We start from the raw sequence: 52,479 nt of genomic DNA, 5'->3' as shown, positions 1-52,479 counted from the left end.
AGACGGGCCTGTGGCTTCCCTTCCCTTCTCACTAGCTTCCCCCCTCCGGGAGACGGACCTGAGCCCTAGCCGGCCTCCAATTCCTCTGTCCCTGCCGCACCCCGTCCATCCCTGTCTCCAGATGTGCGTCTCCCCTGCCCCATCCCTGTCTCCAGATGTACGTGCTGTTACCTCCACTTCTTTCCTGCCCGTCTTAGAAGGAGGCAGGTCTTTGAGATCTGCTCTTCCCATTGTGTCCTTTCTCAGGGCAAGAACGACCTCTGAATGCTGCTCCCCTCCCCCAAAGTCTTGCTGATCATCCCATTGTCACAGAGGGAGAGGGGTCTGTCAGGCCATTGCCCCCATTAACCTTATCTTGTTTTCTCCCTCCCTGATGGCCCGGAGGAAATTGGGCTTGTAGGGATCACTGCCCCACCCCTTCAGTCCTGGTTCTGCTCCCTCACATGCCATACGGAAAGGGGGTGTGGTTATTGCTCCTTCCTGATCAACTCCTGAACTGACTGTGTATCATATCAGAGTGACAAGGAGGGTGAGGTAATATCTTTTATTGGACCAACTTCTGTTGGTGAGAGAAACAAGCTTTCGAGCTAACACAGAGCTCATCTTCAGGTTTGGGAAATGCAACAGAGAAGGGGGAGCCAGAGGAGGGATTCAGAGATAGGGGTGACATGGTTATAGCAATGAGCTAGGAAAATTATCTTTGCAGCAGCATTCTGAATGGGTATGAGTGGGGGAAGATTGCATTTTTCAAAGCTGGTGAGAAGAACGTTGCAGTATCGAGATGAGATTGGATGAGAGTTTTAGCTGTGTGGATGGATAGGAAAGGCCATATCTTAGAGATGTTACAGAGAAAGAATTGGCAATATTTAGATATATCTTGGATATGAGGACTTAGAGAGAGATTCAAGTCAGGCTATGGGCCTGAGTGATGGGCAGGTTGGTCGTGGTGGTGGTCAAAGTGATCAAGAAAGGAGGTGGTGAAATCTCCAAGGCTGAGGCATTAGCATTTCATGTTTTCCTGATTGTCAGGTATGTTGTTTTTGTACATTGTCTTACTAAACCCTGTACATAAATTGGTTAGTCTCTGAGGTGCCACTAGTACTCCTTTTCTTCCTGTACAGATTGAACATTTTAACTGAACATTGAAACCTGACCAGCTAACATGTTAAAATTTGCCTAGTCTACTTTGGGTTTCAATGCTTGTGTTAATACACCTTTATTCCTAGTGTAGACAAGTCCCTAGCATAGATGAGCCATCAGCATTTTAAGCAATGTCATCTAACCACTCAGAGCAAGGCTGATTGACAAGGTGCCTAAAATGTTAGTAGTATGCATCCCAGTGTTGTAAATGCTGGTGGAACTGAACTGGGATGCATAACTGGGTGTTAATAGAAGAAATAGTCTGTAAAACCTTCTCTAGTGTAAACAAGGCCTACTGTCAGGGAAATAGCACTTGGCTGGCAGGAACTGTGCTCTGTGTCAGTCAGAATAGTGTTTTAATTGTAGCGTATTCATGACGCAGCTGTAACAAAGTCACTACAGAAGGATTGTAAGACAACAATAGTAGCAATGTGTGGCGAACTCTTGAATTTGAGGGAGGAATGTGGTGTGGCTTTCCTTGTACTACCTCATCCTACAATTTAATACAGATTTTGCTATGAGATGCAATGAAAGGTTAAAGATATTCAGTAGTCTGTTAAACAGCTGCTTTTCTTTCTAGGTCAAGGTTTATCAAAAACTCAGAATCATTTAAGCTTCATAAATTAGAAACTGAGCGTTGTCTACATGCCACTTTTTTACTGAGACTAATAGTATATTTCTGTGCCAAAATCAAAAGTATTCAGTTACATTCATATCCCTATAGAAAGTTCTCCCAAATGAAGAAAAAATAAACAAAAAACCCCACCACCAGAAGTGAAACTTCAGCTTCTCCAAGTCCTCTTTAAAGCCAATTTTAGGCACTTACAACTACCAAGGCTGTATCAGAAACAGCCAGGCATTTTATGTAACTAGACATTCCTTTCATGCACCAACAATTTGATTAATTTGAAACTACTTTTTTGTTTTGGGTTCCAGACCAATATTGTATTATGCATCTGGTTGTTAGATGACCTGGAAAAGGAGTGTTCCACATGTTCACATATAAAAAAGGTTTCATGTCTTTTTTAAGATTCTAGCCCCTCTCCCCCCGCCCTGCCCCACCAGTTCTTTTAACCAGGGCTCCTTGTGAAACTAGAGAACTGGAGTACAAGGTTATTTTAGTATTTAATACAACATGGGCAGAGGTGGACTGCTCAAATTTTTAGAGCCTTGCACAGATACAAATTTATATCAGTCAATATTAATCGGTATGAGCAGAACCACAGGGCACTTCTGGGAACTGCAGCGGCAAAAGGAGCAGAACGTGGGGGCCGCCACTCCCAGGAGCTAGCACCCCACGCTGACAGCTCCTCCAGCACAGCAGTACTGCCTCCCGCCCCACCCACTGAGGTGGGCCCCAGGTTCACCAGCAGCTGTCCCTGGTCTTGCTCTTGCGCATGCCCCCAGAGGGGAGATGCAGATAGCTGCGTGGAAGGGCTTGGGGCGGGGCTGCGGGTGGTACAGCTGCACCAAAGGAGCTGCAGGCGCAGGGCACTGGCTCCTGGAGCAGCAGCCGCTCCACATTTGGCTCCTTTCACTGCTGCCCTGTGGTTCCATGGATACCAATTTATATCCACAGATATCCACATCTTCTGCATCAGTTAATTTCTGTAACTCTTTGACCTGGGACAAAGTTAAAATTCAGTGTCTTTTTTTTTTTTTTTTTTTCTTTTTTTTTTAGGTCTGCATTTTTATTTGAAGTGCTGTAGCTTTGTAAAGGGGACTAGTGTCCTGAATTCTTTTGTGACAGGTATGTCGCCGGAGACTGCATGTAATCTTCCTCCTCGCCCCGGGTGTGTACACACACTCATGCTTCCCCATCAGAGTATTTTCCCCAACTGGAGGCACAGGGATCTCAAATGACTTTTTCTAAAGTGTTGCTTCATGAAGCTACCCTATTATGTGAGCAGTAGTCCCTGCCCCCTGTGAAAGTACAAAGACATCATGCAACCTACTCCCTGCCTTCCCAAATATTTCTAAGGAAAATTTATTTAGCCCCATCAGTATATCTGTAGAGTAGCTTCAACCGCAGAATAAAACATACACATTATTCAATGGACCCAATAATACAATGTAGCCACCAAAGTGACCCTTAACTGCAGTTCCAACTATGTTTCAATGCAAACCATTTCAACCTAAAACTGATGCCTAACATACATCAAAAGCATTACCTTCAGTTACAAACTAGTGTTTTTAGCTGTAGCCTACTTTTATCTGCTTACTTTAACCTAATCCTGGCCCTGATGCAATAGCTTCTTGAGTGGACCCAAGAAAACATTGCTGGTAGAAAAGAACGGAGAGCAACTGTTCAGTATTAAAATATCTAGGAAAGCAGTTCCCACAGAGAAATAATAATGAAATCTTTAGGGCCCCCACAAGTTACAAACCAGACCACTATAAAATTCTGGTAAAACTCCACTTGAAGATGTTCTCTTCTTAGTTATTAACCTAGGCAACAATCCTTCAAAAGTTATGCATGTGCGTAAATCTTACATACCAAGTTATCCCACGCTATGAGCAGTTCCCTATTAGTGGGTGCATATGTCTTTGCAGGACTGGGGTCATAATTTTTCACATTTAACTTCCCCTCTACCTCTCTCTTCCTTGTTGTGAAAGGAAGAAACTGAGTTTAAAGTTGTCATTGAAAGTGCTCATGAAGGCAGTACAATTGAGAATGTAATAGTTGTCTGTTGACCAATGGTCCATCTCTTCTGCTGGACAGTTGCAGATGCTTCAGTGGGAAGGTCTTTTTATGTTTTTAAGAAAATAACTATGCTTGGCAGAATTTTATTTTTCATGTTTGTTTTTTAAGCATTTTTTTTATTTTCATCAATTTATTTTCACAGGTGCAGAAAATACTAAAGGTCAGACAATATTTAATGACTTCCATTGTTGTATGCGGTGGTGTTGTAGCTGTGTTGGTCCCAGGATATGAGAGACAAGTTGGGTGAGGTAATAACTTTTATTGGACCAACTTCTGTTGGTGAGAGTCAAGCTTACACAGAGCTCTTCTTCAAGTCAGGAAAACGTACTCAGTGTCACAGCTAAGTAAAAGACGGAACAGATTGTTTAGCATAACATCTGATGAAGTGAGCTGTAGCTCACAAAAGCTTATGCTCAAATAAATTGGTTAGTCTCTAAGGTGCCACAAGTACTCCTTTTCTTTTTGCGAATACAGACTAACACCTCTGTTACTCTGAAAGCTAGCATAACTAGCTGACGCATATGTAAGGGACCATCTGAGGTGAAGTGGCCCATTAACACCCGTCTAGTCATAAGGCCTGGCCTGTTAACACCTCTCTAATCATCATGGCTCACAGTTGTTATCAGGGCAATTAATGCACTGGATGAGGTACACCACATGTAGAAAAGGAGTACTTGTGGCACCTTAGAGACTAACCAATTTATTTGAGCATGAGCTTTCGTGAGCCACAGCTCACTTCATCAGATGCATACCGTGGAAACTGCAGCAGACTTTATATATACACAGAGAATATGAATATGAAACAATACCTCCTCACACCCCACTGTCCTGAACTGGTTAGTCTCTAAGGTGCCACAAGTACTCCTTTTCTTTTTGCGAATACAGACTAACACGGCTGTTACTCTGAAACCTGTACACCACATGTGATATGCATGTGTAGGACCCATGAATCTTGAAAAAGTGTTGTGGGAGGTGTTGATCATTGTAGCAGTAGAGATATGTCTGCAGGTTTTGCATCTGTTCTGGCAAGATCTGATGCCGCTTGGAGTTTGTGTGTCCTGGTTTGTGAGGAGTTTGCTTCTGATGATGAGCTTGGAGAGGCTGAGGAGTTGTTTGAAGGCCAGAAGAGGTGGTTCAGGAAAGATTTCTTTCAGGATGGGGTCCCCATTAAGTATGGGTTGTAGCTATTTGGGTTCTAGTGTGGGGTGTTAAGCGACAACTAGGGGTAGGAGAGCTTTTTATTTCTGTAATAAGCAGGTTTTCTCTGTGTATTTGGGTGGTCTGTTCTATGATGCAGCTTACTTCTCTAGTGGATAAAGACATTGGGTTTATGGCTTATTACAACAAGCTATAACTCACTAACCCAACCCTCCCCACAGCTAGCTCCCCCTCTTCCTTTCCCTCCCTGTGACTGGAGGGGTGTTAACAGGCCACTTCACTTTAAATGTTCCCTTGAAATGTGTGTTAACTAGTAATGCTAAACAATCTGTTCCACCTTGTATTTAGCTGAGATGCTGTGTACCTTTCCTGGATCTAAGGAGGAGAGAGATCTGTTACTTCACCTACCTTGTCTCTCTAATATTAAATAATAGTTGACGTTGAGACTCAAAGTTAAAACTTTATAACCTTTAAAACACAAATTGTCAACATATGTCGAAATATACAAAGTAAATAGCCTTAAATAAAACTCCAGTAAGTTCTCAAGCAGCATTTTTCTTATTTTGCCTATTTATAAGTTTCAACTATTGGTAGAAGTATTTTTTTTCCATCAGTTTGTGTGTGTACAATGAAATTAACACTTATGGATAAAAAAATCCTTATGGACCTAAAATATAGCATAATGGTCAGTTTGGCAATAAGAGACCTATGGGGAAAACTGGTAGTCTGTCATGCACCTTGAATATTAATATCCATTTTCATCCTATCTAGTATTGGATATTAGAATAAATGTCTAATCTTGCTTTTTAAGTTCTTTGCTATGACATCTCTTGGCAATTAACTCTGTGGGTTACATATGCAGTCTCTTAAACTTTAGTTTTCTCAGCTTTCCCTTAGGCCAAAAGTCAGAAGTTGGGAATGGGCAACAGGGGATGGATCACTTGATGATTACCTGTTCTGTTCATTCCCTCTGGGGCACCTGGCATTGGCCACTGTCAGAAGACAGAATACTAGCCTAGATGGACCTTTGGTGTGACCCAGTATGGCCGTTCTTATGTTCAAAACTTAGTAACAGCAGCTTAAAAGTGTAGGCTTTTAAAAAAAATAAATAAATTTTTAGTCACTTGCCTGATTTTAAAAAGTGCTGAGTACCTAGCAGCTCCCATTGAAGTTATTGAAAATCTGGCTACTTGCTCAAGACCTTAACTTCAGGGACCCACTGCTTTAAATCTTGGCCTTGGTTTTCCTACAATAGGTGCACCCAATCAATCTTCCCTGTGCCATATATTATTTTATAAAATCATGTTACTGCTTATTCTTTTCACTAACTTGATCCTTTTGAGATTGTTTGCTTTAAGGACTAGAGTGAGTTCATGCAACCATCTAATGCTTAGAGGTAGATGGCTTTCTGCATATCTGGATAAACTGGGCAGCTAAGAATCTTATACATGATTCAGAGACTGTTTGCAGAAGATTTAGATAGATATTTTTAAACAAGAAGTTAGAATTTGCTGAATGGAGCAAAGATTTCCAAGATCCTAAAATCTCCAGTCTGAACTTGTTTATACCCACAGTTTTACCTTGTTCTGATGCTGAAGATGACCCACAAAAGAGAATTTGGGGTTGTACACTTGTTTCTTTCTGATATATAAACAGACAAAAAGTGGGGTTTTAAAGGTATTTTTCTGCTTATTTAACCTTAGAAATAGCAGTTGTCTGGTCTTGCTGGAATTTTGACATGGAGGACTCTATGCATATGGACTATTACTTTCTTGGCCCTTAGTTGAAGGCGTACTGTTCAGTTTTTCTTTCAACTGTTTGTTTTAGGTGTTCGTGTAAAAATATTTGTTAAATAAAACAGACTTTTAAATAATATTTTAAAAACCGCCACTCTTCAGTTAGTCAGGTTTAATTTTCATGGATTTGCTGGTGTCATGAATTATTCTCTGGTAATCCATTAGTCTTCCAGGTCAGACAAGGCCTGAATTTCTAATATTCAGTATCAAGGGGCAAAACTGCACAAACCAGCTCTTCTTTTTGGGGTTAAAACCAAGCAAGAAAAGTTATAGCCCCCAAAGAACAATTTTTTTTACAACATTCTGAGAAAAAATGGGGTTGTAGTCATATGAGATTCCATATGTAACCTTAACTGTAGGGTTTGCTTCTGTAAATGGAAAAGCTGTATACTGTTAATCTGTGTTCAGAGAACTTTATCAAATAAGATGCTTACCAAAAAATTAACCTTTGGCTGTTGTAGCAATGTTTCTCCACTTTGTAGTTATGAAAACTTGCATAGCACTGGTGAAGTACTAAAGATGAATCATAATGCTGCATTTTTATCCTTGGTTTGTAAGGTTCTCGTATTTTGCTGTTTGAGTCAAGGTTGTATAGAGGGGAGGGAAAAAGATCTTACCCAATGTGAAGAAGCTATCATTAAACGTAACAGGAAACTATAACCTTATGCAACTGAATTTTTATTTATCATTCTGTTAACCACAAATTTGCAGAGGGAAACCTATATTACTACTAAGAGTGCTATTGTATGAGTTAATAGGTAGATATTTTTTTCTAGTTTTCCTGAAGAGTGTTTCAGAATAAACGGTATTTAAATTGCTTTTGAGTGTATATTTGGAAGTCTTCGCTAATGTCAGTGTATCTACTCAAATAGTTACTTTCAAACAATTAGTCCTAAATTGAAAGACACTTAGAAGTCCAAATAATTGCAAAGAGTAGACTTCAGAAGAAAGTGAGCAACTGGACTCCAATCTGAACTTTGCAGGTGTAACAGAAACCAAGGAAGATTCTTTAAATTATGTTTGAGCTTAATCTTTAAATGTCTCCTAATTAAGCTTGCCTACAGTTTTACAGATGCAAGCTTTACAATTCTGCTGGCATGAATCGGTATCTTCTGCATGTCAGTTTAAAAGTTAGTGTAATGTGGACTTTAAAAATATAGGCACGATAGGGTTTTGGAACTTGTTTCCTTTTGAGTTCAACTATCTTGAATGGCTTGTGTTGGTGCTGACCCACTGTGATATGGTGACAGTTTCTCAATAGTTGTCCAAATATAGCCATCTCTATAGATACAGATTGTCAACTCTGCTTCCATTGAGAGATCTGGCAGGAATTCCCAAAGGTTATCAGATTTGATCCTATGGCAACTGCAGATGTGCCTCAGGTACACCACTCTACAATACCTATTCTTCTTCTTTTGTGTGCTTGCTCATGTCCATTCCGTATTAGGTGTGTGCACTCACCCAATGCACAACTGCCAGAAATTTTTCCCTTCGCAGTATCCATAGGGGATCAGCTCTGGTGCCCTCTGGAGTGGCACTCACATGGTGCGATATAAGGGGCGCCACCAGCTCCCCCACTCTCAGTTCCTTCTTCCTGCCAATCACAGTGCTGGAACGTCCTCTGCTTCGGCTAACATTAATTCTTCTCCATTCTTGTGAACTTTGCAGAACCTGTAATTTAGCTGTATATAGTTAGTAGTTGAATTAGTTACCCTTAATAGTAGTTCTTAAAGCCTTTGTTAGTCCCGAACGGCACTCAGCCTGGGGACGGGGCATGCTTTAAGCCCTGTGATTGCTGCAGACAGCCCATACCCGTCAGCAATCCCCATAATAGCTGTCTTAGATACTTGGGCGAAGGGCATATAAGCGACAAGTGTCATATTTGCAAGTCCTTCAAACCCAGGACTAAAAAAGGAGTATGACAACCACCTTAGAGCGCTTCGCATGGAGTCGGCACTGGAGCAGAGGTCCAACTTGGCACCGCTCCCCATCATGAGGGATGTCCCGCCACTGCCTGCCGCCCAAAGTCGTCACGCCTCAGTGCCAGAGAGGCAAGTTCAGCAGAACCCTTTTCGGTCCCCGGGCATTGGGCACTAACAGCAGGATTCGAGGCATACCTCACCGATAGCCTGGCACAGACCCACCAGTGCACCAGCCCCCCTGGCAGGAACGCCTAGACCAACCCTTCACGCCGCCAAGAGCTCAGTAGAGATCCTGGGAATATTGGGGGACTGAAGCCACCAGTCACCAGTATTCCATTATCAGACTCCAAGACGGGGATTGCTGTATTCGGGACAATCCTCCCGGCAACCATCCTGTGATAGCTCCCAGTCCCGCTCGATTGAAATCAGGGTGTTTTTTTTGTTTGTTTGTTGGTTTGTTTTGTTGGTTTGTTTTTTCCCCCTAGTTCTGCTTTTGGTCTGGAGCTCAGCTACTATAGTTATGGGAGCCAATAAAGACTCTAGATAGCTTTTGCTGTTCACCTCTCTGATGTCATCCCAGTTGCTTTGCTTATCCCTTATCTTTAAGCAGTGTAGAAGATGCTTTTTCAGCACATAAGATGCACTCATCTCAACTAGATATAGAAGTATGGCCATGACACACTGGGTTCCTCGCAACTACTCTTAGGAATTTTGCATTGAAATTGCATCTTGTCTAATGAACATTCTGGTCTGGAGAGGTTGTGTGAGTCTTTCTTGATGGATCATTGATGCTGCAAGCATGTGTTTTTTGTTGGTTTTTTTTTTTCCCTTCTCTCCTCCCCTGCCACCTTTTTTTGGTCATTTGCAGGTCTGATGAAAGATAACCTAATGGCCTGAAGAAGTAGTCAGTCTGTAGCTGGATGATACCCTGTAATTATATATAGTTGAATTACATAGGATGTGCCATCTGGTCCAGATGCAATTCACCATCATGTCCTGCAGCATGCCTGAAAGCACTCCTGAGCTCCTCTACGCTCATCATGTAGCCTTCAAGGCAGTCTGAAACAACTAGGGCCTTGAAGGACCAGAATCAAGGTCGCTGAGCTTAATCTGGTGCAGATTAGTGTCAGTTTAGCTCATTTCATTTGACGGTAATGCAGTAGATTCACTTATTACTACAAGAACAATAGCTGAACTGCTGCCAAGCTATAATGACATTTTGGGGCAGAACAACCTTGGCAGCTAAATTCAACCCCTTAATGCCAGAGACAGGCAGAGCAGCCATGTCATTATCTTTATGGACAAACCGTTGCTTTGTTCTGACATCAAGACACACATCTAAATTCAGATAATTTTAAGGGAATAGGTTCTGTTACGGAATCCTTCTAGGGATGCCCAAATGTCTTAGCCAGCAGTCTATTAAACATCTCTGTCCACTTTTTTTTTTTTTAACCAGGAGGTTTAGCCATTCTGCTTACTACTTGGGTGGTGGTTTTAAAACATGGGAAGAGATATCTTATCCTTCCCACTAAAAAAGAAATGCTACTGTTTTCATGTTTGAAGCCAGGCTATTCATTCTCTTTCCTTCTGTAAGCTGCAACTTCTGGGTTCCATTTGTTTTATTTTGGAGACACCCATATGTAGCTATTCAGTTTCCATATATTTGAATCTGGAGATGGGTATCTCCTGGAGAAAAGATAATTACTTGTCTGTAATACTTGCTTGCTGAAGATGGTCAGTTTTGGATTAACAGTCCCCAACCCTGACTCTGCCCTCAAATTTGGTGGTTCTGTAATTTGTATGCACACATAATTTGCTCCTTCTAAGGGTATGTCTACAGTACAAAATTATTCAAAATTATTCTATTCGAATTTTTGGAAGCAATTTTATACATTTGGTCTTCTGTGTCCCCACTAAAGCACGTGAATTCGGCGGAGTGCATCCACAGTACCAATGCTAGCATCGAATGTCGGAGTGGTGCACTGTGGGTAGCTATCGCACAGTTCCTGCAGTCCCTGCCGCCCATTGGAATTCTGGGTTAAGCTCCCAGTGCATGATGGGGCAAAAACATTCTCACGGGTGTTTCTGGGTGTGTGTTGTCAGTCGCTCCTCCCTTCGTGAAAGCTACAGCAGACAATCCTTTCGCGCCTTTTTGGCGTGCAGATGCCATACTGCTTTCAGCAGATGGTGCACCGCTGCTCTCCTGCTGCTATGAATCTACCTAGCACTTCCTCTCATCTTCCTATGTAATCTCTAGTATCTACTTTCTCTTCCTTATCGAACGCTTCCGCTGCCAACTCTGCTTTCCCGCTCTTGCTGTGCTACGGAGCTTCTCCACATTGTCTGTCCTGGGCTCCTTCCTCCGTGAAAGCTACAGAAGACAACCATTTCCTGCCTTTTTTTGGCTATCGTGAACTGAACAGCACCTCTTCCGCTGCCACTCTGCTCTCCTATGTTTCATGCCCTTTTTCCAGGATTACCCATGCAGGTGCCATAGCCATGGAGCCAGCTCAGATCTCCACTGCAGTTTTGACCATTGGAAATACCTCGCGCATTATCCAGCAGTATGTGCAGTACCTGCGAAACCGGGCGAGGAAGCGACGACAGCGCGATTACGATAGTGATGAGGACATGGACCGGATGTTCCTAGAAGCACAGCATGTGGCGATTGTGAGATCATGGTGGTATTGGGCCAGGTTCATGCTGTGCAATGCTGATTTGGGGCCCGAGAAACAAGCACAGATTGGTGGGACCACACAATGTTGCAGGTATGGGATGGTTCCCAGTGGCTGAGAAACTTTTGTATGCGTAGGGCCACTTTCATGGAACTTGGACTTGCTGTCCCCTGCCCTGAAGCGCAAAGACACCAAAATGAGAGCAGCCCTCACAGATGAGAAGCGAGTGGCCATAGCCCTGTGGAAGTTTGCAGTGCCCATCAGCTGCCGGTCAGTTGGGAATCAGTTTGGAGTGGGGAAATCGACTGTCGGGACTGCTGTGCTGCAAGTAGCCAATGCAATCATTGACTGGCTGCTATCAAGGGTATTGACTTTGGGAAATGTACAGACCATTGTGGATGGCTTTAATGCGCCGGGGTTCCCTAACTGCGGCGGGGCGACAGACAGAACACATATCCCTATCTTGGCCCCGGAACACCGGGGCGGCCAGTACATAAACCGCAAGGGGTACTTTTCCGTGGTGCTGCAAGCACTGGTGGATCACAAGGGACATTTCACCGACATCAGTGTGAGATGGCCGGGAAAGGTGCATGAAGCTTGCATCTTCAGGAACTCTGGTCTGTTTGAACATGTGCAGGAAGGGACTTACTTCCCAGACCAGAAAATTACTGTTGGGCATGTTGAAATGCCTATAGTTACCCTCTGGGACCCAGCCTACCCCTTAATGCCGTGGCTCATGAAGCCGTACACAGGCACTCTGGACAGTAGTAAGGAGCAGTTCAACTCTAGGCTGAGCAAGTGCAAAATGGTGCTAGAATGTGCTTTTGGACGTTTGAAAGCGCGCTGGTGCAGTTTACTGACTCGGTTAGATCTCAGCACAACCAGTATTCCAATTGTAATTGCTGCTTGTTGTGTGCTCCCCAATATCTGCGAGAGTTAGGGGGAAACCTTTATGGTGGGGTGGGAGGTTGAAGCAACTCGCCTGGTGGCCAGTTTCACACAGCCAGATAACAGGGTGATTAGAAGAGCGCAGCAGGGCTCTCAGAGAAGCTTTGAAAGCCAGTTTCATGACTGGCCAGGGTACAGTGTGACAGTTGTTTGTTTCTCTTAAAGTTACCCACCATACATTTTATTTATAATGAAAGGAAATAAAGTCACAATTATTTAAAAACCGTTCTTTATTATTTGTTGCACAAAACATTGAGAGAAATCAGAAGCGAGACGGGGGAGGGGAGGTACTGGGTTGGGCAGGTGGAGGAGGAGGAAAGGACAAGTCCAGAAACCAAATAAAAAATTAGGATATGTCAGCTTTCTGCTGCTTGTGCAATTCTCTGGGGTTGACTGTGTGGGTCCCCGTAGCCCACCTCCCCCCAACCCCCCCCAACCCCCCCCCGTTCTTGGGTATCTGGGCGAGGAGGCTATGGAACTTGGAGAGGAGGGAGGGCAGTTATATAGGGGCTGCAGCGTCAGTCTGTGGTCTTGCTGCCTTTCCCACATTAGATCCACCATATAGTGGAGCATGTCAGTTTGCTTCCCCCATGAGCTTGACTGTAGCATCCTGCCTGCTCTCATTGCGCACATCCCTCCTCTCTTCGTATTCATGTAACGCTTTACATGACTCCACAGTTGTATGCCTGCACGCATTCAGCTGGGCCCTATCAGTACAGGAGGACTGCATGAGCTCGGCAAATATGTTGTCCCGAGTTGGTTTTTTTCGCCTTCTAATCTAGGCCGGCCAACCTCTGGGATGGAGTAGATAGGGACCACATTGAAACATTTGTACCTGCTGCAGGAGGAGAAAAAGGGAGGGTAGTATTTTAAAAGATACATTTTTAGAGAACAAAGGGGACACTGTTTCTCAATGAAACAGGCAATTCATTGTACACAGCACATGTTCTTTCTGTACAAGGTCACATTTTGCCTCTTCTACTGAAGTGCCTGCCACTTTGGTGTGAGTAAGCCGCCACATGTGGCCGGGCAAGCCCTAGGGGCATGCGGGATTCTGCTTCTTTTGCATTGATTTCAATGCTTTCAAACTGCCGGGCCCCCTTTCCCATAGCAAGCAATGCCTGGTGGGTTTGCCATATAAAAGGAGGGCCTGTGGTCTCTTTAGGATGATCGCTTCACACAATACCCTCTCCCCCACACACTCACCTACTGCGGGGCTCCGATGAGGCTCTGAGCAGGGACGAGCCCTTTAACCTAAACGCGAACAGCCCGGTGCAGCTGGGTTTCCCCCCACCGCGTGGTTCCGATCAAGCTCTCACTCACCAGAAGTGCCTTCTCCAGGGTCATGGTCCGGGAGCATGCCTTGGGAGTGGGGGGAGGCTATTGGCTCCAGCGTTAAGAATAGTTCCTGGCTCGAGGGAAAAACTGATTCCCCACTTGCTGCCTGTGCACCGTCGTCCTCCTCTTAGTCCTCCAAAAATTCATCCTCCTCGCTCCGTGCAACTTCCCCCTTGCAGGTGTCCACGGACAGTGATGGGGTAGTGGTGGCGTCACCCCCCATAATTGCATGCAGCTGACGGTAGAAGCAGCATGTATGGGGCTGTGACCCAGAGCACCCGTTCGCCTCCTTGGCTTTTTGGTACGCTTGCCTGAGCGTTTTGATTTTTGTACAACACTGCTGTGTGTCCCTGGAGTAGCCTCTTTCTGTCATGGCCCTGGAGTCTTTAGCATACGTATTTGCATTTCTTTTTTTTGGAACGTAGTTCTGCCATAACAGATTCGTCTCCCCAGCATGCGATGAGATCCAGTACCTCCTGTTCAGACCATGCTGGAGCTCATCTGCGAATCCGGGACTGCATGGTCTCTTGTGATGGTGGACTCTGCAATTGCCTGTGATGGTGGACTGTGCTGATGGTGACCAAAGAGGAAATTCAAAAGTTCCCGGGGCTTTTACTGTCTACATAGCTAGTGCATTGGAGTTGAGTGTTGTCCAGAGTGGTCACAAGGGAGCATTCTGGGATAGCTCCTGGAGGCCGATAACGTCGAATTGTGTCCACAGTACCTGTAACCCGGAACTGCGATCTCAATTTTAGCGCTACTCCACTTGCTGAGGTGGAGTACAAAAATCGGATTAAAGAGCCCTTTAAATCGAAAAAACTGGTTTGGTCGTGTGGACGGAATCAGTTTTATTTCAAAGTAACTCAGCTAATTCCGAAATAACCGCATACTGTAGACCAGGCCTTAGAATTACCACTTCTTGTTTCAAAGGAAACCTCATTTGGGCTTTTAGGTACTTTCCCAATACAATAATAAACTGACATTGGATTGTAGGTGTTGGGAGTAGGAGAGCATAGCAAGTTTTTGAGACATACCTTTGGATGCCTCAGAGGCTCAAATCTTAAACTATGGGAGTTCCTGACTGGTCTCATGCAAGAAGCGTTGACTCAAAAATGGGAATCCGTAGAGATGGCTGTACTTAGGAGAGCAAGAATTACAGGTAGGTAATCTTCTCTCTCCTTTTCTTTATAGGTTTGGAAGAGCAACATTCTAAGATACTGAAAAATCTGGACTTTTAATTATATACTTCCTAAAGAAATATAAAGCGTTGAAAATTGTAGCCTCCTTGCAGTTTATTTTATGGTATCTGTACCTCTTACTTTTTTCTGTATTTTATATTCAAGAAACAGCATGAGCACAGTAAGTATTTTCTTAATGAAGTAAATGCATAACTGATTATCTAGTTCTTTATCATTTTTAGACTTGTAGCCACTTGTGCCATTTCAAAACATAATGTGTGGTCTGAACAACCTGAAGAAAACAGATTGTAATAAAAGTAAATTAAGATGCAATGTAATCCCATATTCTATCCTGATTAAATTTAATATCTCTAGGTATTGTTAGTATTACTCAAATAAACAAACACCCTTGATGTTGGAGAATAGTCCTGTTTTTGTCCAAACTAACTGAAGAAGTCAGTTTGAATCTAACAGTTGATGTAATCATGAAATAGCCCTCTTGATCACCAGTGATCACAGAAAGCACCTTTCCTGCCTGGCCCAACTGGTAAGAAGCATTGTGGTGATGCCTTTACTTTGGCATTTCCAATTCAGATATTGGAATGAATCTGTACAAAACCATGTATGCAGTTAGCAGCAATTAAAAACATTCTATCAAGATCAGGTCTGCATTAATACTAGCTTTAAAAAACAAACAAATATTCTTTTCTCTCTTAGACTCAAAGAAAACGTCGTGGAGGAGCCATCAATTCTAGGCAAACTCAGAAACGAAACAGACTGGTAGCTTCAGCGACAGAAATGGCTTCAGAAGCAGAGCCAATAGAACTTGAAGAAAGCGGTAAGCCTTATTTTTTCCATTTAAAAAAAAAATTGTTTTTGCTTCTGGAGTGTTGGGAGCCCAGTTCACATGCAGAGGCAGATTATGGGTTTGGGGGTGGTCCCTCCCCACCTCTTCTGCCTGCAGTCCCACCTGTCTCCCCACCCCCCCAGGCTCCTGCCTCCCACTGTTCAGATGTACTTTTATCAAAGTAAAGCTTCCAAATCCAATTCTTAAAGGGGGGTAGGGGGGGAAATGCTCATTGAAGGATAGCCAGTACAGAATATTGGTGTCCATCTAACTTCCTAATCCTAAACAGTTTAGAGGATGGGTAGAAATTTGGTCTACTATTATTCAGGCTCGGACTCTTCAAGATAGAGGCCTTCAGACAACTTGTTTCTCAAAAAAGTAGCACAACAGCGTTAGAAATGTAGAGGCTTTTTCTTAGCCTTCTGAATGTACCCACGACATAGGGAAGGATAGCAAAGAGAGGTCCTGGTGGCCAAATTTAGGCTGCTAGGTAAGAGATTGAAGTCTAGGGCCTCCTTGGTAACATGCTCTGAGATGGTTCCAGTTCCATGCACAGGGCCAGTTAGGCAGAATTGCAGGCTCTCAATGCATAGATGAGACAATGGTGTAGGGAAGAGGGGTTTAGACTTATTAGGAACTGAGGACACTTTTGGGAAAGGGGGAGCCTATATAGGAAAGATGGGCTCCACCTAAACCAAAATGGAACCAGATTGCTGGCACTTAAAATTCTAAAGGTCATAGAGCAGTTTTTAAAGTAAGGGTTGGCGGAAAGCCAACATGTGCGGAAGAGCACATGGTTCAGACAGAGACATCCCTAAGGGGAGGATCTATTAATGGAGATTCTCTATGTTCTAGTAAGGAGGAAAGGATGGAAAATGATAAAATACAAGTAGATCAATGAGAAACAGTCAAATAAAAAAAAGTCCCATTCAATTACATCATGTAATGGCAGACAGCTAAAAGGTGACAAGTTTTTAAAGTGCTTATGTACCAATCCTAGAAGTCTAAATAATAAGATGGGTGAACTAGAGTGCCTCATATTAAATGAGGATATTGATATAATAGGCATCACAGAAATTTGGTGGCATGAGGATAATCACTGGGACACAGTAATACCAGGGGTACAAAATATATCGGAAGGACAGAACAAGTCGTGCTGGTGGGGGAGTGGCACTTCATGTGAAAGTGTAGAATCAAATGAAGTACAAATCTTAAATGAACCAAACTGTAGCATAGAATCTCTATGGATAGTAATTCCATGCTCTAATAATAAGAATATAGCAGTAGGGACATATTACTGGCCAACTGACCAGGATCGTGATAGTGACTATGAAATGCTCAGGGAGATTAGAGAGGCTATTAAGATAAAAAACTCAATAATAATGGGGGATTTCAACTATCCCTGCATTGATTGATTGAGTGCATGTCACCACAGGACAGGATGCAGAGAGAAAGTTTCTTGACACCTTAAATGATTGCTTTTTGGAGCAGCTGGTCCTGGAACCCACAAGAGGAGAGGCAATTCTTGATTTAGTCCTAAGTAGCGCACAGGATCTGGTTGAAGAGGTGAATACTGCTGGACCGCTTGATATTATTGACCATAATATAATTAAATTTAACATCCCTGTGGCAGGAAAAACACCACAGCAGCCCAACACTGTCACATTTCATTTAAAAAAAGGGAACTACATAAAAATGAGGAGGTTAGTTAAACAGAAATTAAAAGGTACAGCGCCAGAAGTGAAATCTCCGCAAGCTGTGTGGAAACTTTTTAGACACCATAATAGAGGCTCAACTTAAATGTATACCCAAAAATAAAAAAGCATAAGAGAACCAAAAAAGAGCCACTACAGCTAAACACCAAAGTAAGAGAAGCCGTGAGAGGCAAAAAGGCATCCTTTAAAAAGTGGAAGTTAAAATCTAGTGAGGAAAATAGAGAGGAGCATAAACTCTGGCAAATGAAGTGTAAAAATATAATTAGGAAGGCCAAAAAAGAATTTGAGGAACAGCTAGCCAAGGACTCGAAAAGTAATAGCAAAAAAATGTTTAAGTACATCAGAAGCAGGAATCCTGCTAAACACCCAGTAGTGCCACTGGACAATCGAGATGTTGGGGGAAGAGATTCGTTGTTAGATCTTTTGAGGCAAAGTAAGCAGCAGTGTCTAGAAAGTGATAGAATTGCACCTTCTCTTATTTGACAGTGCATTTGAAGGTTCATGCAGGCCTTCATAAAAGGGAATACCTGAAGTCAGAACATTTAAAGCATGATGATGGGGAAATTCCTGGGTATTACCAAATAAACTTCTGTAGAAACAGTGTTCCTCTCTTCACAGTATTAAAGTAATACATCCAGTTTTATTGATACTTGCCTCACACAAGTTATCACACAAAAAAAGTTTAAGAAAATGAAGTGTGTGCACGGCGTGGGGGGCGGGGGAGAACAACCGCTGCAGTTTGTTGCTGCAAATCAAGACACGCAAAAGTAGTATTAACTCTCCAAGCATTTTAATGAGGGTCGAGAGCCTGAGAGAAGTGTTCAATGTCTGTCTTAAAGGAGAAGGGTGGGGAGGGAACACAAACTATCAGCATTTAGTAAATGGTAGCATTCTGTCGGTTCATGCCTGACTCTTGTTGTGGAGTGGCAGGTGCTATACAGCTCTACATGCATGATCTTGACTCTTATCATTGTATTTTTAAGCTGGTGAAGAAGTAGTAGATCTCACATGTGAATCTTCTGAACCTGTAGTAGTTGATCTAACTCACAATGATTCTGTTGTGGTAAGTAACTGTCGGTGCACTTACTGAAATACTCTGGTCAAATTAGGTTAATGCTGTGCTTCTTAGAGGTTAGAACTTGGAAGGCAACTAAAGCCACAGTTAGATATCCCAGACTATGTTATCAAAATGGTCTGATAAAGGTAATGCATTGATGGTGTAGGTAAACCCAGCAGCCATTATTTGTATAATGCATCTCCCACAGCCTTGGACACTAGAACATCTTACAGGGATTATACCAGTGCACTCCTTGAAAAGTATCTTCGTGAAATGTCATATAAAAATGCAAACTAGAGTCAGTAATGTCCCTCTTTAAGCACAAATTTCATCTGTGTTTAAATGATAACATATCAGGCTTTTTATTAAAAAATAAAAGTTCTAAATAACTGAAAACTGCCCATTTCTTGTTCTTGAACACACAGTTCTGAATAGTGTACATGATGACCGCCCTCAGTGCATGTTCCTAAACGATAATGGAGTACTGTCAGTGTTACTTTAAATCGAACGCTTTGAGGAAACTTGCTTCGCTACTGTGTCAGGCACTTGTGGAGGATAGTCAGGACTTTCTGAAAGGGCATATTGGTAACCTGCTTGAAGTAAAGAAATGTGGAAGATTGTGGGTTTAAGATGTTGAATAATATTTTATTGAAATGGATTTTCTACTATCATTGTTTCAAGATATGTGCATCAAACAAAATGGATATATTGAATGTCAGTCTGACAAGAATTGGGGACATAATGAAAAGAGATGGTAGACCAAAACTTTAAAATGGATTCCTAAAGTTCAGCTCATTGGTCCTTAGTTTGACACCTTCCTAAGTGTCCTGCCTTGTGAACATGCATTAACTAGGTGCTCATCACTTTTGAAAATATGCCATTTTTGAGGTGTCAGAATATGGACTAATGAGCTGAACTTTATGTGGGGTTTTTTGTTTTTGTTTTTTTTTTTAAATTGACCATATTTTTTGTAGTATGATGCGACAGACAAAAGCTCACCTATATAGATATGGAAAAAGAGTTTACTTCAACAAAAGTCTTAAAGCCCAAAATTCAATATCAATTGCACAGAAACCATGTTTCATGATACAGCACTCAGGTTTAATGGAAAACTGAGAAACTTGTTATAGTACACTGTAGATGCAGTCAAACTGCACAGGAAAAAAATGCTATCAGATGAACGAGATACAAGGGTGGGATTTTCAAAAGTACTCAGCATTGGCCTATTTCTGCTCCTGTTGATGTAAGTGGTAAAGTTAGGTCAATGAAGTAGTTCTGAAAATCCCACACAAGTTGTCTGAGGAAAATTAATCCCTTTTTGAAGGGGTTCTAAATTTGTTGAGCTTTCAATCCTAATATTGACTGAGAATTGCAACTTAAAACAAACTACAGTACTGATGGCTTGCATCCGTTACCGTAGTACGGGTGATGAACTGTTAAGTCACAACAAGATTTTACGTTATCTTCCATGAGGGTGCATGGCCAACACCATTAGCTTGACTTCCAGAGCTGGTGACATGTTTCCAGCAATTCTATGATTATTGCTCTACCTCATGCCTCCTGGCTCTGCTTATACAGCTACAAACAAATAAGAATGAACATAGCTATGGTCTTTTGAGATGTTTGTCTATAATGCATATATGTGCACAACAAAGTCTAATTGTGGTTTTTTTATTCTCTTCTCTCCCTCTTGTTAATACAAGATTGTTGAAGGTGAGTAGTCATGTTTCATGTATTCCCAACTGATAACAGAATTGTGACCATTTTGTAATGCTGTATGGTATGTGCACACCTTGCTACCAAGAATATGCTTTCCACCAGCCTCCCTTTAAAATTGTCTCACTTGTTTGTCTTCAGGCATATATTGCTTATATTGTCAAACTAAACTAGTCAGTGAAACCAAATCAAATGTATTGTTTTTAATTACTGGTAATCAACGTACTCATGCTAAGGAAACACTCCCAGGGTTTATACTACTAGTTTAATACAAAGCCTGAAGATTTAATGTGCTGTATCAGCACTTATCTCACGAAATAATCCCAATGTTGTTATTGTCCCTTGATACAATTCTCAACACTTTTACCACATATGGTAGTGGATATAGTTTGGGAAAATAGAATAAACTTGAAGATATAATAATTATAATAATAATTTGTTGGTCTGCAATAACTTGGCCAAAATCTCAAATGCTCCCTCCAATTGGACTTCACAGTCCCCTGGCGTATGTACATGTGGTGGGACACTACTACGGCTTTCTACTAAAGTCTTTATAGAGAAATGCTCATTTCAATACTCCATATATTACAGACACAAAACTTAAAAGAACATTAAGTTTGCAAAGTCAGGAAATGCCAAAAGTACAGTTGTCCGTGCAATCTTTCTTCACTCCCCTTGTTCATAGGTATGATAGTTTTCAGTTACCTGATCAGATTATACATTTTCCACAGAACCTCTGTCTCATTCAGTGCACTGAATGATGATGCACAGGAATGAATCAAGGTTAAGTGGTAAATTATGCTGTTGTCTGTTGGACCTTTGCCTCTTGCCTTTCAGAAATTGAAATGTATGTAGTGAATGAGGCAGAAGACTCCAGGGAGAGAGGATAATCTCGTGATCTATGGCACTGAATGCTGCCCTGGAGTATTTGATTCTATTCCACCTTTATCTGATTCTGTGGAATTTACTTAAACCAAATTTTACAAATAAAATTAATAGTGTGCTCATTTTCTAAGTGCCCAACCTGTGATAGTTGAGGCCTGACTCCTGGATGTGCTGAACACTCTCAGCTGCAACTGAAGTCAGTGGAACCTCTATTCTGAATATACCCAGTGCTATAAAATGCTGAATAGTGTGAAAAATCAGGTCCTTGGTTCTCAAGTTGGGCATCCTACCAATGAGATTAGTGAAACAGAAATTAAAAGGTACAGCATCAAAAGTAATATCCCTGCAAGCTGCATGGAAACTTTTTAAAGACACCATAATAGAGGCTCCACTTAAATGTATGCCCCAAATTAAAAAACATAGTAAGAGAACCAAAAAAGAGCCACCATTGCTAATCAACAAAGTAAGAGAAGCCGTGAGAGGCAAAAAGACATCCTTTTAAAAAGTGGAATTTAAAAGCTAGTGAGGAAAATAGAAAGGCATGTAAACTTTGGCAAATGAAGTGTAAAAATATAATTAGGAAGGCCAAAAAACAGTTAGAAGAATAGCTAACCAAAGACTCAAAAAGTAATCTCAAAAAAAATTTTAAGTACATAAGAACAGAGAGCCTGCTAAACAGCCAGTGGGGCCACTGGACGATCGACATGCTAAAGGATCACTCAAGGATGATAGGGCCATTGTGGAGAAACTAAATGAATTCTTTGCTTTGGTCTTCACAGTTGAGGAGGTGAGGGAGATTCCCAAACCTGAGCCATTCTTTTTAGGTGACAAATCTGAGGACCTATCCCAGATTGAGATGTCATTAGAGAAGGTTTTAGAACAAATTGATCAATTAAACAGTAATAAGTCACTAGGACCAGATGGTATTCACCATAGGGTTCTGAAGGAACTCAAATGTGAAATTGCAGGACTCCTAACTATAGTCTGTAGCATGTCATTTAAATCAGCTTCTGTACCAAATGACTGGAGAATAGCTAATGTGATGCCAATTTTTAAAAAGAGCTCTAGAGGTGATCCTGGCAATTACAGGATGGTAAACCTGACTTCAATACCAGGCAAACTGGTTGAAACTATAGTAAAGAACAGTATTGTTAGATGAACATAATTTGTTGGCGAAGAGTCAACATGGTTTTTGTAAAGGGAAATCATGCCTCACCAATCTACTAGAATTCTTTGAGGGGGTCAACAAGGTGGACAAGGGGGATCTAGTGGATATAGTGTAGTTGGATTTTCAGAAAGCCTTTCCAAGGCTCTGAAGCAAAGTAAGCAGTCATGGGATAAGAGGGAAGGTCCTTTCATGGATTGGTAACTGGTTAAAAGATAAGAAACAAAGGGTAGGAATAAATGGTCAGTTTTCAGACTGGAGAGAGGTAAATAGTGGTGTCCCTCAGGGGTTTGTACTGGGCCCAGTCCTTTTCAACATATTCCTAAATGATTTGGAAAAAGGGATAAACAGTGAGGTGGCAAAATTTGCACATGATACAAAACTACTCAAGATAGTTAAGTCCCAGGCAGACTGCAAAGAGCTACAAAAGAATCTCTCAGAACTGGGTAACCAAATGATAGATGAAATTCAATGTTGATAAATGCAAAGTAGTGCACACTGGAAAGCATAATCCCAACTATACATATAAAATGATGGAGTCTAAATTAGCTGTTACCACTCAAGAAAGAGATCTTGGAGTCATTGTGGATAGTTCATAGAATCATAGAATATCAGGGTTGGAAGGGACCCCTGAAGGTCATCTAGTCCAACCCCCTGCTTGAAGCAGGACCAATTCCCAGTTAAATCATCCTAGGCAGGGCTTTGTCAAGCCTGACCTTAAAAACTTCCAAGGAAGGAGATTCCACCACCTCCCTAGGCAACGCATTCCAGTGTTTCACCACCCTCTTAGTGAAAAAGTTTTTCCTAATATCCAATCTAAACCTCCCCCACTGCAACTTGAGACCATTACTCCTCGTTCTGTCATCTGCTACCATTGAGAACAGTCTAGAGCCATCCTCTTTGGAACCCCCTTTCAGGTAGTTGAAAGCAGCTATCAAATCCCCCCTCATTCTTCTCTTCTGCAGGCTAAACAATCCCAGCTCCCTCAGCCTCTCCTCATAAGTCAAGGATATGATGCATAGTTCTCTGAAAACATCCACTCAATGTGCAGTGGCATTCAAAAAACTGAACGGAATGTTGGGAATCATTAAGAAAGGGATAGATAATAAAACAGAAAGTATCATATTGCCTCTATATAAATTCATAGTATGCCCACATCTTGAATACTCCGTGCCAATGTGGTCGCCCCATCTCAAAAAAGATAAATTGGAAAAGGTTCAGAAAAGAGCAACAAAAATGATGAGGGGTATGGAACTGCTATCATATGAAGGAGAGATTAATAAGACTGGGACTTTTCTACTTGGAAAAGAGACGACTAAGGGGGGATATGATAGAGATCTATAAAATCATGACTGGTATAGAGAAAGTAAATAAGGAAGTGTTATTTACTCCTTCTCCTAACACAAGAACTAGGGGTTACCACATGAAATTAATAGGCAGCAGGTTTAAAACAAACAAAAGGAAGTATTTTTTTCACACAACACACAGTCAACCTGTGGAACTCCTTTCCAGAGGACATTGTTAAAGCCAAGACTGTAACAGGGTTCAAAAAAGAACTAGATACATTCTTGGAGGATAGATCCATCAATGGCTATTAGCCAGGATTGGCAGGGATAATTTCCCTAGCCTCTGTTTGCCAGAAGCTGAGAATGGGTAACAGGGAAAGGATCACTTGAATACCTGTTCTTTTCATTCTCTCTGGGGACCCTGGCATTGGCCACTGTCGGAAGACAGGGTACTGGGCTAGATGGACCTTTTGTCTGACCCAGTATGGCTGTTCTTATCCAAAATTAGTGGATGCTCTTGACTTTAATTTCTGTTTGCCTTAGTTCCTGGTAAATAAGGCCAATAATACCATCTTATCTCACCAGGATTTGGTGAAGACAAATTCATTAACATTTGAGACATACACCAATACTACCATGATGAGCGTCATGGAAAAAGACCATGATGAAACTTAGCATTTTGTATGTAGGGCAAGATATAAAGGGGGTGTCATAAATAAGATGTTATGATGCATGTAAAAATAAATATTGAATAGCTGCTTATTCAGTGAGCACAGTCTTTCCTGTGCACTGATTGAGGCAGACATCCTATGGAAAAAGCATGGAATCATAATAAAGACTGTATCATAATGTGAGTACAGAAGGGGACAGAATTAAGGTTATACCTTTATTCTGGCATTTCCGAATTATTGAGCACTTGACTTTGTAACATTGTCATTCTTTTGACGTGTTTTTATGTCATTTTCTACATTTTAAAAAAGGCAAACAAGAAAATTCCATTTTTTGGGGACCATTATGGTCCCTAACTGCATCATTAACAGGATAGGCCCCTTTAGATCCACAGTACAGAATTCTGCAATTTGAGATAACTGCCGATGGCTTATGGGAAGTTCAGTCAGCACATTGGAGCTGTGTGGTCATGAAGAAGGTTATTTTTAGTCACGGGTATCTTTAGTAAAAGTCATGGAGAGGTCATGGGCAGTAAACAAAAATTCACGGCCCGTGACCTGTCCATGACTTGTACTATATACCCCTGAATAAATATTGGGGGAAGAGGGGCAGTCTAGGGTGTTGCATGGGTGCTCGGGGTGGGGGGACACAGGGAGTGCTGCGGGTGTTTATTGGGGAGTGGGCAAGACCCCCTGCTTGGAGTTTATGGGGATTGATGGGGCTTGCAGACTCCCTACGTGGCTCCTCACAGCTCCCCAGAAGCAGCAGCATGTCCCTCCCTCAGCTCTGCGCACTGCCCCTTCCCCAAGTGCTGGCTCTGCAGCTCCCATTGGCCGGGAACCACGGGGGCGGTGCCTGTGGGTGGAGGCAGCGTGCGGAGCTAGGAGCTGAGGGAGCGACATGTCGCTGCTTCCGGGGAGCCGTCCAAGGTAAGTGCTGCCCAGAGCCCTCACCCCTTCCCATGCCCCAACCCCCACTCCTGAGCCCCCTCACACATCCGAACTCCTGCTGCTGCTGGGGGTGGAGGGCATGGTGGCCTGAGACTGCCCCAGTAGCAGCTGGTGTGGCTGGCCCAGAGGCTGCCTGAGCTGCTCAGGTGGTCCCTGGGCCAGCTGCACCTGCCGCTGCAGAAGTCACGGAGGTCATGGAATTCGTGACAAACTCATAGCCTTAGTCATGAAGTATGGTCAGTTTAAATGGAATCTCCTGAGAGTTCCGGTACCAACTCTAACAAGCTTCGGCTAAGCATGTGCAAACAGACTTTTTTTCAGAAATTTATAAATTGGACAAACTTGGGTGTATTTTTCATTGAGCTGGCAAAAGCCAAACTGGTGACACCAGTGACCAAACACACACACGCACACCCTCCCACAGTGAAATGTCAATACTCTACTCCAAAGCATGAAGGCAATAGAGTTTCTCAGTGAAGCTGTGTACAGTTTTTTTTAATCTTCAAGGTTGTGTTCCCTAACCTGTTTTCAGAAATAGTCAAACTGTTTTGCTGAAATTTTCTAAAATATTCGTCCAGAATCGGACGCATGGAATGGGAAAATTCAGCCCAAATGATTAGTTTGGCAATATAAACAACTGAAAATAAGATCTATAAAGGAAAGCATTAGGTAACAGTGCTACCAGCAAAATCTGTAATATATCTTAAAAACCCTGTAACATGAATAAGGCTCTGTGGTGCATATGGATAATCCTTAAGAACTGCAACTTAATATTGGAGCCAATAGCCTAGATTTAGGCAGTTTATATAATCCGCAAGGTTATCATCCACTCCTAATTTGTTATGCTGTTTTTAAAAAAGCCACCTGCATGCTGCTATCCAAGCTCTCTTATTGCTTATCCCTTACTTTTGCTGTGCTAGTTGTAAAGTTAGCCCCTGCCTCTTCCCCAAGAAGACTTTAATTTATTTACAATAACTGCTTAATGCAGCCTCCTTCTCACATGTGTGACAGGATGCCAAATCTAAGGACTTGTCTATATGGGGAAATTTAGCTGCATAATACATTAATATAACTACAGTGGTACTGGCATAATTGTGAAGGTAAATCTACCCATGTAGAAAAGGCCTAAGATCCATATCTGTTCTTCTGGGAATAAGAGCAAATTAGCAGACTAAATTCTGTTTTAGTATACAATTCTGTATTTTTTGGGGTAGCTGGAAGTGTTAAGTTTCACAAGTAAACTTGTTTTTAAATAGTTAAACTAAATACAGATTTGTCCATTTAAATAGTCCTATAACAGTGCATATTTAATGCATTGGAGAAATAATGTTATAAATCCTGGAAATACACCTAATTTAACAAAATTAAATTGTAGAGAATCAACGTCAACGGAGAAATCTAGGGTTAAGAAGCCAACGGCAATCTGACAGCTGTGTATTAAGTAGTGATGATGAAGATGAATCAAGAGATAATGATGTATACGTAACAAACAAGGTGTCTGGAGATTTAGAAACGCTGGAGGATGAAACTGCAAGTTCAAGGTATGTACCCTATGCAACTTCCTGTGGACATATAAAATGTAATATGTAAAAAAATCAAAAACCTTGTCATACTGAAAGAGTAGTGTGGTGGCATCCTGTATGTGGCTTAGTCTCCTTTTTGACACTGTTAACCTATTCTAAAGTTTCATATCTTCTCATTTATGAGAGAATGGGAATATTAAAGCTGCTATTGAAATAAGGAAAAAATGGAATAATATATTTAAATATGGAGACAATGATACCTGGCTTATTTTTTTGGATTACAAGTCAACTGAAGACACAATTTAGAGAAGTGGCAAGAGGAAATGCTAATCAAAAGCCACAAATTGTAACTTACAGCATTGTTCTTTCATACAAAGCTCAAGGACCACAGTGAGGTAGGTAACTATTTTCACTGATGTCCTACGGGAAGTAAAAATACCCACCACGATTTTTCTTCTAAACCTTTTATGCCTTTTACAGCTCTCCTCTGAACTCTTTCCAATTTCTGCTCATCTTTGTCAAGTGTGGCAGCCAAAACTAGATACAGTACTCCCATTTTAGGCCTCAGCTGTGTTAAGTAGAGTGGGACAGTTGCCTCCCATGTCTTACATAGAACAGTTCTGTTAATACAACCCAAAATATTAGCCTTTTTTCAACTGCATCACATTGTTGGCTCATTCAATTTGTAATCCACTATAACCCCCAGATCTTTTCTGCAGTACTACTGTGTAGCCAGTTATTCTCCATTTTGTAGCTGTGCATTTGATTTTTCCTTCTTAATTGTTGTATTTGTTACTTATCTTTATTGAATTTCATTATGTTGATTTCAGACTAATTGTCCAATTTGTCATGGTCACTTTTCCTGCTAATCCTATTCTCCCAAGCGTTTGCAACCCCTCCCAGCTTGGCATCATCTGCAATGTTATAAGTATACTCTCTACTCCATTATCCAAGTCATTAATGAAAATATTGAATAGTACTGGACTCGGGACTGACCCCTCCAGAACCCCAGTAGATACACACACCTAGTCTGACATTGCTAAAAGCAAACCATAGATAACTACTCTGAGTATGGTCTTTCAACCAGTTATGCACCCACCATAATTTCATCTAGGTCACATTTCTCTAGTTTGATTATGAGAATGTCATGTTGGGACTGTATCAAAAGCCTTACTAAACTCAAGATGTATCACTTAAACTGCTTCCTCATATGCACTAGACCTGCCAAAGAAGGAAAATAAGTTGGTTTGGTATGATTTGTTCTTGACAAATCCATGCTGGCTAATTCTTATAACCCTGTTATCCATCGGGTGTTTATAAATTGATTGTTTAATTTGTTCCAGTATCTTTCCAGATATCGAGGTTAGGCTGACTGGGCTATAACTCTGCAGGTCCTCTTATAGTATCTATCTTAGAATTTATTTATTTATATATATATATATATTTTTTTTTTCTTCCCTCCCTCCCCCACCTTCTGGGACCTCACCCATCCTCCATGAGATTGCTTCAGCTAGTTCTTTAAATACCCAGGTACAAGCATAATTCATATACATTTACCTTGGGGTAAAACAAGGAATATGTGCTCAAAGGGTACACATAGAGTTTATCACTAGAATCATTTAATGTCATTACAGCCCTGAGACTGAATCTAGTCATCTGTCTACCATCAGAATCCCAATTTCAATTGCTGAATTAAGCTAATGTGCAATAATTAATAAAATACACTTTAGCTGTTCTCATTTTCCTCCTTTCTTTGATTAGAATATGCCAAGATTATAATAAAAACTTCAGTGTATCATAGAAATATAATTACAGTATCACAGGCTTTCCATATTATTTGAAAATAAATCTTTCTTTCAGTGTCCACAAATGCAAAAAGGATCCTTCATCCTGCAGAGCTTTTTAATTTTTGGGCCCTTCAAGAACTAATGCCCACTGATTCCCAAAAGAAGGGGATGAGAGGAGAATGAGGGTGCTGATGACTTCAAGATTAAGCAGCCCTCTCTTGTCTTCCCCTGATAGTTTTAGATTTAAAACCTATAGAGACACATTTAATATTTGTTTTTTTTATAAGTGAGCTAGCTAGCCATCTCCATGTGACCTCTCTTTTTAGGGATCCCTTATTAGTGCTCTGACTTTGAAAACTACTTTTTTGGGAAAACATTTCAACTTTTTTCTCTGAGAGCACCCTTCACTAAACCTGCCAGGTAGGATAGTGCAGTCTTTAATTCTGTATTACACATTTTTCTTTCCCCTCACCTATATAAATCTGCATATTACTGCTTTTAACATTTCTTCTCTGGCACAGAGATCAGCAGGTGGAAGCTGTAGGTCAGGGGCTGAAAAGCGGCATAAAATATCTTGAGGTCTAAAAACTCTTTGTTTGAAGGCAATAGATCAGGCAAGACATAACAGGTCTGAGCTCCTGAAGTGGTACAGTTTTTAGGCAGGAAACTGATTGGGCAGCCCCCTCAAATTAATGCTGAAGAGAATGATAGTGTTAGATATGTCTGAACACTGCCAATGAAGTGATTCAAACTTTGAGGATCAGCATGTAGCTTTGCGTGTGATGTGAATTCAGTGCTCACTAAATCATGGGGGAAACTACAATGGCTGCAAGTAACCATTGGGCAAACTTATAAAAATGCCAAAATATCACTTCTGACCTACAAATCTGGCTCCCCCAACTACTGGAATCAGTTGGTCACCAGACAACTGCACGAGTTTACATTATTTGGGATAGTAGATAGCTTGAGCATTGCTTAATGGAATAAGACCATGAAACTACCTTTGTCTTGAGTCAGAGTTTAAATGCTAATGTACAAATCCGCTATTCTACCTACCTCTCAGGTAGTTTATAGCCATATACACTTCGGTGGCTGAGGACTTCCATATATAAAGCAAGATGAATTGTGATGAGAAGAACTCACAAAAGGTGCAGCGTACTTCTTTTGCCCTGGGAACTCCATCACCCCATCCTGGCCATTCCTCTTTCTGCCCCTGCCAAAGCCCCTTTTCTGGGACTTGCTGGGAGGCTGAATAGGGCAGCCTGTGGCTGTTGTAGGTAGTGCCTGTGCCTGGACAATTCCCTCCCATCCCAAGACAGTTATGGCACTTTTAAAGCCCTGTGAACTGCTGTAGCAATGTACAGGGGTCAGTAGCATAGTGGGGAATCCTTTCCTAGGACAGAATGTTGGTGTTAATCAGAAATTGTCCATCTTTTATTTTAAGTTATTTTCCCAGTTTATTTTGGATCACTTTTTAAAAATCTCCTATGCAAGACAATAATATGGCTTACTTGAGAACTGACCATCTTGTGTCTAAGGGTATGTCTACACTACAAAATAAGGTCAATATTGTAGAAGTCGATTTTTAGAAATCGACTTTATACAGTCAATTGCGTATGTCCACACTAAGCGCATTAAGTTGGTGGAGTGCATCCTCACTACCGTGGCTAGCATCGACTTATGGAGCGGTGCACTGTGGATAGCTGTCCCACAGTTCCCGCAGTCTCCACCGCCCACTGGAATTCTGGGTTAAGCTCCCAGTGCCTGATGGGGCAAAAACATTGTCACGGGTGGTTTTGAGTACATGTCGTCAGTCGCCCCTCCCTCCATGAAAGCAATCATTTTGCGCCTTTTTTCCATGCAGACGCCATACTGCTTTCAGCAGACGGTGCAGTAGGATTGCTAACCGTCGTCATCCACCTCTTCCACTGCAACTCTGCTCTGCTGCTATTGTCTCAATAGCGAATTTCTCCATGTTGTCTGTCATGGGCTCCGAAGTACATGTGTTCTTCCTCGGGAAATGTGCACGGTGCTAACCGTCGTCATCCACTACTTCCGCTGCAACTCTGCTCTCCTGCTCTCATGATTCCGCCTCTGAGGTCCTCTCTTCGTTCTCTATAAATATCTATTCTCGTGGCATCTGTCGTCAGCCACCGCTTCCACTGCAACTCTGCTCTCCTGCAGACGCCATACCACGGCAGGCCTGGAGCCCGCTCAGATCACCGCAGCAGTTATGAGCATTGTAAACATCTCATACATTATCCTGCAGTATGTGCAGAACCTGCAAAAGCAGGTGAGGAGGCGACGGCAGCGTGGTGACGAGAGTGATGAGGACATGGACACAGACATCTCTCAAAGTACGATCCCCAGCAATTTGGACATCCTGGTGACAATGGGGCAGGCTCATGCAATGGAATGCTGATTCTGGGCCCAGGAAACAAGCACAGACTGGTGGGACCACATAGTGTTGCAGGTCTGGGACGATTCCCAGTGGCTGCGAAACTTTTGCATGCATAAGGGCACTTTCATGGAACTTTGTGACTTGCTTTCCCCTGCCCTGAAGCGCAAGAATACCAAGATGAGAGCAGCCCTCACAGTTGAGAAGCGAGTGGCGATAGCCCTGTGGAAGCTTGCAATGCCAGACAGCTACCGGTCAGTTGGAAATCAATTTGGAGTGGGCAAATCTACTGTGGGGGCTGTTGTGATCCAAGTAGCCAACGCAATCACTGAGCTGCTGCTATCAAGGATAGTGACTCTGGGAAATGTGCAGGTCATAGTGGATGGCTTTGGTGCAATGAGATTCCCTAACTGTGGTGGAGTGATAGACGGAATGCATATTCCTATCTTGGGACCGGACCACCTTGACAGCCAGTACGTAAACCGCAAGGGGTACTTTTCAATGGTGCTACAAGCACAGTGGATCACAAGGGACGTTTCACCGACATCAACGTGGGATGGCCAGGAAAGGGACATGATGGTCGCATCTTCAGGAACTCTGGTTTGTTTGAACAGCTGCAGGAAGGGGCTTACTTCCCAGACCAGAAAATTACTGTTGGGGATGTTGAAATGCCTATAGTTATCCTTGGGGACCCAGCCTACCCCTTAAGGCCATGGCTCATGAAGCCATACACAGGCAGCCTGGACAGTAATCAGGAGCTGTTCAACTCTAGGCTGAGCAAGTGCAGAATGGCGGTAGAATGTGCGTTTGGACATTTAAAAGCGCTCTGGCGCAGTTTACTGACTCAGATCTCAGCAAAACCAATATTCCCATTGTTATTGCTGTTTGCTGTGTGCTTTTCACAATATCTGTGAGAGTAAGGGGGAGACGTTTATGGCGGGGTGGGAGGTTGAGGCAAATCGCCAGGCTGCTGATTATATGCAGCCAGACACCAGGGTGATTAGAAGGGCACAGCAGGGCGCACTGCACATCAGAGAAGCTTTGAAAACCAGTTTCATGACTGGCCAGGCTACGGTGTGACAATTCTGTTTGTTTCTCCTTGATGAAAACCCGCCCCCTTGGTTCACTCTACTTCCCTGTAATCCAACCGCCCTCCCCCCTTTGATCACTGCTTGCAGAGGCAATAAAGTCATTGTTTCAAAATCCTGCATTCTTTATTAATTCATCACACAAATAGGGGGATAACCGCCAAGGTAGCCCGGGAGGGGTGGGGGAGGAGGGAAGCGCTGGGTGGGGTGGTGGATGAGAGGAGGAGGAAAGGACAAAGCCACACTGCACTTCAAAACTTATTGAATGCCAGCCTTCTGTTGCAGCCCTCTGGGGTGGAGTGATTGGGTGCCCGGACACGGACACACACACACGTTCTTGGGCGTCTGGGTGAGGAGGTTATGGAACTTGGGGAGGAGGACAGGCAGTTACATGGGCTGTAGCGGTGGTCTGTGCTCCTGATGCCTTTTCTGCAGCTCTACCAGATGCTGGAGCATATCAGTTTGATCCCCCAGTAGCCTCAGCATTGCATCCTGCCTCCTCTCGTCACGCTGCCGCCATCTCTACTCTTGCTCCCGCAACCTCTCATCTTGCTTGTCCTTTCTGTCCTCGTGTTCATTTTCTGCTTTCCTGGACTCTGCCATTGTTTGCCTCCATGCATTCTGCTGAGCTCTTTCAGTGCAGGAGGACTGCATGAGATCAGAGAACATTTCATTGTGAGCGTTTTTTTTCACCTTCTGATCTGCGCTAGCCTCTGGGACGGAGATGATAGGGGGAGCGTTGAAACATTTGCAGCTGTAGGAGGGGAAAAAAAGGGAGAGTAGTATTTAAAGAGAGACACATTTTTAGAGAACAATGGGTAGACTCTTTCACGGTGAACCAAGCTGTTAACATTACACAGCACATGTGCTTTCAGTACAAGGTCGCATCTTTCCTCTTATATTGAGGGCCTGACGGTTTGGTGTGAGAGATCATACACACAGGGCCGGGCAACAGAATTCAGCTTGCAGGCAGCCATGGTAAGCCACAGTCTTTCGGCTTCTTCAACCTTCATAACATGTGGGAATGGTTTCAAATAGCAGCGCCCTCCTTTCCCATACCAAGCACCTGGTGGGTTGGCCATTTAAAAGGAGTGGCTGCAGTTTTCGGGTTAACGTGCAGCACAAACCCAACTAACCCGTTCCCCCAATTCTCTGGGATGATCCATTCACCCCTCCTCCTACCGCCAGCCAAACGCAAACAGCTCAGAGTGAACAGGCCCCGCCCCAACCACGTGGCTAAAAGTGGGGATGATTTCTTTTCAGCCACAGGCAAACAGCCCAGCAGGAACGGCCACCTCTGAATGTCCCCTTAATAATGTCCCTGGAGGATTTCCACTCCATCCCCAGACACGTTAACAGACTTTTCCAGTAGCTGTACTGTACTGGCCATGAATGCATCCCAAGTCTTCAGAGCAAATTAATAATTAAACACGCTTGCTTTTAAACCATGTATTATATTTACAAAGGTACACTCACCAGAGGTGCCTTCTCTGGCTTCATGGTCCGGGAGCCCGCCATGGGAGTGTATTGGCTCCAAGGTGATAAACAGTTCCTGGCTGTCGGGGAGAACGGTTTCTCTGCTTGCCTGTTGTGCGCTCTCCTCATCTTCCTTATCCCCCAAATCTTCATCCCTGTTGTGTGAGACTCCCCCTCTGTAGGTGTCCACGGACAGGGGTGGGGTAGTGGTAGGGGCATTCCCTAGAATTGCTCATCATAGAAGCAGCATGTTTGGGGCTTTGACCCGAAGTGGCCATTTGCCGTTTTGGTAGGCTTGCCTGAGCTCCTTAATTTTCATGCGGCATTGCTGCAGGTCCCTGCTATAGTTTCTGTCCATCATGCCCTTGGAGGCTTTTTTCAAATATTTTGGCATTTCATCTTTTGGAATGGAGTTCTGATAGCAAGGATTCTTCTCCCCATACAGTGATCAGATCCAGTACCTCCCATTCGGTCTATGCTGGAGCTCTCGTGATTCTGGGACTGCATGGTCACCTCTGCTGATGAGCTCGCCACGCTGACCAAACAGGAAATGAAATTCAAAAGTTCCCAGGACTTTTCCTGTGTACCTGGCCAGTGCATCTGAGTTGAAAGCACTGTCCAAAGCGGTCACAATGGTGCACTCTGGGATAGCTCCCGGAGGCCAATACCGTCGAATTGCATCCACACTACCCCAAATTCGACCCAGCGATGTCTATTTCAGCGTAAATTCCCCTCGTTGGGGAGGAGTACAGAAATCGATTTTAAGAACCCTTTAAGTCGACAGAAATGGCTTTGTCATATGGGCGGGTACATGTTTAAATCAATCTAACTGTGCTAAATTCGACCTAAATTTTCGTAGTGTATACGAGGGCTAAGTGTAGATCTGAAATTGCTAAATATAATGGACAAGAAGAGCACACATCTAAATGCTTCTGTGTTCTGCCATCCCTAGAGCTATCAACCTTCTATGAAGCTGGGTACTAGTGACATAACTTGTCCTGGTCAGGATGAATTGATATAAATCACTGATTTTAATCATGATTCATATCAGCAAATAGGAAGATTTCATTTTAAATCTATTGTAATTGTGTTTTGCACTTTTACTTTATGCTTGTTTTTCTCATTAGTTGGTAATCATTAAATTATTATTTGAAATGAAATATAGCCTTGACACTAAATTTGGTGTTTCCTTTTGCTTACCCGGAGGAAATACTCTATGCATGTTTATTTAAGTAATTATAGCTTAACTCTACTTCTATACAGATTCTCTATTTTTATATTTTTTTATTGTTAGAAAATGGTGAATGATGTCTTATTTACTAGGTGATTTCTTTTTAACTTGTGATTTGTGTCCATCTCTGGATGGAAATTTAAACTCAATTCAGAATGCACAAAAACAGCATTTCAAATGTTTATTAAATTACCTTACATAAAAAAAAAGCTTATTCAACATATTTATCGACTTGTTTTGCATTTAAAATTTAACTGATATATTAAACAAAGGGGAAGTATGTGTCTGTAGTTGATGAAGTGAACTGATTGATTGTTTCTGGTCACCATTTCCTGGAAGGTTTTTTAGAACTAGTAGACGCCTCCTCTCACACCTACTTTTTATTCGAAGATTGGAAGAAGAAAACAAGATTTCCTGCTTTTACCACCCCTGATTGGTTTCTTAACTTTGAATGAACTAGTCATTAAAGTGAGCTAGTTGAATAAACTGAAATGACAAAAACAACCTCTTCTGCAAGTGCAGCGAGAGTAAGTGCTGTCAAGAGCTTAGCACTTCAACAAACACTAATTTCAGATGTTTTGCCAGTGGCTTCCACCAGTTCAGTGGTTAACTTCCTTTAAAACTTGGCAGGAAATGTACTGCTTAATATTAATTTTGCATTTAATATAAATGATTCTAAGAAGTTTGGGCCTTAACATAGGTTGTATTAATTTCAAATTTATTTTAAATAGGTTTGTTTTTAAAAATACACCAGTGTTTTAAATTTTTTTAAAAAAATTTTAATCAATTTTTATCCACCCTAAGTGGTGTTACACTCCAATATGTGCCTGTACTCTAACATGTTATCACTAGTCACGATAAAGTCTAACCTGCCATCAATTTCAGCAGTATAGCCACTGGTGAAAATATCTACAGTGGAAACTCAACAGATGTTAAAAAAAACAATAAATAAAAATGTCAAGCAGGCTTTATTGTGTTCTCCATGATAACTCAATTCATACTCAGGAAGTTCATGAGCACCCTCCCTCCCCCTTCTTTTTGCTTATTTATTTCTTATTTAATAATAGCTTATGTGGTTTTGTTGCTTGGTATGTGAGATGATGTGGTGAGCCTCAGCCAGCAGAGAGATTTGGAGTTGAAATGTTTGCATGCTGTTCTACAGTGTGAAAGAACTTGGAGTAATTCAGTTAACCTTTTACAATATGCTTCTGCAAGGAACTTAGAGTTCTTAGAATTGTGAACTCTGTTCCAAAAATCTTCTGGAGACTGCCGTACCCTTCTATATGCTATGTGTATCCTGTACAGTGCTGTAAGTTACCACTATTTTCAAAAGTTACTTCTTTGTTATTAGGACAGTTACAGTGGGGATGAGGGAGAAGAAATGGTAAACATGAAGAGGATGAATGAAAATAAGGGCCTTCTCCTGTGAGGTGTAGGAGTGCCTAATCTCATCAATGTAACAAATTGAGAGCCTAATATGAGCACACCCCATGTGAGCCTTTGATTCAGTATAATAGAAGTTGGCCTAAAGCCAAGTTTCTTGAGTGTGAGGAAGAGGAGAGGTTCTTGCCTGAGGCAAACTCTAGGACACAAAATAACCAGATATTATTGTCTGAAGTTTCCAGTGCATAATGGAACTAACATATTGTTTTGGGGGTTTTTTAGGCCTTCAGGTACCGTTAGTTGTCCAATTTGCATGGATGGATACTCAGAGGTAAGAATCTACACCTTGTCTATAATATTTTTTGTTCCACTGAAAGAAGAATTAAAATGTGAGGTACAGAATCACTACACTTGTTAGCTAGTTGTATTTGGAGAGTCAAACTATTGTACACATTAGAGAAAATCTTAGTTTTTAAGTCAGTGTATAAGGGTGATAACATCTTCTCCAGGAGCTTCTGTAGGATATTCAGTTTCCTTAATAGAAGACTAATGTAATTATGATGATGTAGCGTATTTCAATTTCTAATATTCCTTTACTACCTGCGTTAGTAGACCTTTCCATTCTCAAGTTGCGACAAACATGCTACTAAACAACAGTACCTCACTGACTGCTCCTAGTGACTAAGACTCTGAATTGCTAAATTTTGCAAGTATTGAAATGGTAATTGAAATCTGATATGTTGAGCCATATGTCATAAAAACATCATATCTGGCAGTATATTTGTTAAGGGAAGCTTGCTCTTGAGAGCCAGCTGATGACAATACATGTTTCCATGTTAAGTCTTGAATAAACAGCGCTAAAGTCACCAGAATATTATGGATTGCAAAGATTTGCTCTTACACGGTTGTGTTATGTAATCAATATTGCTCTTGTGCAAAGCTGAGTTTCTTTCCCATGAACTTCAGCTTTATAGTTTCTTCTCTTTCAGATTGTACAAAGTGGACGACTTATCGTGTCAACCAAATGTGGCCATGTCTTCTGTAGTCAGTGCCTCCGTGACTCCCTTAGAAATGCTAACTCTTGCCCAACTTGTAGGAAAAAACTCAATCACAAACAGTACCATCCAATTTATATATAAGCACTTTGAATTCTTCTCAGGACAGCCTCAACTGGATCTTGGTGAAAATGTCATGCATTTGTGATGCCTTGAAGATTAAAGGAGCAACAGGTTGTATGCCCACCCAATTGTAGTAAAACGGATTTTTTGAGAATTAACTTGTGCATATCTAAACAGCTTTCATATGGTCCAGTCATACTGTCCAAAATAGCTTCTTGTTTTGTCACTTGTTCGTGTTAAAAGTTCTTGAAGGTCTGCAAACACAGGTCGGTATGTGTCACCAATGAAGTAGCTGATGTTCTGTTTCCCTTTGCTTCTTTTCAAGTGCTTGAAATTGAGTTCTGGATATATACATATATATTTTTTTCTATTTCTTAAATGCTTTTAATTACTCCTCCTCACCTGCCCCCTTCCGCCCAGATAAAGAAGTTACATTGCCTACAAGTATGAATAAATGCTTTCATTTGAATCTTTATCATGATGTAGGTGGCAGGCAGCAAGTTACTGGAGAGCACCCTGCTGCTAAAGCATGTAGTCTTACCTGAAGTGCAGTTAGTCCAACTAGAATGAGTTTTGTGATAGGCAAAAACTTAATGCAATATTAAATTGTATACCAGGGTAATGCATTGAACTAATATGCCATTAGCCAGCAACTAATCTTTCTGTAACTAGAAGTCTTGAATATGCAGACCTATATTTATGGGCTCCATGAGGTTTAGAGTACATAGCCAAATTACAACTTTCATAATATGAATGTGAAAATATTTCATTTCTGGTGTACCTTAACTGCCCAAGAATTACTTGATTTGAATCACAGTATTGAAATGTTTCCTAATCTGTGGTGAGATGATTTCTTGCTTTAATACTGTTCAGTGCTGAATGCTATAAAATAGAATTTTTATTTCAGCACAAAATTACAAGGAGATATGGTGCCTCGGTGAGTTGATGCATTTAACTGTAATAGTTCTATATGTAGGCAAGATGTTAACATCAGTTTTCTATGATCTCTGTACATACCTGACACTTGGGCCGATGTTTTGTTCCACAATATAATATTATAACAATATCTACCAAGGCATCTTTAAAACTGGAGGTTAGTCTGTGAAACATGAAAAAAAATAAACTGCCAGCTACTTTGAAGACTGTTAGAATACATTTTTCAGACTTTCTTTTTACCCCTTCTTCCCCCCCCCAACTTCCGAAAAGAGAATTTCAAGAGGTATGTAATTAACACAGATAATAAGTAGTAGTATCTTATTACTCCATCATTGGGAGAATGGATTGTTTTAAATGAAAGAACCTGCTCTAGTTAGCCAATTAAACTTTGAAGAGGTGTCTAGCCAAGACTACACAATGTTTTGTAGAATCTTCAGTGTGCAGAATATGGCCTGTATGTAGCAGTATGGTTACTGACCCAGGAGAAAAGTAATACTTGCGCTCTTCTGATCCTTATATAATCAGAGTTTTTTACATGGAAAAGCCTGCTGTACTGTAACCTATGCACCCTGGCAATACTCTCTACATATTAAAAGGATATAATCGCCAGTAATTGCTTTCACTTACACTGAATTATTTAAACCTAGTGCTGAACGAAGACTTTCCTAAAATATTTTCAGGACAGTGCAATTAATTTCTGTATCTTGTTTATAGAAGAACCTGTGGGATTTTTTTTTTTCCATGTCTTGGAAGACAAACTGAGCAAGAGCTTTATTCTCTTCAGATTGTTCGGAAGCATCTGTCACATGCAGAAAAAGCAGACCACCATGACGCTGTCTAGTAAGTTAGGACCACATACACTCGACTATTAAAACCTCCCAATAGTTTCTAAATAAATTAAGGTAAATGGTTCTCAGATATGAGCCATCATACCTAAACTACTGTGTACAGGGAAGGCAATAAGAGCATATAAATGTAAGGGATTAAGTCTGGGGTCGTGGTTGAGTAGCATGTCCCTAGATCTTTAATTTGAGTACTAGCCCTAGCTTGAATTGTGTTTTTGCACAGTTTCCACCATGTAAATATCTCTTTACAGCTTGCATATCAATATATAAACCTACTTGGACTTTAGATACCACAAACTGTAGAATATTCAACAACAAAAGTTTTTAACTTTTGTGATCCCTATTAAGTGCCACGTTTTGTGTACTTGAAAACAAATTTTAAACTTTCAATATCAAAATGGCAAATGTTAAAGTTGCATTATAATTTTAAAAAACTTGAAATAGATATATTTTAATTTCCAGTAAAGGCAGTGGCTCAGTATAGCTCATGACATTTGCAAGAACTGATAGATAATATAAAGATTTTTTTGATTATGTAAATGTATGTTTTTCACTTGTCATTGTATATAGTTCAAATTTTCCTGTATTTAATTGTATTCATGTCTGTATGTCAGATCTACTTTGGACTCTACTGGTAGACAAATAATTCTTTAACAGATGGAAATAAAACTATTAATTTGACCAATCAGAAGTAGTCCATTTATTTTAGTCATCTTATATTCCAATTCAGTTTGGGTGGAAAAAACCAAATTGATTGCATATTCCTAAATCCCAAAGGTTTCAATTTTTACTTTTTGGTCAACATTTCTCTTAGCCTGCCTAGTACTGATAACAATTCAGTGCTGATATTATCTGTTCAATACATAATGAAATGTATACCTTGCAATGTAAATTTTTAAATACGAACTGTCAAGCTGAAGGGAATGAGGAGGATAAGAAAGGGAAGGACGAGGCATGCGTGAGGGGGTTGAATTTTTAACTACAAAAGCACATCCTCTTGCCTAAACTTACAACGTAAAGGAGCACGGTACTGCAAAGACACAAGTGTTCTTCTCAAATCTTTTTTTATTTGATTTTGTTACTCTGGTCACCTTAAAACTGAAATCTTGTTAAAGCTATTTTCTCCAATTTTGCAACTTTTCAGTGCAAATTAGACATGTGTACATACTCTAGCAATTGACAGAGCATGTGCATCAGCATGTTGCCCATGTGCACATGCACTACACCGGAGGGTTACTTGTACTCTTATTAATTCTTAAAATAAATGGTATACCATAAAATGACTTTGCTTTTAATCTTTCAAATTCAATTGATTATATAATTGCCCATCTTCTAAGGGGTGGTTGGTTTTCTTCAGCCCCGAACAAATCAGGGACCTGGGAGAGCTTGTGATGGTCTGGACTGGAAGTGCCACCATAGGTGTTTAACACTCAGCTCTAGATCTCATTTATGTGATGCTTAGCCTGTGCTGCCTCCTATCTTGAATGGGAAGAGCAACACTGAGATGATGAAGCTAAGAAGTACTAAGAAACTCTCTCCTCCATAACTGCTCAAATTATTGAGACATTTGCCCTCTTATTGTTAAATTGGCCCACAATCTTAGGGTTCTTATTAGCCTCCATTGCAGTACCCATCTAGCTACTAGGGGGGGAAGGTATGTCCATTTCCATCTGACCAGGTGTGAGCTTTTCCTGTGGTGATCTATCCATTTCTAACATCAGGGCTTAACTACAACAATTCTCTGTCAGGGAATGAATTTTAATTTCTTGACAAACATCCAGCTGATTCAGGACACCCTAGCTTGGCTACTTTCTACCACAGGCCTCTTCACTACTCTATGCTGGCTGTGTAATGAACACAGCCTAGTTCAAGGTCTCTTGACTGTCAAAATGCTTATTTGAATGGGATCCTATCTATATGAGACGACTACTCTCTCTGACTCTGCCTTCTCTCAACATCTCCAGTGCACTAGCGCAGTGAAACTGTCAACCAATCGAGGGATAGTCATGAGTAGGGAAGATTGAACCTCCACGGAAGCCCAACCAAGTCATCCTCTCAGATGAAACAAGGACTGTTTAACCTCAATCTCCAAAATAAAATGCAAAACCCAACTCTTTACTATTCATAGGCTCAGGTAAGAGGTCTTCTGGACAATGGGCAACATGTACTATTATCTTCTTACCCATAAACATGTGACAATTGTGCCTTACTCATCTATTCTATTATTTTAATCTTGGATCTTACTAGTAAGAGAGGATGAGCGGTGGCCGCGGGTTGACTTTTGGGGGAACTCAGAAATTAACATGTTCATAGGGTTAATACCAGAACCCAGATAGCTGTAACTTGAAAGTATTGGACAGTGTGGAGTAAAAGTATCTCAGCAGTACTCATTCAGATTTACTCCCCATTAACTAGGTTCTGATCTGAAATATAGAGGTACATTCCAGATCAATAGTAGGATTTGTGTTTAAAGTGCAAAATAGAGGAACTTTAGTATTTTAATGTTTGGATTTAGTTCCTATATTTAACATGTACTCTTCATATATCTTCAATTTTCTGTAATTTACTTTTATTCTCTGATGCTGTGAAGACAATTCACAAATTCCAGGCAGTATAGGGTGTAGCTGCCTATTCTCCATGGCTTTGGACATGAGCATATCAGCCCCATGCTTAAATCCCTCCAGTGGCTCCCAGGCAGCTTCTGGTAACAATTTGTCTTTTTGCCCCTAATTTTCAAAGCACCTAACAGATCAAGCACCAGCAACGTCAGAGACTGAATTTTGCTCTGTGAATCTCTCGTAGGACATTACAAATCACAAAAATGAAGATGAATCCTCCAAGAGCTGTGGACAAAATGTTCTCAGTCAAGGAAACTTACTCTGGAACAGATTTCCAGAAGAGATTAGGTGAAGTCTGCCCATCTTTAGGAAATGCTGCAGACCCTTCCTCTTTGAAAAGGCTTTTCCACCGTAAAAATGACACTTGCACTTATCCTGCCGTGATGGGTGGCAGTACAAAACCCTAACATAGTTGTATACCAGCATACCTGTGTTCAGCAATGAGGCCTTGTGCGTGCCAGGTTGTGGAGGGGTACATGTAGGGGCCTTCTTAAGGAGCAAAAGTGTCCATTGGGATGAAGTACCAGGGAGGGAATGGGCCTGTGTTGGCTGCTGGGAGAGCCTAAAATACCTGACAAGGTATAGTCCTACAGCAACTGGACTGCCTATACTGTACCTGTCCGGTACAACAGAGAGCCAAGTCAAGGCTCCCAATGCTACTTTTGTCTCACTTCCACCAGCCCACCATGCACCACTGTGTGGGGAGCCAGAGGCGAGGCTCAAGATGGATTGAGGCATGGTGAGTCACCCATGTCTCTGAGAGACCTTCATTCTCCACAGTGGTCATCTTGGCCCAATTTGTTCTGGTGGACAGGAGGCTTGCCTGAGGGAGAACTTGCCTCAGAAGCAGAACTACTCCTGAGGCATCTTCATCTGTAAGTCTCTTCCTCTCCCAATCCTGATTATGGTGGAGCCAGGGAGAGCCTTTTACCACCATATAACTCTGGAGAAGAGATAAGAGGCCTATGTGGGCAGAAGCTTTTCCCACTGATGAACCTCCTGTGCTTTCCCAGAGGGGACTGCAAGATTCATCCCAGCCACTATGGATGTAGAAGTCCTCTACACCAACATTCCACACAAAGGTGGACTACAAGTCGTCAGGAACAGTATCCCCGATTAATGTCACGGCAAACCTGGTGGCTGAACTTCGACTTTGTCCTTACCCATAACTATTTCACATTTGGGGACAAAATGTATACCTTCAAATCAGCGGCACTGCTATGGGTACCTGCGTGGCCCCACAGTATGCCAACTTTTTTATGGCTGACTTAGAACAACACTTCCTCAGCTCTCGTCCCCTAACGCCCCTACTCTACTTGCGCTACATTGATGACATCTTCATCATCTGGACCCCTGGAAAAGAAGCCCTTGAGGAATTCCACCATGATTTCAACAATTTCCATCCCACCATCAACCTCAGCCTGGACCAGTCCACACAAGAGATCCACTTCCTGGACACTACGGCGCTAATAAGCGACATAAACACCACCCTATCCGGAAACCTACTGACCACTATGCCTACCTACATGCCTCCAGCTTTCATCCAGACCACACCACACGATCCCTTGTCTACAGCCAAGCTCTACGATACAACCACATTTGCTCCAACCCCTCAGACAGAGACAAACACCCACAAGATCTCTATCAAGCATTCTTACAACTACAATACCCCACCTGCTGAAGTGAAGAAACAGATTGATAGAGCTAGAAGAGTACCCAGAAGTTACCTACTCCAGGACAGGCCCAACAAAGAAAATAACAGAATGCCACTAGCCATCACCTTTAGTCCCCAACTAAAACCTCTCCAGCGCATCATCAAGGATCTACAACCCATCCTGAAGGACGACCCATCACTCTCACAAATCTTGGGAGACAGGCCAGTCCTTGCTTACAGACAGCCCCCCAACCTGAAGCAAATATTCACCAGCAACCACACAACAAAAACACTAACCCAGGAACCTATCGTTGCAACAAAGCCTGTTGCCAACCGTGTCCACATATCTATTCAGGGGACACCATCATAGGGCCTAATCACATCAGCCACACTATCAGAGGCTCGTTCACCTGCACATCTACCAATGTGATATATGCCATCATGTGCCAGCAGTGCCCTTCTGCTATGTACATTGGCCAAACCGGACAGTCTCTATGTAAAAGAATAAATGGACACAAATCAGATGTCAAGAATTATAACATTCAAAAACCAGTCAGAGAACACTTCAATCTCTCTGGTCACTCGATTACAGACCTAAAAGTGGCAATTCTTCAACAAAACAACTTCAAAAACAGACTCCAAGGAGAGACTGCTGAATTGGAATTAATTTGCAAATTGGATACAATTAGGCTTGAATAGAGACTGGGAGTGGATGGGTCATTACACAAAGTAAAACTATTTCCCTATATTTATTCACCCCTACCCCCCGTTCCTCACACTTGTCAACTGCCGGAAATGGCCCAGCTTGATTATCACTACAAAAGGGTTTTTTTCTCTCCTGCTGGTAATAGCTCACCTTACCTGATCACTCTCATTGCAGTGTGTATGGTAACACCCATTGTTTTATGTTCTTTATGTATATAAAATCTCCCCACTGTATTTTCCACTGCATGCATCCGATGAGGTGAGCTGTAGCTCATGAAAGCTTATGCTCAAATAAATTTGTTAGTCTCTAAGGTGCCACAAGTACTCCTTTTCTTTTAACAGTAAACTGTTTATTCAAATGAAAAGTTTTATATGGGGATTTAGAGATGTATTGTTTTCTTAAACTCAGAGGTGGCATTGTATTTTGAGTTCTGTTTTAGTTCTGCAGCAAACCACACTGACGAACGGAATTCAAAGCATTAATCTACGTAATACTTTTTCCCCTGTCTTTCCATCCACCAAAATAAACCCTGATATTTACCCAGAAAAATCCAATGTTTTTTGCACTGATTTTTCACCTGTTTTGGTGTGGTAATAAACACTGATAAATTCCCAGGGAAAAGTTAAATAAAAACTGAAAACAAAGGGCCCTACTCATGCAAGAGAGTAAAAATGTTAACAAAACAAGCATCACCTTATACAGATAATACATATACGTTGAAATAAGTTCAGCTTAATATCAGTGTAACTTTTTGATGACTTTTAGGACACAGTGCTGAGTGTATTTGTGCACTACAGATTTATATTTAGACCTTATTTGGCAAAAGTACTTATCTTTTCAGTGGGAGGGGACAGATACAGAGTGCATTTTATTTGTGCCAACTGTTTTTTTACTTTTTGTAATATATGCTCAATATATGTAATATATGATGATTATAGGCGTAGTAAATATGTCCAAGAAAAGCAATATAGGTATGCATGCCAGAGCTGATCTTGCAGTTTTCAGGTGTGGTCATTTCATTTTAAGGGCATGGTTAAGTTGAATTTTTGAACCAAAATTAAGGTTTTTGTGGGAGTAGGGGTGGTTGTTTTTTTTTTTTAAAGCTTTTTATGAAACAGTAAACAGATTTTCATGATTCACTTTTTATTCCCACAGATTTTCATTTTATTTATTTAGTAACACTGAATTAGTGCAGGAAAACCTGCAAATAAAACCTGAGAAGAAACAAATGTGAAACTGACTAGTCTATTTTCATTGTGTAAACTGAGAAATCTGAAGACAGTAAACAAACAGGACAGCACTAATAGTGAAAAGTAAATTGTATTTGTAAATATCACTGCTTTAATAATCTCAAGTGATATTAGTAACATATGTAACAAACCTTTTTGAAATATAATTTTTAAGTTGGCAGGGTCAGTTTAAGTTACGTACAGAAAATAACTGAAGCTGTCCAGGTAATTAGATTGTTGACCTAAATTCCTCCTGCAATTTCAGCTGGATACAGCATTCATCTTGTCCTGAACTGATGTACAGTGTTGCTCTGCACTGATCAATAGTTGCTGGATCTCACCCCAGTGGTGACTGCAAAGTGATTGGTGAATTGAACAATGTAAGGTTTTTAAAATGCTTTAGGATCCTTCAGGATGAAAAGGTGTGTGTGCACAAATCAGTGAAAAAGATATAAAATGTAAGGTTGTTCCTGTTTAATTTCCATTGTGCTCATCTTCACAGCTACCCTGTTACAGAGGGATATATTCTGCCCTGTTTTACATTCTGTGCTATGCCCTGAAGGTCAGGCAGAATCCTGACCTGGGAACTCATTTCATAGTTCACTTGAATAGGAACAGTGGTGGGTCCCACACTGGCAGCAACGGGATGAAAGAGAGCCTGTGGACCCAGTTGTCCCCATCCCACTACACCTGCAACCAAGGTCGTGTGTGGAGAGGGGAGTTAAAAGGAGAAACCTACTCCAGCTAAGGGCTGACCAGGAAGGAGAACAGAGTTCTGCTACTTTTGGATGAGGGAAACCTAGTTCCAGACAAGAGCCTGATGCAGCTTGTCACCATTATCAGTGGTTCACAGTCAAGCTGAAAGGGCATAGTGAGTGGGGTTCCATAGAGAGCAGTTCTGAGTCCCGTTCTGTTCAATATCTTCATCAATTGTTTAGATGATGGCACAGAGCATACATTTATAAAGTTTGCTGACAATACCAAGCTGGGAGGGGTTGCAAGTGCTTTGGAGGCTAGAATTAAAATTCAAAATGTTCTGGATAAACAGGAGAAAGGGTCTGAATTAAATAGGATGAAATTCAAAAAGGACAAATGCAAAGTATCAGAGGGGTAGCCATGTTAGTCTGTATCCACCAAAATAATGAGGAGTCCGGTGGCACCTTAAAGACTAACAGATTTATTTGGGCATAAGATTTCGTGGGTAAAAAACCCACTTTTTCAGATGCATGGAGTGAAAATTACAGATACAGGCATAAATATATATTGGCACATGAAGAGAAGGGAGTTACCTTACAAGTGGAGAACCAATGTTGAAGGCCAATTCAGTCAGAGTTGGTGTGGTCCACTCCCAATAATTGATGAGGAGGTGTCAATACCAAGACAGGGAAAATTGCTTTTGTAGTCAGTCAGCCAGCCAGCCACGCCCAGTCCCTATTCAAGCCCAAATTGATGGTGTTAAGATTGCAAATGAATTGTAGCTCAGCAGTTTCTCTTTGAAGTCTGTGTTTGAAGTTTTTGTTGTTGAAGGATGGCTACTTTTAAATCTGTTACCGAATGTCCAGGGAGATGGAAGTGTTCTCCTACTGGCTTTTTTATGTTACCATTCCTGATGTCTGATTTGTGTCCATTTATCCTTTTACATAGAGACTTTCTGGTTTGGCAAATGTACATGGCAGAGGGGCACTGCTGATACATGATGGCATATATCGCATTAGTAGATGTGCAGGTGAACGAGCCTCTGATGGTGTGGCTGGTGCGGTTGGGTCCAATGATGGTGTCGCTAGATATGGGGACAGAGAAGGCAACATACTCCACTTAGGAAGGAACAATCAGTTGGGCACATACAAAATGGGAAATGACTGCCTAGGAAGGAGTACTGTAGAAAGGGATCTGGGGGTCATAGTGGATCACAACCTAAATATGAGTCAACAGTGTAACATTATTGCAAAAAAAAGCAAACATAATTCTGGGATGTATTAGCAGGAGTCTTGTAAGCAAGACATGAGAAGAAATTCTTCCACTCTACTCTGTGCTGATTAGGTCTCAACTGGAGTATTGTGTCCAATTCTGGGTGCCACATTTCGGGAAAGATGGGGACATACTGGAGAAAGCTGAGAGAAGAGGAACAAAAATGATTAAAGGTCTAGTAAACATGACTTATGAGTGAAGATTGAAAAAATTTGGGTTTGTTTAGTCTGGAGAAGAGAAGATTGAGGTGGGACATAACAGTTTTCAAGAGCGTAAAAGGTTATTACAAGGAGGAGGAGAAAAACTGTTCTCCTTAACCTCTGAGGATAGGACAAGAAGCAATGGGTTTAAATTGCAGCAAGGGAGATTTAGATTGGACATTAGGGAAAACGTCCTAACTGTCAGTGGTTAAGCACTGTAACAAATTGCCCAAGTTGGTTGTGGAATCTCCATCATTGGAGATTTTAAAGAACAGGTTAGACAAACACCTGTTAGGGATGGTCTAGACAATATTTAGTCCTGCCTTCAGTGCAGGGGAGTGGACTGCATGACCTCTTGAGGCTCCTTCCAGTCTTACGATTCTATGATTCCATGGTGGTGGGGGGGAGGGGGGCTGTAGATAGGTGAGATATGCAGGGGCGAATGATTTAAGTTCAAGGTCAGGAGGGATGAGTAGAGAATGGAGGTAAGAAAAAACAAAAATGTTAATGGCAGTCATTACCCCATAGCTCTCATTGATCTGTTTCTGTATCTTGTCCTGCTCCTTGTAGATCATGCCTGAAGTTGACTGAGATATTGTCCCTTCTATGCCTAGGGTATACTGCAATTTCTGTGGCAATAGTAATATCATAGTGTGGTCAATAGCCATTGCTCCAATGCACACTGTACATAAATATTCAGGGAAGCAACTGATACTATTATCTCTTGCATCTTCACTGAAACAACTGTACTCCAGTGAGTAACATTTCTTACTCTGACTCTTAAATCCTTTCCTACCCCACCAGCATATTTCTTGTAACAAATTTGCAGCAATCTAAAAATTTCAGGGTTACCACCATTATGGGACAGATTTTCAAGTGCTCAATACCCATAATGGGGGCCAGTTTTTAAGTAGAATTCAGCACTCCCAACATGCACCTAATGAGCTGTGGTGAAAATTTGTCCCTGAATGTGGGTGATAACATCTTTGGAAAATTCTGGTGTTGTATATCTTGGAAGCCTAGGAACTACTCCTCAGACAGCGAAGGAGAACTTTGATCCCCCTGCTCGAAAAATTCATGCCTCTCCCATTCAAACTATTAATTTGACACATAATGGTCAGCTTTAATTCCATCCAGTAGAGGGCAGTGGTTCCCATGCAATGAACCAGTTGGTAACAATGCATTGTTAGACATTAACATAAATGGAATATTGTCCCATGTTCATGTCCCATAGTGGTGTTTGTGCTGTGCCTTGTTTTTAGCCAGTTTTACTTTCTCCTTTTAACAGACCCACCACTTCTCAAACAGCATCCCAATACTAAACAGAGTTTTTTAAATCACCTACTGCCTTATTAATCTTCTTGCCAAACTCTGTTTCACCTAAAGTAACAAACATTCCCTTTTTAATATGTATAATTTGTCTCCAAATGTGCTGACATATTAGAATTAATTCATCAATATTTCTCTAGCCCTTCCAAACTGGTTACCACCTAATTTCCTGGCGTGAAGAGTTCGCAGCATAACCACCACAAGAACAACACAGAGAGAGATTGCTCCATGAGGTAAAATTAATTAATGTGGTCAGATAGGATTAGGCTTCACAGAAATCAATTTTTTGGTTCTAATTTTGGCAGATATCAATGTTTATTGTTAAGCATTTTTTTAGATTCTTATTTGTTTTAAATTTTCTTGGTTGTGTGTTTTTGTTTCTTGGTTGTTTTTTCTGTTTTTATCTATTTAAATTTCCGGTTGCAGGAAATTTTGGGGGAGGGGAGAGGGGATCAGACAATAATTAATGACAGCAGACATTGAGATTTAAAAAGTTAAAGCTTTATAAACCATAAACACAAACTGTCAACGTCACATGTCAAAATATACAAAGTAAAATCCTTAACCATCTCCTCTAATGCAGGCATTGCACCATGTTTTATATAAATTAAGGTGGAATACTAATTTTTTCTCAAGCAGCATTTTTTTCTTTGCCTATGTGTAAATTTTGATTATTAGAGATGGAAATATTTTTGTTGTTGTTTGTGTGTACAGTGAAATTTACTGATTAAAAATCTAATCCTTCCAAGCCTAAATATGAGAGCCATTGTGTGTGAGACATGCCCTTTCACCAGTATGTATGTATAACTCAGCTTGACACTGAGGCAAGTTAGGGTTGTACCAGAAGGAGAAGAGATTTAGTAATAACAATGGAAAAGCACTTTGATCTTACAGACCTACAGGGAGTCTACAGATTTGTCTCCCTTTCCTTCCGCTACCCCAGAACTCTCAAGGGCATTCTCCCTAACAACACCTGTATTTTTAACTGCATGCCAACTAATTGCTTACACTTATGTTTAATTGTTCTACAATAAAAACACAAGTGAAGTACACAGTAGAGTTCAATAGGAGAAAATAATTTGCCATCCCAGGAGAGCAGTGCAGTGACAAAGCCTATAATGTGGAGCCTATGTGCCCAGCAGCAGCAGCAACAACAAACTAAAATATCAGTCTGTTGAGAGAACTGGATGGATGAAGGGATTGATTGGGAAGTCATTGGTTCAAATCCAGCCTGGGCTGGCCGTGGCCAAAAGTCATTACAGTCTGACAGCTGTTTGGAGTTTACATCTGGTTCCTAGTGGCATGGTGTCCACATCACAAAACTCACTATAAAAACTGGTAGCCTCAGCAGAAGCACCACTAACTGAATGGGTGTAGAGACATAACTTCCCTTTCACTCTTAGAAAGTCTCTATGCAGCAGCTGGGAGGGTGCTTCCCAGTGCAGGTGGACGGATGTTTGCTAGCTTTGCCCAAGCAGTGTGGCTGCAGTGGCTCAGGCTAGCTGCCCAAATACATACTAGGAGGGTGAAGCAGGTTTGTACTCAAGTGACTAGCCTGAGCTGCCACTATGGCCACATTGCTCTTTTCAGGGAGCTAGCTCAAGCAGAGATAGCATGTGTCTGTCTACCCAGCTTGGAAACATGCTCCCGTCTGCAGTGTAGACATGCCCTAAGCTGGTATCTTCAGACAAGGACTGTAGCCTTGTGGTGTGGCCTCTGGCTGGCTATGCTGTACCTTTCCTGTGGACAAACACTGGACTTCAATTGCTTTCATCATTATCCACCTGATACTTTTCATGAGCTCTGAATTACCTTAAAAAAATTATAAACAAATACAAATGAGTATGTAGTATGAGTTCAGTCTGCGAGGGGCATATTAAGATTTCAAGAGTAGATATAAGCATCCAAAGAGATTTATTGCAAAACAGTTTGTTTTGAGCTCTCTGCAATACTAATGAATAACAAAAAATAATATAGTCTGGTGATTATTCCATAAGCAACACGTTGCAGAAATAACACTGGTACCATTATTGAGATACTTATGATGTGCTCTGGACTGAATAGTACTCTTGGGAGCCATCTATGTCAAATCAATAAACACAGCATCTTCATATAGCCAGATGACTAAAACACCCACTTATTACTACAGCTGTTGGAAATATATACTGTGTAAATTCCATGCTTTAATGTACATTTAGATTCTTCAAATGGGTTTCATTGTTTTCCACAGAATGTACATTTTCATTAAATATTACTTTTATTTCTAACCTCTCTGGCTGCAGATACCTTGCTGAATGTGACCTAAGGTAGTGCTGTGTTGCTGAGACTGCAGGCAGAAAGCTCACAACTATGTTGTTAACATTTGTCCATAGTGCCATAATATCTTGTGTGTTCTGCAAATCCAACGTGGTGAAATTTGCCCTGGAATCCACTCCTTGCTTCAGAATCTTACATGGAAAAACACCAAATCTCTGTGGCCCTTTTGGTAGCAAAGACAACTCTACAAATAAGAGCTGAGTGTAAATGTTTGCAGTGCTGTCTTCTAATCCTGAAGCTACGTTCTAAAATAGTGGTGCTCAGACATGTGAGCTACCCCATTCAGCTAACGGCAACAATGTAAATGTCGTCTCAACAATTGTACTTTAATAGTCAAAATAAATAGCAGGAGCTATAACATGGCAAAGAGCTATGGAAGCTGAGCTGAAAAATCTGGGGCACAACTGGGGACCCATCGAAAGACTTGCCAGAAACAGACAGGAGTGGAGGAACTTTGTCACTGCCCTAAACGCCAGAGGTGTAATAGGAACATGACGAAGACGACTGCGGAAAATGTAATATTCATTTTCATATTCAGATAACTAAACTCTACCATTTTTAATTATATAAATTAGCCACAGAAGGTTGTCTACTAAATCAGAGTGCCACAGAAGCCCTGGAATCTTTCAGTCAAATTTGCACTCAGCTTGCCATGAATCATAAAAGGCCTTGGAGTACATCTATTGAAATGAATGAAAAGCCTCTCAGAATGTGATCTCTGAAGCCTAATGACAACAACTCAAATGTCCCTATTAACTCACCGCTTTTTATGTTTCAAGGCTTAAACCAAATTCTAACTATATGGGCCAGGAGGAAACTTCTCTGGTAGCAGGTTATCTCCTAACTGCCTAGTGAAGATGTAACTCTTGCATCTTCCTCAGAAGCATCTGGTATTGGGCTCTATCAGAGAAGGACTACTGGACTAGAAGCACCACTGGTTTGATCTCATCTGACAATTCCCAAGGTCCTATTATTTTAGTAGTAACACCCACCTAATGTGCTTTACTCAGTGGAATTAGTCATTCTCAATTAAATTCCACAGGGATGGATCTTCTCTCTTTAAAATGTTAAGAACATTTTAAGTATGTGTAATAGAGGACTCTAAAAGGGAAAGGTAGAGAGATGCTCATGCTAGAATGATTGGAAGATCTTAGGGAGAAGAAAAGCCTTGGAGAAATAGGGGAGGAATTTTTTTGAGAGATGACATTTAGTGAAATGTATCTTTTTTTTTTCTTTTTTTTTTAAATCCAAACTGACAATTTATGGAACAACATATTAGTATTGAAGATCCAATCCAAAGCCCATGGAAGTCAATGGAAAGACTCCCTGAGACTCCAAGGGGCTTGGAATCAAGCTGTAAATAAACCTGCTTAAAAATCTGCAGAATCTGAGAGGAAAAAAATCCCACAAAACGATAAAAGTTTGGTAACATTTCTTACAGATTTCTAGTGGCCCTAATTGCACCCTAAAGCCCCAGTCCTAGGCCAATGTGAGGTCCCATTGGGGCCTATGTGTGTGTATATAT

The 52,479-nt window shown here is 41.4% G+C and overlaps 1 protein-coding gene and 1 long non-coding RNA gene across 2 annotated transcripts; both read left to right on the top strand.

Moving 5' to 3' along the window:
* Positions 1 to 547: 547 nt before the first annotated feature.
* RNF4 (ring finger protein 4) lies at positions 548 to 39,615 on the top strand. The gene is made up of 9 exons (XM_077815924.1): positions 548 to 2,890; positions 3,987 to 4,004; positions 14,873 to 15,040; positions 15,577 to 15,697; positions 18,405 to 18,484; positions 20,182 to 20,191; positions 26,525 to 26,690; positions 36,318 to 36,366; positions 37,025 to 39,615. Exons 3-9 carry the CDS (start codon positions 14,981 to 14,983, stop codon positions 37,172 to 37,174), a joined length of 636 nt encoding a protein of 211 aa, XP_077672050.1. The 5' UTR covers positions 548 to 2,890; positions 3,987 to 4,004; positions 14,873 to 14,980; the 3' UTR covers positions 37,175 to 39,615.
* LOC144264291 (uncharacterized) lies at positions 26,992 to 32,060 on the top strand. The gene is made up of 2 exons (XR_013346015.1): positions 26,992 to 27,067; positions 30,324 to 32,060. It is a non-coding gene; the product is annotated as an uncharacterized LOC144264291 (long non-coding RNA).
* Positions 39,616 to 52,479: the final 12,864 nt, after the last annotated feature.

The sequence above is a fragment of the Eretmochelys imbricata genome, chromosome 4 (assembly GCF_965152235.1).
Source record: "Eretmochelys imbricata isolate rEreImb1 chromosome 4, rEreImb1.hap1, whole genome shotgun sequence".
NCBI lineage: Eukaryota > Metazoa > Chordata > Testudines > Cheloniidae > Eretmochelys > Eretmochelys imbricata.
The sequence above is the reverse complement of the archived record's forward strand: the minus strand, read 5'-3'. Positions and strand labels throughout refer to the sequence as shown.

Excerpts from the sequence above, each read along its gene's own strand:
- RNF4 (XM_077815924.1), top strand. The coding sequence starts at position 14,981 with ATGGTATCTGTACCTCTTACTTTTTTCTGTATTTTATATTCAAGAAAC. Across the intron at positions 15,041-15,576 it reads CAAGAAACAGCATGAGCACA|ACTCAAAGAAAACGTCGTGG; the intron begins GTAAGTATTTTC and ends TTTCTCTCTTAG. Across the intron at positions 15,698-18,404 it reads AATAGAACTTGAAGAAAGCG|CTGGTGAAGAAGTAGTAGAT; the intron begins GTAAGCCTTATT and ends TGTATTTTTAAG.